The sequence below is a fragment of the Rhamphochromis longiceps genome, linkage group LG16 (genome assembly GCF_057381845.1).
Source record: "Rhamphochromis longiceps isolate RC_006_pf linkage group LG16, R_longiceps_female_GT1.1, whole genome shotgun sequence".
NCBI lineage: Eukaryota > Metazoa > Chordata > Actinopteri > Cichliformes > Cichlidae > Rhamphochromis > Rhamphochromis longiceps.
Window position 1 is genome coordinate 3,479,573 of NC_140572.1, and position 70,024 is coordinate 3,549,596.

The 70,024-nt window shown below is 40.9% G+C and overlaps 2 protein-coding genes across 2 annotated transcripts; one reads left to right on the forward strand and one right to left on the reverse strand.

The window, feature by feature from the left end:
* Positions 1-18,726: 18,726 nt before the first annotated feature.
* LOC146650396 (histone H1-like) lies at positions 18,727-27,746 on the reverse strand. Its single transcript, XM_085383604.1, has 2 exons — positions 27,438-27,746; positions 18,727-23,694 (listed from the first exon to the last, which is right to left on the reverse strand). Exon 2 carries the CDS (start codon positions 21,905-21,907, stop codon positions 21,446-21,448), a length of 462 nt encoding a protein of 153 aa, XP_085239730.1. The 5' UTR covers positions 21,908-23,694; positions 27,438-27,746; the 3' UTR covers positions 18,727-21,445.
* Positions 27,747-48,047: 20,301 nt separating this feature from the next.
* LOC146650397 (beta-fibrinogenase brevinase-like) lies at positions 48,048-58,952 on the forward strand. The gene is made up of 6 exons (XM_085385287.1): positions 48,048-48,090; positions 48,399-48,591; positions 48,709-48,909; positions 58,176-58,237; positions 58,527-58,666; positions 58,760-58,952. The coding sequence occupies exons 1-6, from the start codon at positions 48,054-48,056 to the stop codon at positions 58,916-58,918; spliced, it is 792 nt and encodes a 263-aa protein (XP_085241413.1). The 5' UTR covers positions 48,048-48,053; the 3' UTR covers positions 58,919-58,952.
* The last annotated feature ends 11,072 nt before the right edge of the window (positions 58,953-70,024 follow it).

Below are 70,024 nucleotides of genomic sequence, written 5' to 3' on the forward strand. Positions count from 1 at the left end.
AAACGGGACATAGAAAGCTATGTTACCAGGAAGTGCCGATGTATCATTAGCAAGAAGCCAACAACCCAGGTACGTGCTCCAATGGGCACCATCACATCCACCTCGCCTTTGGACCTGGTCTGCATCGACTATCTCCACCTGGAGCCCAGCCGGGGGGGATATGAATACATTCTTGTCGTCGTGGACCATTTCACCAGGTTTGCCCAGGCGTACCCCACCAAAAACAAGTCTGGGAAGACAGCAGCTGAGCGAATCTTTGGAGAGTTCATTCCGCGCTTTGGGTACCCAGCACGACTTCACCACGACCAAGGGCGCGAGTTTGAAAATGAACTTTTCAAGACACTGAGGGAGAAATCAGGTACTGGACACTCGAGAACATCCCCATATCATCCTCAAGGTAATCCTGCCGAGAGGTTTAACAGGACACTTTTACAAATGTTAAGGACGCTAGGCGAAAAAGAAAAGGGGAATTGGAAGGATCATTTGCCACACATAGTTCACGCTTACAACTGTACGCGCCATGAATCCACAGGTTTTTCCCCCCATTTTCTACTGTTTGGGCATCACCCGCGCCTTCCTGTAGACATTTTATTTGGTCTAGTTGGGGAGAAGCAGATAATGTCACACAAAAGCTACACAGACAGGTGGGCGAAAAGAATGACAGAAGCGTACAGGATAGCCAGTGAAAAAAGTAGGTTGTCTAGTATCAAAAACAAGTCTTTCTATGATAAAAAGCTGAGGGGTGTAGTGTTACAGCCTGGTGATAGGGTCCTCGTAAGGAACTGCAGTGAACGTGGGGGACCAGGGAAGCTGCGATCTTACTGGGAGAAAACCATTTATTTGGTTAAAGGGCAAATAGGTGATAATCCAGTTTATGCAGTCTATTCGGAGGGCAGTGATGGAAGTAAAACCAGGGTCCTACACCGTAACCTCCTATTACTGGTTAACGACCTCCCAGTTGAGGCTCCGCCTCCGAGATCTGAGCAGGCACCTAAGAAACCGATTAGACAGAGAGAAGCGGAGTTAAGTGAACAAAACAGACAGAAAAGCGATTCTAGTGACTCAGAATCTGATGAGGATGCAGGAGGGTACTGGTTTAGGTTCCCCAGAGAGGCTAGACATGTTGAAAGAGACGTCCATTATAGTCAATCTGGCGTACCCCCAACAAGCCAAAGCCCTGAGGACCAAAGGAACTGCTTCCAGTTACCAACTAGAGACAGTGAAAGAGAAAGAACCTCCAGCGAACATGAACAGACAGGAATAGACAGTCAGATGCCCCCTGTCCCTGAGGTACAGGCACAGCCAAATTGTCTGGAAGAAGGATGTGAAAGGTCCACTTTACCTGGCCAAGCGCTACCACAGATACCAGCAGGTGACCCACAGACTGAGTTAAGAAGGTCAGCCCGAGAAAGGAGACCTAGACAAGTGTTTACTTATGAGTCACTGGGAGAACCGGCTCTACAGCCACAGGCCATAGTATCTGCACTAGCTGCGCCATTCTTTCCATACCAGCCATGGACACTAACACCTTTTGTACCATTTAGCCCAGGGTTTGCATCTTGTGTGCCTTATCCAGCTGGGCCATATACTTACCCTGCACATATGCCATGTTGAGTATTTGACTGTATTACTTTTGGAAAATGGTTGTATTTTTGAATGTCAGGAGCCATTTCCATTTGTCAGGGAGCGTGTGACACACTAATGTGTGGTCACATCAGGAGTAGTACTTGTTAAAAGAAAGAGAGACTTGTCACCGAAGTGAACCATGTGTAATGAGGTAGTTGCACCCCCCAGCCTCCGGGTGGCGCATTGTTCAGTGAGACAGAATAGCGAGGTCATAGGTCCTCCTCTCCAATATGGCAGAAGCGAGGCAAAGAGAAACTTCACCAGTCGTCTCTGTCTCATCATTTCCCTGTTTTGCAGGTTTGTAACCGGTAAAGCTATAGTAAAACGGTTGTAAAATATTGATAAGAAACATAGCTAAATGTGGGGGTATAAATCAGCGGGTAAACGCTGTTATTGGTTACGTTTTATGAAGTAGAAGGACTGAAAAAATGCCAAAGCCCAGCCAGCCGCGGGCGCCATTTTGGTTTCCTTTCGTCACTTATTTCGGGTCGTTTAGCTGAATAAGCTCCTTTTTGTGTCCTGATATTGTTAATCTGCTGTTGGCAGTGAAAAACGACTGTTTACTGGTTCTGAAAAGTGATTTTGAGAATGTTAAAGCTAAAGCTAAGCCTGTCGACATACACATGACTCTTTCATGTATTTGTGAGCCACTAAGCTAAATTGGTTTAAGACCAAGCACTGGTATGTTGGTTAAAACAATCAGAATACATAGGTATTTGGGTTAAGAGTTAAATCGAGGTAAAAATGTATTTGAACATGCATTTCATATTGTTTTGAATTGTCATTCAGAGAGAATAGCCGAGTAAATGATTTGAAGGTCACTACACGTGAAGTACTCTTGTTTCCCATGAAAAGATCGTGGTATTGCAGCTTGAACATACAGACGGTTTTATTGTTATTTCTGTTGTATATAGAGAATGGTGATGCTGCAAGTTAAAAATACATGTGATTGTATAAATAAATATGGCAGAAGCGAGGCAAAGAGAAACTTCACCAGTCGTCTCTGTCTCATCATTTCCCTGTTTTGCAGGAACATTTAATCTGTTTTACCGGCCCAAACTCTGGGTCGGTTACACTTGCCATCACCAGTGTGTGAATGGGTGGATGACTGGTTGTGTAAAGCGCTTTGGGGACCTTAGGGACTAGTAAAGCGCTATATAAATACAGGCTAAATAAAAGAAGAGATACATCAGAAACAAATCAGTAGATCCAGAAATTATAGAGGCAAACTCTTTTCAGCTGTAGAGGTACACTTCATGCACTCAATAGCGTACAGTTCAAATGCCTGTGTTAGGGTGCATTGTTTCAGTTTCATTAAGTCTTCTTGCAGTTACATGATAATTATTAGTTTGGTTAAATTCATCATTCAGATTACAGACTAAACAACAAGTACAGTAGGTCTTCCACTCCACAATTAAAAATAGCAACACTCATGTAAGGCTTTATTCTCCATAGAGTCAACATAAAGCAACATTAAATAACGGATCTTTCATCTGAAAAAATTACAGTTTGTATAAATTTACACTGAAGACCAAAATACACACACATACATAAAACCCATAAATCACTAAAACCTATTAAAACACATGGAAAATTACCTCATTTGTTGTGCTATTCAAAGATGTGTATGTGTGTGTATTCAGGCCAAGTCATAAAGAAAACAATAGAGGTCAATATACTTTATGTTCTACAGTCGCTGCAGATTAATGAAATATAGTGGAAACCTGAAGATCCTAGGTATAGTAGTTTGTGGGAAATAAATACAGTGACGTGACCATTTAGCTCTTGTGGCATGAAACTGCTTAGTGCATTATTATTTGCTTTTCTACAATATGATATTTGTTTAATAATTGATTTAGTGCATAAAATAGTTGATAAATAAAATGTTAAATATCTAATCATCATATCAAAAATCATATATTTGGAGGGAGTGTCTTTGACACATGCTGACTGCATTCTTCTTATAACCAGAACAGGAAGTGAGATCAGAGGAGAACAAGAGTGAGCAGTTTGGTGAAAGGAACAGGAAGGATGAAGAAGAGGTGAACATCCACACAGTTTAAAAGGAGACATCATGGCACAATAAGAGCACAAGCTCTAAGATGAAGACTGGTAATGATTAAAAACTGCACTAAATAGTATCATTCTGTGACTTCACACTTTAGGTAGTGCAAACATTTACCACTTTATATTAATTTTACTATATGTTTAAATGAATAAAAACAAATAACTTTAAAAGGTGCTGTTATTGAGTGAAAATTCAAAAGACTTCAGGGCTGTTGTAAGCCCTGTATGCTTCAAGATCCTAGCAACACCCTCGCCAGCAGCAGCAAACTGATATTACATATGCCCACATTCATCTATGGTGATCGCTCATAACTAAGCAGGGTGCTATGCTCTTATCAAACGATGCTCTTAAAATAATTATTACAAGAATATATTTTTCGTTATTGTTTTAGTTGAATATAAAATGTTTGTGTGTGATTGTCAGTACAAAGAGGAAGTGCGGACAGAGAGACTGGAACTAACAGAGATCAGGTGGATTTTTCACACAATCTACATGCATTAAATGGATGCGTTGTGTGCTTTTCAGTAGCACTCTGCTATTAATGTGAATAATAGCATTTAGCAGCATTCACATCACTGTAAACTTGAACAGGATGAATGCTACTATACTGATGTGACAGACTACAAATTTGTTCTCCACTCTCTGAATTGGTGTACACGAGTCTCTGTGCTGAGTCTGCTCAACAAAGTGTTTGGGTTTGCATGAATTCAAAAGCTGTCATTTAAAACCAGCTCTATTACCAGTTTGCTTCTTGTGCAGGTGGAGTCGCAGGGGGATTTTGAACTGTCTGTATTGTATAATGGTACTTTAAATACTTGATGATTTGGTGGACTGGCCTCTATGTGGTTAAGAGACTGAAACAATGCCGTGCAGGTTTCTCCTCTGATCTGCTTTTTCTTAAACTGTTTTTGAAATTTACTGGTCAACATGACTGTGCCATTGCATCGGGTTTTAAACTAAAGTGACCACCGTAAAGCTGATGTATTATATTAAAATCTGTTATTCTTAGACACTGCTGTAGGTCATCCAAAAATTACATTTCTTTTGAAGGCAACACTAAAAGCATGACATTAAGACTGAGCTGAGCCCTCCTAAAGGTTTGATGCTGGAGTCGTCCCTGATTGAGTGCTTCTCACACATTTATGATTTTGAACAATTTACAGTAAATAATATCAACAGTAAGTACTTTTAAAGATTAAACATATAATAATAGTTGCTAAATTCATGCAAGTCAAATAACTGATTGATCAACTACAGAAACAAAATTTTATTTCATGTGTTTCATGAGCACAAATCTTCATCTGTAAAAAAACAACTAAAGATGTCAGATAATTGTAGTAAGATAAGATAACCTTTATTAGTCCCACACGTGGGAAGTTAAATGTACCAATTTCCACTTAGAAGCAGCGGAGAAGAAGCCACAAATGTGATGGAAAGACCGATGTAATGCCTCTATCACCCCTGTCCTTGCCGACCTGCATTGGCTTCCCGTTAAGTATCGCATTCAATTCAAAATCCTGCTGCTCACCTTCCGAATTATTAACGATATAGCTCCAAGCTACCTCATTGAGCTCCTTAGACATACACCCCTACGGTGTAATTTTACATGTAGTTGTTTTTTTACTGTGTAATAATATTCAGCATTGCTATCAATACATTATTCAAATAATGCTTCTCTGTGCAAAATGGGATTAAAAACATAAACTGTGGGATAGTGTTATTCCGTGATTTGAACCGGGGGAACAAATCGTGGCAGGATCAGCCTGATATTTTTTGTATCGCACTCTAACTTTACTGTATAAAGAGCTAACATCTCCAAAATGTCAGGAGTAGTTAGTCATTACAAGTGTTTGTGAACTAAAAATCAAGAATGTGGGACACTGTTTGTCCGTGATTTGAACAGCCCAGCGCTGCTCCCGACGAAGGGAAAACCAATCCTGCAGGGGAGACCTACCTCAGCACTTGTGCAGGTGAAACCAAAGGGAAGATATGCTTCACCATATTTTCTCATCTTTGGCTTAGAATAAAGTTGGTTTGGAAACATATTCAGCGATGCTTCATCTCCTGCTTTGCGTTTGTGTAGGTGCCCCGTGCTAGCAGTGTCCAAGGATTTTGGTTTTTTCCCCTTTTCATTACCCCCCCCCCCCGCAGCCTGCAATGGCTCTGCCCCCCCCCCCCCCCCTCCCCACACTTTGGGAAGCTCTGGCCTAGCCCCATCTTATCTCTCTGAGCTGCTGCAGCCTTATACACCCACCCGCTCTCTCTGATCAGCTGCTCCTAAATGCATCTGACTGAGCGTAAACTTAGAGGAGATCGTGCTTTTGCTGTAGCAGCTCCGAAACTGTGGAACGATCTGCCTTTAGAGATAAGACAGGCCCCTTCTCTGCCTGTTTTTAAATCACTCCTGAAAACCCATCTATTCACCCTGGCCTTTCACTCCTTGTGAGATGTTGGTTTTTAGTTTTAGTTTTACTTCAGTTGTTTTAGTTGATTCAATGCTGTTTTATCTTGTTTTTAAATATAGGGCTGTTTTAATTTTTATGTATTATGTTTTATTTTTTACTGTTTTGTTTTATTCCATTGTTCTTAACTTATTTACTGTACAGCACTTTCATCCTGTGCCGGGTATTTTAAAGTGCTTTATAAATAAAGACAGATTGGATTGGAGCGAAATAAGAAACAAACTTATTTGATGCTCAGGATGTGGCCCCATTATCACACTGTAATTAATTAATTAATGCTGAATTCTCTCGCAGCTGCTCTATTCCCATGTTGTTGCAGTATATTAATGACTTACCTCATTTTGTGGATGGATTATCTCAGTTATTCTCCTGACTGAAGTTTGATCTGTTTACAGCATCCTGCCATGCGATTGCATTTGTCCCTGACCACCAGAAACCCTCATGCTAACTTTTACAGCTTCACTGTGTTTCTATGCTAACAAAGCTGTGTCGCTAGCAATCATGTAGCACATCATTATATACCAGCTAGTCAGACTTCAGTAACCCTACAAAAGTCACTGCTGTTTAGTGTTCTGTCTTCATTTCCCATATGGAAAAGAAATAGGAAAAACTTATAAAAGACTTGCATCAGATTTGGCCTACTTTATATAGTGAGTCATATAAGGCTTATATGATTAACTCATGAAAGTGGCCACTTTCTCATTACTTTCATATATTGTTTTAGTAAGTATCCAAAACATACCAGTTTCATTTGTAGAATTTTTCAAGGGATCTTATATCTATTTTCACTCTTGTGTGCTTTTCATACAAGTTTCACACAAGACAGATACAAAATTTATAAGATTTATACATATATTTTCCATATGGGTTATGTTGGAAGTGATAGCAGAGCTGTACGTTTTATTTTTTTCAGAAATCTCTCAGTCAGAACATGGTATATCATGTTTAGGTAGAAACTAGCACGCTAACTTCCTGCTAACTTCTAACTCCGTTAAATTTCATAAATTCTGTTTTCATGGATGCCTGAATGTTAAACTTAATTGTTACACCTAAGCAGCAACACAGATCATTTAATAAAGATATTAAAGCTATTGCTATTGCAGAAGCTTGGTATTGAATCTGCCCTGGGCCATTTTGTTTACAGCGAGCTTGAGAACATGTGCTGTTTGACTTGCAGATTGAAGAAGGTGATATCAGGGGAGGAAGAATACCAAGAACTAAAGTACAGACACATTACGCAGAAGTAAGAAGACGTTTTTAGAAAGAGGAAATATTCTGCAGTTATTCAGAGGTCATTTACATAAAATGGACAGATGTCTAGTTTACCACTAAAAGAATGTCAGAACAGAGGAAAGAGGAGCTGATGTCTGAAGATATCCAGAGCAGAATAAATACATCAGGAAAAATGCCATGGAGTTTGTTATGATGACATGACATTTTAAAACTTTGTATGACCTTTATTGACATATTGACAATACTCACCACACCTGTAAGAATCACTGTTTTTTTTAGTTATGATGCTTTTGTCCATTTGTGACCAATAAATGATCATGTAGATCTTGACAATCTCAGTGGAAGCAAAGAAAATTTTAATGCATTGTAAACATCAGCCCACTCTACATCCCTACAAGGTTTTATCAGAATTCAATCAAAACTTTTCCAGCTATCGTGTTTATAGGCAGAATGACACAGATGCTATGCTACCAAAAACATCACCTCATTGGCAGAGGTTATAGAGGGCATGATGTCAGCTTGATATAAGCGATCATTACATGATTACATTACATGTTTCTTCATCTTCATCATCTTCTTCACCAAATCACTCAGAGTCGTAAACATTTCACACAGCAGACATTTTGATTTTTTCAGCTCTTGCTGAAATCCCTCACCTAAAAGACTAGACGGGCATGGACTGTAACAGGAAGGTAGCAGCAGACAAAACCACCCTTTAACCTTCAATGACTCAGTTGTTGTAGCTTATTAAATAAGGAAGGCACAACAAAACAGTAAACAGCTTTAATCAATAAACAGATTTACTGAATGATGAGAATCCACACTGAATTACTGAAACCAACGGTTTCTCAAAACAGCAGGATTTACTGCTAACATCATCATCTCATTAAGAGCATCCTTTAACTTAAAGATCCAGTTTCATTTTTAATGTACCTGCAGTCATCTTGAAGTTATATAGAAAATTTCTTCCAAAAAATGAAAAATAAATCTATAGTTTTCTACAATGAATCACTAGCTAGTTAGCAAGCACTGTTACTGTTAGCTAAAATGGTCGTTCGCTCTGTTTTTTGCCGCTGCTCCTAATGAGTAACAAGGTATTTGTGTGTCACAGTGAATCACAATAACCTTTGTTTTATTTCAATGAAGATGATTTACAGAGAATGTGCTGTTTTGACTCTTCATCCTGACTTGCAGATCGAACAAACAGATTTCACATGAAGAAAAAGAAGAACAAAGAACAAAGAGTCACTCTCACAGAAGAAGTTGGCATTGAGCAGATGTTTGTTCTCATTGCAGAAGGTTTTGCTGAGTCATCACCCAAATGTACTCATATATATACACATGCCAACAAATAATGAGAAATGCAATAAAAGGTTGTCAGTAAGTTCACCAATTGTATTGATAACTTCCACTGCCATGTTATAACTAAACCAGAGTGGACACTAGTATAGATCACCTGGTTCAGCATGTGATCCATATGCTGTAAAGCTATTGCTATTGCAGAAGCTTGGTATTGAATCTGCCCTGGGCCATTTTGTTTACAGCGAGCTTGAGAACATGTGCTGTTTGACTTGCAGATTGAAGAAGGTGATATCAGGGGAGGAAGAATACCAAGAACTAAAGTACAGACACATTACGCAGAAGTAAGAAGACGTTTTTAGAAAGAGGAAATATTCTGCAGTTATTCAGAGGTCATTTACATCAAATGGACAGATGTCTAGTTTACCACTAAAAGAATGTCAGAACAGAGGAAAGAGGAGCTGATGTCTGAAGATATCCAGAGCAGAATAAATACATCAGGAAATTTGTTAAAGGAGTTTGTTAAAATGACGGTGAGCTGTAGGAACGTGTTCCCAATCTTTTGCTACTCCTCAGCCTCGTGTTTTCAGTAAAACCAAACAGCAACAATCAGAGGCTGACTTAGCCTCCCATGAAACCAAACTATGAGAACTTTGAGAGGACGACGGTTCACCAATGTGAGGCAGCAACGTTTTTCAGAGACTGTTCCATGTGAAGTCCAGCTGTGGACATAAAACGAAATGACTGATTGAGCGTTATTAGTTTAAGCTCCAACATATGCTAGCAGGGACAACAAGAAAACCACAGTTGTTGTTATGGGCACCAAAAGCACACAGCATGCAGCTAACATGCAGCTAGTGCACATGGTGTTTGTCAGCAGCAGAGCTCTCGTACAGAACTCGTTTGTTCCACTGTTACTTTTAATAAAAAGAAAAGACGCACTAAGCCAGAGGTTGCAAACAGAATATAATGGCTAATGTGCCTGGTTGGTCATTAAACAGGACATATCACACTTGTTGTTTCTGTAAACTGATTGTTTATTATGAATGTTTATTTTTTTCATTTACTTGCTAATTTCTTTATTTATCCAAACAATGTAAGAACACACATTTTGCCATGGTTCTGGGTCATTTTCACCCAGCTTTCTGAGTTTCTATTCTCTGTTTAGTTCCCTGTTTATTGGGTTTGCTTGTGTCTCTGTCCTCTACGTCCCTCTCTGTGTGTTCTTGTGGATTTCCTTGTGTCTTGCTTTCCATCTTCTGTTCCCGTGTTCCCCTCAGTGGGTTTCATCCATGTTTCTCCAGCTCGTCCTGTCTCTTTCATCCTCTCTCTCTCGTGTCCCCTCGCTCCCTCTCGTCTGCCTCTCCTCCACTCCTGTGTCAAGCTCGTGTGTCAGTCTTGCGTTCCATTGTCTCCTGTTTTATTTTGACAGTCTTGCATCCCATATTCAGTGTGTCCAGTTTGCTTCCTCCTCCTTCCCATTACGCTCATTTATCCCAGCTGTGTTTCCTTTTCCCTCATCACCCTCGTGTGTATTTGTGTGTAGCTATCATTCAGTGATTGTCAGGTCATCTCTTATGTTCACGCCATGTCTCCAGGTTTCCTCGTATCCACACCTTTATCACTCTTTATCAGCCCAAAAAAACGGCTCACCTTCTGATCGAACTCACTCACACCTCAGTGTCTGCATTTGGGTCGTCCTCCTCTCACCACGTGACACATTTACAGAAGCAGCTGGTGTGATTATTAGCTATGTGCACACCATAAATCTTGTTTTTGTATATCACAAAAGGTCTAAACTCATCTATGTTTCAGGAAAGTTTCAGCAAAACAATATTTCAATATCACAAAATCCATCAATTTTAGGAGTATTTCAAGAACTTTTGGTGGTGTGCATGTTTCCTGAGGGGAAAAAAAAGTTTTTCTAATCGACTGAATGTGTGCCCATGTTAGAGTGAAGATGTGTCGGAAGGAGGGTCACTCTTTCAAGGGTGCCAGTGTTCACATTTTGGACAGAGAAGGCAGATAGTTTGAAAAAAGGAGTGAAACAAGCCTTTTTTGTCCACTGTGAATGACCATCTTAGAACAGAGGGGGTGGCCTAAAACACCAGCTGTCTGCCACTTATAATCCAGTTTTGAGATCCCTACCCAGGCACCTTAACACCCACTCACATCTTGTCTCAGTTGACCTCAGCAAGTCACATGATAGGGTGAGGCAAGGTCTCATAATGGTTTCACCCAAAACCTCTCTGCTGATAATGAACCACACCCTTTTTCACATCTTAAAATCTGGGACTCTCCACCATTTGTGTCATACGGCCCGAAGGCCACCACCTTGAGAAGTGCAGACACCAATGCAGGAACAGCGATCAGATTCACAAATCCTTACTGAACACACTATTTACAACACTAAGAATGTGTGGGAAATGAATGGGGTGAGGTAGACTGAACACTGGGACTGAAGAGAAGTAACTGACTTGTCACGGAGCTGGAGCAGAGAATGGCTAGAAAGCAGGGACAACAGGATTAGTGGTGGAGTCCCAGAGTCTGGGACATGTTTGAGAGTAAGAGGTTGCTTCTTTGCAGTGGAGGATGTTCTCCGGCTAGAGGAGGGAATCGCAAACAGAGTGAGTAGCTGGCTGTGCAGTGAGTTTGTCTGTCCTGAGGTGGAGAACTTCCAGAGCTGACTGGAGAGCAGGAGGGCAGGCAGCTGAGGTGAAGAGAATCCTAAATTCAGACAGCGAGGCTAGACGGTTGATGTGGTGTTGTGCTGGAGGCAGCAGACTACTGTCGGGGCGAGTGGTAAAACCAGGACTGTGAACACAAGGAGATGAGTTAAGACAAATGCACATGAACCCAAAGAAAACACCTGAGGTATGTGGCCTGATACCACCATTAGTAGCTGACAGACTCTCAAAGGAGAGAAGACAACACCTGGGTTTATATGCAGCCTACTGATTGCAGCTGATGAGACACAGGTGAAACAGATTCTCCTGGGATCTGCCTCCAGGTGCATCCTGGGAAAACACAGCCAGCCTTGAAGGCACACCCACCACTCACTCAGATCATGACAATTTGGTCTAGAACTGAAGAAGTTTCTCGGATGAGACGTGAGATGTCCTAAGAAAATTCCAGTTGCTTTTCTTTCCAAGCTCCTTGGACTTCTAAAGACTTCAACTTTATTTATTTAGTCCAGCCAACATGTTGAGTGCCCCATTTTCTTTCCTAATGTCCTGTGGGTTTAGAAATATTTCCTGTGTGCAACATTTAGAATTTGGCACATTTATATTTGTGTCTGATAACAACAGCAGACTCTGCCTTGCAGCTAATGTGCAGCACAGCTGATTCTTTCTAGAGTTTTTATTTATTTATTTGTTTCATTTTTTATTGGAGTCCCCTTCAGTCACAGTCTTGCTGTGAAACATTAACACATAAATGAATGTGCATTTAAAAATAAAATACATATTATTTATGTATTTATCTATAATGTATTTATTTAATATTTATGGGAATAATATTTATGGGAAAAGTAGTTTATAATGTAATACTGTAATTTACTTGCACCTTCCATACTTTACACTTTCACTCTGACAGATCTACTGCCTGGAGCGAGGCCTGTGATCCCAGAGGAGCTATGAAGGAAACAGAGTTTAGGAGCTGGAGATGTTCCAGCAGTGATCATGGGTAACACGCGGTGTTTGTACAATAATATGAACACACTTGGTTAGCTGATTGATTTGTTTGTTTTTAGTTGCAGTAATTTATAAACTATTGTAATTAAATTGACCTATTTGATATCTTACATCTACTTTATTTATAACCTGTTTTCATGGTAAATTTGTTTTGCTCTTTTATCATTTTTATGAATGGAGTTACTGTGAGTATAATATGGCTTTTTTGACAAGAATGTGTGTAAGAAATAAAAATTTGTAATATAATGTTAATTAAATCATTTAAATGATTATGTAAATTAACATCATGACATACGAACACCCAAAAACATGGTGATAGCAACTTTATTTATACCAAAGCATCAGACAGAGAAAGGCAAAAGGGAATGCAATCATTTAAGTATGTATGAAGTTGAACTGTGTGCGATGCTGCTTATCCATCTATACAGGGACAGCTCCTAACCACCCAGTTTATTTATTTGGTTGGCTGGTTGGATGGATGGATGGATGGATGGATGGATGGATAAGTTTCAGTCAGACAGTTTCTGATCAGTCTGTTGGAGGAGGGATGATGTCAGGACAGAGATGAGCTAAGATAAAAACAGGGGGAAGAGGAGGGGAAACATGCTATTTTGTACACTGTTGTAGACACTATTGAAAACAGTGTCCTGTCTTGTTCTGTTGCCTTGACCTCACACACGTGTGGCTCCATTAAAGTGTTTTCAGTGAGTAAAGTTGTAAAAAGAAATTGTGAATGAATCCCACACACATAGAGACTGTTCAGGAAGTGATCCTGAGCTGCTGCTGTGAGGGTTTTTTTTGTTTTTGATAGGTTTGTAGCTTGTACCTATCCGCTGGAACGTTGAAGACAATATAGTTACACTGCAAAGCAAGACACAAGCAGGCTGGTTTACTCATGCATGAGGGAAACCTGGCTGGGGCCAAGTGTCGTCCCACCACCTAGCCCCCGTCAGTCTCAGCCAGGCTCCCCATAGCACTCCTTTTATTGTGGTTACATGAATATGCATAGGGTCATTAACATATGACATCTTACATAGGTATACATGTGAACAAAGAATACTGTGTGTGTGTGTGTGTGTGTGTGTGTGTGTGTGTGTGTGTGTGTGTGTGTGTGTGTGTGTGTGTGTGTGTGTGTGTGGTCAAGGTGTGACCCTGTGAAGACTCCCCAAACGCTGGTGCCAGGAGCGGGTCCATCTGAACAAAAGACTCTTATACTTAAACAGATATACGTGTGTTTGCTATACCATATATCAGCAAGAGAAGATACGACCTCTCCTAGGAGGTGTGTGATCTATGCCAGAACACTCTGTAGAGGGAGTGAACGCCCTCCCCCTTCATGCTACTCAGAGCTGTTACAGACCTCCTAGGATGAGACATTCTTTCAATCTACAAATGATTATACACTTCTAAGCATATGTGGGTAAATGTTTCTAAGCATAAATGACAATCAACAATACAAATCTAACATTTCCCCCCTTATTGACCTTTATGCTAGAAGAATTCCCAGTTATGAATACCTCATGACTGACAGTTTTAATGCAAACATTTTTATACTCAGCATATGTCAAATTACCCTAAATTACTGTAAAAGTACACAGTTTAACAAATGTATCAGCAGTTATCCCATTCCTCATTAATCTCATCCAATGGCAACCTGCATCCTACAAGCAAACAAAGAAATTGTTAATTTAATAGTGAAAATAAAAAGTAACATTTTCAAAAACATCTCAGCTTGGTGATGCTTCCTCCGGGTGTGCACATCACATGTCTCTCTCCAGAGTGGTTTGAGTTCTGCAGGGCGTCATAAATGTCTCTTCCAGTTCCACCTGTATTTCCTTGCTAGGAGGAAAAACTTCTATTTGGAGAGCATGTCAACAATCATCAAACCACATTCTTTAGTTCAGTGAACTTCACTTATAGGCCATCAAAGCCTCATCTGAACATGGATGCACCACTTGCATAGGTTTAATACCTATAAATAAACTGTTAATCACACAAATCACTGCAACAATAATAGAAAACATTGTTTAATGTTAATTCTGGACCCCTCCTCTTGACTCATGGACACTCCCACGAGTCAACTCATCAAACCTGGATCCCTGCCTTAAAGAAAAAGATTAGCTAGATCATGTCCCAGGCAACATCAGGGCATCTCCGCTGGAGTAGCTCCGTAACCCTGCAATAAAAGATGTTAGTGTGTCTTGCATATTAAGTTTGCTTAACACCTGGCTCTCCCAGGAGCCTGCATACACACCATCATGGCCTGGAAAGCAAAATCTGGAAGTGAAATCAAACTTCATACCTGTAAACAATTGTATCATAAGAACAATAAGCATTCAACATCAGCAAGACAAGTGTCATGTGCAGGTTTTCTCAAATCAGTAAACTACAATTATTTTCATAAGTCGCCTCAGACATGGATCATCCCATGTACTCAGTCAACATTAACGTAATCAGTGACTGCTCTTAAGCAAAGTCACTCCACTCATATATTACTATGAGCTCAATAGCCCATCTTCAAGTATTCCATAAACAATCCCTTATATATTTTTCTCATGTCACTTGTCCGCTTCAGCTTAATCTTCTACATGCAGTCTCAGAAAAACAAACATTAGCAGCACACATCGATTATCCTGGTGGGCAGGCGGCAGCCATCCACATTCCAGAGGTGCCATAAAAACACCATAAAGTTAGCCAACCCTAGCCGTGGAAAGAATGTCATTCACATATAAACCCAGAAATCCTGTAGTAGGAAAACATAAACTAATCCTCTTATAAATCACATGGTCAAACACATGATTAGATTAGATTAGATTAGATAGAACTTTATTAATCCCTCGGGTGGGTTCCTCTGGGAAATTCGATTTCCAAAAAAGCACAGCACCGACAGAAGTTACAGAGTTACAGAATATTATATATATATATATATATATGTATGTATATATATATATATATATATATATATATATATATAATACACACACACACACACATATATATATATATAAATACAGAGACAATATAAATAAAATATACGAAGGGGATAAATAGAATAAATAGGAATAAAAATAAAAATACAAGTGAATTGCACATTTAACCAGATTAACCATCTGCTGTAAAAAGAAATGTAAATGTTAGCGCTGCGCAGGTGTATACACTTTCTCACAGTAATCTCTGTGAGCAACACAAGGTAGTGAATGACACACACACATAGTAAATTCACAGACAGAGAAAATGGCATTTAAAAGGTTAAATCGTCATGCAACCTCGAATGTTGCTGTCATCTTTCTGCTCCTGTAACAAAAACACATAAATTCATCCACCCTTTTGTCCCGTCTAGGTGGAGGTTAACCTTGAGTCGTGGTCAAGTCCTGTCAGCTTTTACCAGTCAGTCAGTTTTTTTTCTTTCTTTCTCTTTCATTCATTCATTCATGCATTCATTCCTTCTTTGCTGATAGTGGAGCCGATTGTCGCATTTAGTTTCCACTTTCAGCAAAATGACGTCATTTCAAAAAGAAAAAGAACTTTAGATCGGATTACATCGCTGAATCCTTTTTAGGCCAGGAATTTGTCCCAATAAGTGGCTTTCTCCAGAGCCCATTTTAATGTGGAGAAACCCACCCGCAACGGCCCTCTTGACAGGTCGTAAAGCACTTTCAATTCCCGACGTGCAGATCTGCTTAAAGAAAAGAAATAGACAAACAAAATCAGTGCCTGTTCAAAAGATAAAAATGAAAAATAACAGAGATTATCAAACCAAACTTTCAGTGCACTGTGAAAGTATCAAAATAAAAAGGCCTTGTTAAGTCATGACACAAACTCCTCATCAACTTCACAACAGGAGAAGAATCATCAGCTAGATTCACTCCAAACCAACCATCAACTGCACAACACACAACATAAGCCTAATGTCTTATTAGCTATGAGTTTAATGCCCAGGTCTGTGCTCTTCACTCATTTAGGCCACAGATCTATTCAGTTTTCCTTTTCCCTTCATCATAAAACATGTGACATGCTGTCATGCACTTCACAAAAGAAGTTTGTTCTGACGTATTCAGAGTTGTGTATCTGTTAGGTTTGTAGCATAAACCTATTCGCTGGAACGTTAAGACAATATAATTACACTGCTAAGCAAGACACAAATAGGCAAAGTTCTTCATGTTACTCGTGCACGGGAGAGAACCGGACAACCGCTTGACTCCAGTTGGTCTCGTCCGTTCTCCCATACACTGTCCTTTTATTGAGGTTACATGAATATGCATAGGTTCATTAACATACGACGTCTACATACAAACAAAGAGTACCTTGCCTGTGTGTGTGTGTGTGTGTGTGTGTGTGTGTGTGTGTGTGTGTGTGTGTGTGTGTGTGTGTGTGTGTGTGGGGACTGCTGATCAAAGGGTCAAACATCCTTGGTCAGGAAGAGGGTAGCCTCCCCCTCACCCTAGATGGTTCATCCTAGATAACACGGTGAGGAAGTCCTGCAGTTCATCTAAACAAAGAGCACTTAGACTAGAACAGACGCAACTACGTTAATCCTACCATAAAATAATAAGACACGGTATGACCTCTCATGCTCCCAAAGTGCTGTCTAATACACACAAAGTTTGCAGACTATCAAGGATCAAAACCTCTACCAATCTACAACTAATTACAAAACTCTAAGCATATATAAGTAAATATTTCTAAGCATAAATGACAATCAACAATACAAATCTAACATTTCCCCCCTTTTTGACCTTTATGCCTGAAAAGTTCCCAGGTATGAATACGTCATGTCTGACAGTTTCAATGCAAACCTTTTTATACTCAGCATATGTCAAATCACCCTAAATTACTGAAAAGGTACACAGTTTAATAAATGTATTAGCAGTTACCCCATTCATTGAGCTCATCTCATGGCAAACTACATCTTACGAGCAACCAAAGAAATTGTTAATTTAATAGTGAAACTAAAAAAGTAACATTTTCAAAAACATCTCAGCTTGGTGGTGCTTCCTCCGGGTGTGCACATCACATGTCTCTCTGCAGAGTGGTTTAAGCTCTGCAGGGCGTCATGAATGTCTCTTCCAGTTGTTTCCATCACTGTCCATAGGACCAGAGTCCAAATGTATGTAGAATAGACATTCAAACATACTAGTTGGTTTTGTGGTTCGTCAACATGGGTCTCAGCTATTTCCAAGCTGCAGACCTCTCAGCACTCTAGTTTTATGGCCTCTTACCAGCCCCCATCACCTGACTTCAGACCTTCGTCTTGTGAGGGGGATATTTATGACTCCTTAATTGTCCACGCTCTGCAGAGAAACACCTCTGTGGAAAGGGTGCAGGGTTCAGTTGTCTTACTGCTGTTATGATCCCAGCAGCCTTCAGAGTGTCATCGTATGCACAGTACAGTGGCACAGCGTTAGGTGATGTTCATAGGAAACTGCTGTTATCACCACCATAGCTTCTGGTTCCTGTGCTTTCACAGAATCATGATGTCATCCTCGAACTCCTTCTGCGCTGTCGATGGAGCTTGGCACGCTCCCCTCATCCCACGAGTTTTCATGTTCCAACGCTGCTGAAGGTTTAAGGCAGAGCACGTCGTACACCTTAGTTGTCTTCCTCAGCGTCAATATTGAATCTTTCATTTTATTTAAAATCTTGCTGTGGGAAGTCTCCTCTTGATTTCCTGGAAGCTTAGTAGCACAGCTCTCTGTGTGATGTCTGCTGTGCTGAAGATGATCTCTGATCCTCCTGAAGCCTCTCTCCCATCTTGTGGACGATCCTCTCCTCTATTTTGCAGGCAGTTTCATGGTCCTTGCTGTGGCTCCAAGGTCTGATTTCATGATGGGCCCCAATCAGCTTGACCTTTGACCTCAACCACTGCCTGGCTGTCAGCTATGCCTGGAATGTTTCACGCTTCTCACTGGGCCTCTGAAGATTTCTCAGGAGATTACTGCTGCACCTGTATTCCCTTGCTAAGAAGAAAAACTTCTATTTGGAGAGCATGTCAACAATCATCAAACCACATTCTTTAGTTCAGTGAACTTCACTTATAGGCCATCAAAGCCTCATCTGAACATGGATGCACCACTTGCATAGGTTTAATATTTGTAAATAAAACGGCTAATCACACAAATCACTGCAACAATAATAGTAAACATTGTTTAATGTTAATCCTTGGACCCCTCCTCTTGACGCATGGACACACCCATGCGTCAACTCACCAAACCTGGAGTCCAGTCTTAAAGAAAAAGATTAGCTAGATCATATCCCAGGCAACATCAGGGCATCTCCTCCCCTGGAGCAGCACCACCCTGGACCCATAATCCTGCAATGAAAATGTTAGTGTGCTTTGCATATTAAGTTTGCTTAACACCTGGCTCTCCCAGGAGCCTGCATACACACCATCATGGCCTGGAAAACAAAATCTGGAAGTAAAATCAAACTTCATACCTGTAAACAATTGTATCATAAGGACAAGAAGCATTCAACATCAGCAAGACAAGTGTCATGTGCAGGTTTTCTCAAATCAGTAAACTACAAGTATTTTCATAAGTCGCCTCAGACATGGATCATCCCATGTACTCAGGCAACATTAATGTAATCGGTGACTGCTCTTAAGCAAAGTCACTCCACTTATATATTACTATGGGCTCAAAAGTGGCCAGCTAATGAGCCCATATCAAACTATCCCAGAAACACTGTATCTCTTATTTGTTTTACTCATGTCACTTGTCCGGTTCAGCTGAATCTTCCACAGCATTCTCAAAGAAACTAACATTAGCAATACACATTGACTGTAGTCAGACAGAGGTCAGACACAGGTCAACAGGTTCCAGAGGTGCCATAAAAACACCATAAAGTCAACCCTAGCTGTGGAAAGAAGTAACACCAGTTCTCAACACAGGAAATTTCACACAGGTTATTCACATTATCAAAGTAACCTTCACATTTTCCCATCAACACAATGCAACAGCATCACCACTCACAACCTGTAAACACAGTTTTCCTCACACATAAACCCAGAAATCCTGTAGTAGGAAAAAACATCAACCAGTTGTCCTGGTATAAATCGCATCATCAATTCACATGAAGAACTGGCATGCTGTAAGAAAAGAAAATGCAAATATTAGCGCTTGCGCAGGCGTATGCATACTTTGTCACAGTTATCTCTGTGAGCAACTCAAGCCTATGAATAACACACCTGATAAATGCACAGACACAGAAAATGGCATTTAAAAGGTTAAATCATCATGCAACCTCGAGTGTTGCTGTCATCTTTCTGCTCCTGTAAAAGGAAACACATGGGTTCATCTGCACCTTTGTCAGGTGGGGGTTAGCTTCACACAATCATGTTCAGTCAGTCAGATATTTTAAAATTCTTACTCATTCACTCAGTGGTTCCTTCTTTTGCTAATTGTGGAAATTATCATCGCATTCGTTTCCACGCTCAGCAAAACAACGTTATTTCAAAAAGAAAAATAATTTAGACTGGATTTCCTCGTTGAATCCTTTTTGGGGGGGACTCTCATTTCCTAATTGTCCCAAATAAGTGGCTTTCTCCTGAACCCATTTTAAATGTGGAGAAACTCACTTGCAACAATTTTCTTGACGACGTGTAACGCTTTTAATTCCCGACTTGCAGATCTGCTCAAAGAAAAGAAATTCACAAGCAAAAATCAGTGCTTGTTCAAAAATGAAAAATAAAAAATAACAGAGATTATCAAACCAAACTCTCAGTGCACTGTGAAAGTATCAAAATAAAAAGGCCTTGTTAAGTCATGACACAAGCTCCTCATCTCAGGAGGGTAAATCATACCATTAGCATGGTTCATCATACCATCATACTAATCGGCAGGCTCAACTTCACAACAAAAGAAAAATCATCAGCTAGATTCACTCCAAATCAACCATCAGCTGCACAACACACAACATAATCCTAATGTCTTATTAGCTATGAGTTTAATTACCAGGTCTGTGCTCTTCACTCATTTAGGCCACAGATCTATTTTATTCAATTTTCCTTTTCCCTTCATCATAAAACATGTGACATGCTGTCATGCACTTCACAAAACAGTCTGTTCTGACGTATTCAGAGTTGTGTATCTAAATACAGGATTCACTCGCACATCAAAGCAGGAAACTCAGTGTTTTAGAGTCTCCACTCAACACACAACAACTCCAACACATCTCATTCACTCGTGCTAGAATTCAGTCACCTTTCATTAATCTAAAACCGATCACTAATTTGCATATCAACTATTAACCCACTAAGTTGACAGGACGACAGAAAAGCATGTTCAAAATAGTATCACAAAAGACAATTTCCCTCATACAGTAAATTACATGTGCTGCCTCAATCAAGCAGGAAGCTTCTCCCAATTTACCATTTTAACAACTAAATTTATTGTCTGATCACTGGTTGGTCAAACCAGGATCTTTTTTCCCACAAAAGTTAAACTGTTGTCCTGCAACCTGGAGAGTCAATTTTTTGTATTAGATAAATTCAGTATTTAATAACAAGTGTCTGCTAAATTGACACTATTTTAACACTGATGAAAGATAACAAGCTAATTTTCATTACATGTGTTTGTGTTATTAGGCAGGTCTAATGCATGTCTGTGGAGCTGCATCTCCAGCAGAGCATGTTCTTAAAGCTGCCTTTCCTACACACTTCTCTGCTATTATTTAATCATTTCTTAACTAATGTGCTATGAGTCTTCATGAGTCATTTTGTGTTTGGAATTGTTAGTAGGGTTAATGCATGTTCTGCTTGTGTGTGTGTGATTTTGTATATGTTTCTATTTTCGCAATGTTTCAGACTCCGTCTCAATTTTCCAACTTAAGCAGTCAGTTTTCTTTTCCCCAGGTTTGCTAACCCAAATTTTGATTTCCCACATTAAATAATTCCTATGTGTTCTCACCTAGTCTTCTCACTCTGTTGTCCTCTCCCACTTCAACAGTCCAACAGCCGGCAGTTCTCCTTCAGCTTTGTCCTGTGTCCCACTGTCTCTTCTTGCCATTTTACTCCACAGGTGGCAAATGTCAAACTCCAACTGTTCAGTTCTCCTCAAACGTTTTCTTCACATGCACAGTGAAGTCACAGCCACTCTCACTATTGTCCTCTGATGCGGTTGACTTCGTGCTAGTGGCTGAAGTGCTGCTGCTGCTGCCTTCCTGGGCGACTTCTTAGCAGCTGCTGCCGGTTTCTTGGCTTTGGCCGCGGCGGGCTTCTTGGCTTTGCTCTCAGTAGCCTTGTTCATCTTGAAGGATCCGGAGGTCCTGGTGCCCTTGGTCTGCACCAGAGTGCCCTTCGCCACCAGGCTCTTGATGGCGGTCTTGACACGGGCCTTGTTCTTGTCCACATCGGCAGCCAGAGCCTTCTTGAGAGCGGCCACGGCTTTCACAATCAGCTCGCCCACGCTGAGGCCGACCTTCTTGGGCTTGGAAGTCATCGTCTTCTTCTTCTTGGCCTGAACCTCGGCGCAGGGCGTGTTTATGATGGAGCCTTTCCCACCACAGCGCTGGCACGTTGAACGCATCATGAAGGGTCCATTTCTTTCATGTCGCTAGCCAGCATGCTAGCTGCATGTGGCTTGCCCGAGTCACTCAGTCCTTTTTGAGCATTTCAACATGCTGCCACCGCCATCTTGCTCGCCCCTCCGTGGAATTCATCCAATCAGACAGGAAGATGGGTTTGCTTTCTTCTGCTGCTGTTTATCCACATTGCTGCTGCTTTGCTGGGACTTTTTGTGCTCAGGACTTGCTGCTGTCTCTTTATCATGGAGCTGCATTCCTTATCTTCAGGGAGGAGTGAGCTCGCTTGTGAGGTTGAGAAACACATGGCACTGTAAATAAGTCAGCCAGAAACTTGGCCTGCATGTTTCCAATGATGTTAAACTATAACTTTCTTCCGACCGCTGCATGTGGAAAATTGATTCAGGTCTGCTTTTCACCTGAAAGTGACAACTAAGACATTTCATTATTATCATCACTGCTTAATCAACACATATCTCTCTCTCTCTCTCGCTCTGTGTTTTTGTGAACGGTCCTTTCTTAAAAGCAGAAAATGAAATTATAGTTGTTTTTTTTGGTTGATCAACACAAAACCTTTTTCCTATGATTATTTTTTTCTACAATATAAATTCTCCCTCTTATTCACTCTTTTTTTTTTTTTTATTTACAATAGCTGGTGACCTGCAAAATCACCGCTGTCACTCACAATCAAAGGCAATTACTCTTGCACAGTGCACAGAAACACTGTGATGTCAGACACATTCACACTCACTTTGTCATCTGCAAAAATAAATCACATGGCTGATGATATGTGCCATGGTGATCCGTAAATATGATCACCAGTTTATTTAACTATTTTTCAACCCAACAAACAAATAATCAAAAACATGATGCTGATGTTATGAACACTCTACACACAAGTCAAGATGCAGGAAAACTGCTCATGGAAACGTTGCACACTCCAGTTATCACAGTTATCATAGCGCTGTTTCCCTCTCTTAGAGTAGTTCTCAGACAGCTCTCGATCTGATAATGTGTAGCCTGCTCATCAGCTCAGAAGAAAAAAAAAAAAAAACTGCAACGCAACATCACACAGTAGTTGCTCTGCCCACAGCGGCAAAGTCTTACACTTTCATATTCAACTCAGCTTCTCCATCATGTACTTTTAGATGTTTCATACAGGGTTGAGCATATTAGTTGTTTTCACAGATGTGCTCTACATCTCAACAATGGTTCATAATAAGACGACAGTCTTCCACACAGGTCAAGTGCCTCTATGCACTTCAGTAGTTTAAATATTTATCTATATCACTTCACCTCACATGTCATCGTACTGAATTTAAGCAACCACAAGCGTAATGTAGATGACTTTTAACAACTATCCACCTCAATTAAATCTATGGTCTGGCACACAGGCTGCTGTCGATCAGGGCAAGCTAAAGAATAAACATTGTGTCAGCAAGGGGTGGGGGGAAAGCCATTCACCAGAGCATATCTTAAGTGCTGCTGATGTGGGCTGGCCTTCTCCACAGCTCTCCAAGGCTGGTGTGTTTTCTGAAAACTTCTAACATTTGAATCTCTTCCATTTATAAGCCTGCGATTAACCGCACGGCTCAGGTCCGCGTGACCGCGCTCGCGTGAACCCGCGCAGCTGTGGAGCCGTCGCTCCCTCTCTTTTTTACATAAATACTTTGTGCTGCCAGGAGCAAAGTCCAGCACAAACGTCTGTCTCCCTCCGACTCACTCTTGGTTGCTTAGAAACCCATGATAACAACAACAGTCGGTGTCACAGACCACATGTTCTGCTCCGCACACACTCACACAACAACAACGACGACGACGACAACAAAAACAACACAAAATAGGCCTATCGTCCAGCACAATCTGGACCCCGCGGAACTTCTCAACGCCCCACAAAGCGGCGGAGAACTCACCTCTAGCCACACAAAGTAGCGAGGAACCTCTTGCTCCACAAAGTAGCAAGGAACCCGGGTATCGCTACACAAAGTAGCGAACTTCTCAACGCCTCACACAGTGGCGGAGACTGCACAACGACACGGTTATAGAGTCGGCCTCTTCTCAACGCCTCACACAGTGGCGGAGACTGCACAACGACACGGTTATAGAGTCGGCCTCTTCTCAACGCCTCACACAGTGGCGGAGACTGCACAACGACACGGTTATAGAGTCGGCCTCTTTAAACTTACTTGGCGTTGCTTAGAGTGTAATATCAGCCCGAATCCCGCCGACCGTCATTCATCGAGGAGAAAAGACAGACCGCGAATCCACAGGAACTTCCTGGCTGACGTCAGTCTTTCAGCGTGCCTCTCCTCCCCTCGGTGAATGCGATTCCAGGGCTCCGGCATCGAAGGACCAATTAATGTTAGGTTTGTAGCATAAACCTATTCGCTGGAACGTTAAGACAATATAATTACACTGCTAAGCAAGACACAAATAGGCAAAGTTCTTCATGTTACTCGTGCACGGGAGAGAACCGGACAACCGCTTGACTCCAGTTGGTCTCGTCCGTTCTCCCATACACTGTCCTTTTATTGAGGTTACATGAATATGCATAGGTTCATTAACATACGACGTCTACATACAAACAAAGAGTACCTTGCCTGTGTGTGTGTGTGTGTGTGTGTGTGTGTGTGTGTGTGTGTGTGTGTGTGTGTGTGTGTGTGTGTGTGTGTGTGGACTGCTGATCAAAGGGTCAAACATCCTTGGTCAGGAAGAGGGTAGCCTCCCCCTCACCCTAGATGGTTCATCCTAGATAACACGGTGAGGAAGTCCTGCAGTTCATCTAAACAAAGAGCACTTAGACTAGAACAGACGCAACTACGTTAATCCTACCATAAAATAATAAGACACGGTATGACCTCTCATGCTCCCAAAGTGCTGTCTAATACACACAAAGTTTGCAGACTATCAAGGATCAAAACCTCTACCAATCTACAACTAATTACAAAACTCTAAGCATATATAAGTAAATATTTCTAAGCATAAATGACAATCAACAATACAAATCTAACAGTATCTAAATACAGGATTCACTCTCACATCAAAGCAGGAAACTCAGTGTTTTAGAGTCTCCACTCAACACACAACAACTCCAACACATCCCATTCACTCGTGCTAGAATTCAATCACCTTTCATTAATCTAAGACCGATCAACTAATTTGACTCAGCTATTAACCCACTAGGATGACAGGGCAACAGAAATGCATGTTCAAAATGTTATCACTAAAAGAGAATTTCCCTCATACAGTAAATCACTTGTGCTGCATCAATCAAGCAGGAAGCTTCTCCCAATTTACTATATTAACAACTAAATTTATTATCTGATCACTGGTTGGTCAAACCAGAATCTTTTTTCCCACAAAAGTTAAACTGTTGTCCTGCAACCTAGAGAGTCAATTTTTTGCATTGGATAAATTCAGCATTTGAGAACAAGTGTCTGCTAAATTGACACTATTTTAACACTGATGAAAGATAACAAGCTAATTTTCATTTCTTAACTAATGTGCTATGAGTCCACTGGTCTTTGCATCACACTAAGTGACCTGGACAAGATGATAAACAGACTCACACGCTTAAGATGTTGTCTAATCTTCACGAGCTCTCTTGTGTTTGGAAGTGTTAGTAGGGTTAATGCATGTTGTGCTTGTGTGTGTGATTTTGTATATGTTTCTATTTTTGCAGTGTTTCAGACTCCTTCACAATTTTCCAACTTAAGCAGTCAGTTTTCTTTTCCCCAGGTTTGCTAACCCAAATTTTGATTTCCCACATTAAATAATTCCTATGTGTTCTCACCTAGTCTTCTCACACTGTTGTCCTCTCACTCTGTTGTCCTCTCCCACTTCAACAGTCCCGGCAGTTCTTCAGCTTTGTCCTGTGTTCCACTGTCTCTTCTTGCCATTTTACTCCACAGGTGGCAAATGTCAAACTCCAACTGTTCAGTTCTCCTCAAACGTTTTCTTCACATGCACAGTGAAGTTTCAGCTTGTTGTAGACACAGTGCCATTCATCCGATCAGTCAGGATGATGGGTTTGCTCTTCTTCTCTGATGCTGTTTGTCCACATTGCTGCTGCTTTGCTGGGACTCTTTGCTCAGGACTTGCTGCTGTCTCTTTATCATGTTATTGCTTTGGAGCTGCATTCCTTGTCTTCAGGGAGGGGTGAGAGCTTGCTTGTGAGGTTGAGAGACACATACACATTGCGCTGTAATAAGTCAGCCAGAAACTTGGCCTGCATGTTTCCAATGATGTTAAACTATAACTTTCTTCCGACTGCTGCATGTGGAAAATTGATTCAGGTCTGCTTTTCACCTGAAAGTGACAAACTAAGACATGTTCATTATTATCATCACTGCTTAATCAACACACATCTCTCTCTCTCTCTGTGATTTTGTGAACAGTCTTTTCTTAAAAGCAGAAAATAAGATTGTAGTTGTTCTTGGTTGATCAACACAAAACCTTTTTTCTATTATTATTTTTCATCTACAATATAAATTCTTTTACACAGCGCACAGAAACACTGTGATGTCAAACACATTCACACTCACTTTTTCATCTGTATAAATAAATCACGTGGCTGGTGATATGTGCCATGGTAATCCATAAGCATGATCACAAGTTTATTTAATTATTTTCGACCCAACAAAACAAATAAACAAAAACATGATGCTGATGCTACACACACGAGTCAAGGTGCAGGAAAACTGCTCACGGAAACGCTGCACACTCATAGCTCTGTTTCCCTCTCTTTGAGTAGTTCTCAGACAGCTCTTGATCTGATAATGTGTAGCTTGCTCATCAGCTCAGAAGAAAAAAACCGCAACGCAACATCACACAGTAGTTGCTCTGCCCACAGTGGCAAAGTCTTACACTTTCATATTCAATTCAGCTTCTCCATCATGTACTTTTAGATGTTTCATACAGGGTTCAGCATATTAGTTGTTTTCACAGGTGTGCTCTATATCTCAACAATAGCTCATAATAAGACGACAGTCTTTCACATAGGTCAAGTGCCTCTATGCACTTCATTAGTTTAAATATTTATCTATATCACTTCACCTCATATGTCATTTTACAAAATTTGAGCAACCACAAGCTTAATGTAGATTACTTTTAACAACTATCCACCTCAATTAAATCTATGGTCTGGCACACAGGCTGTTGTCGATCAGGGCAAGCTAAAGAATAAACATTTTGTGTCAGCAAGGGGGTGGGGGAAAGCCATTCACCAGAGCACATCTTAAGTGCTGCTGATGTGGGCTGGCCTTCTCCACACGCTCTTCAAGGCTGGTGTGTTTTCTGAAAACTTCTAACATTTGAATCTCTTCCATTTATAAGCCTGCGATTAACCGCACGGCTCAGGTCCGCGTGAAACCCGCGCAGCTAATGAGCCGTCACTCTCTCTCTTTTTATTTAAATACTTTGTGCTGCCAGGAGCAAAGTCCAGCATACGTCTGTCACCCTCTGACACACTCATGGTTGCTTAGGAACCCATGATAACAACAACAGCCGGTGTCACAGACCACGTGTTCTGCTCCGCACACACTCACACAACAACAACAACGACGACGACAACAACACAAAATAGGCCTACTCCGGACTCACACCGGACCGCTCGGGACCCTGACCCAGTTGTGGGACGCTCACCCACTCGCGCGACAAAACCCAATGAAGGGACGCTCGGGACACACACCCAGGGCGATTTCAAAACCGGACACTCACCGGACGCACGTGCTTTATCGCACACAGTGATAAAGACTTTCAACGCAACCTCACACAGTGGATGCGTGCTTTGCTGCACATAGCGGCAAAGACTTAAACTTACTTGGTGTTGCTTAGCGTGTAGTATAGCCTCGAATCTGGCTGGGGCCAAGTGTCGTCCCACCACCTAGCCCCCGTCAGAGTCTCAGCCAGGCTCCCCATAGCACTCCTTTTATTGTGGTTACATGAATATGCATAGGGTCATTAACATATGACATCTTACATAGGTATACATGTGAACAAAGAATACTGTGTGTGTGTGTGTGTGTGTGTGTGTGTGTGTGTGTGTGTGTGTGTGTGTGTGTGTGTGTGTGTGTGTGTGTGTGTGTGTGTGTGTGGTCAAGGTGTGACCCTGTGAAGACTCCCCAAACGCTGGTGCCAGGAGCAGGTCCATCTGAACAAAAGACTCTTATACTTAAACAGATATACGTGTGTTTGCTATACCATATATCAGCAAGAGAAGATACGACCTCTCCTAGGAGGTGTGTGATCTATGCCAGAACACACTGTAGAGGGAGTGAACGCCCTCCCCCTTCATGCTACTCAGAGCTGTTACAGACCTCCTAGGATGAGACATTCTTTCAATCTACAAATGATTATACACTTCTAAGCATATGTGGGTAAATGTTTCTAAGCATAAATGACAATCAACAATACAAATCTAACAGTTTTGTTTTGGGGTTTTTTTTTGTATTGTTTTTATTTTTTGGGAGAAATGTGCTGCTGGATCCTGTTCTTGATCCCAAGCAGATAACATTTCATATTCAATGTGTTGTACGCACAGGTGGCATATAAATCTCCCTAATCCAAACCTAATTCTAGCAAAAATTAAGTACTCTTAATATTTTAAAAAGAAGGCGAGTGACGGAAGAGAAGGCGAGTGACAGGTAAGTGACAGAAGTGACGGGAGAAGGTAAGCGAATTATGCTGTAGGTGACGTCAGACGCCGGAGATTTGGCGGAAAAAAGTAAATGGTAGCATAGAATTTAAAAAATGCTTTAAAACTTCAGGTACACTAATACACTAATCAATTGTCATTTAACTAACCACATTTGTCCAACTATCTCCAACACCCTGGAGGACAATGAGGAGAGTTTAGACGCTCTCCAAGATTTCGTCGACCGGTGCTTCCACGACCTACTCTCAGAAAAATGATGATGTCTTCATGGTGTTTTGAATGAATAGAAATGTGACACATGAGAAAGCGTGTCTTTGACTGTTCCTGTATAACTTATTTTCACACTAGTTGACAAATTATACTCCGGTCATTTGATGTTACCATGTAATATAGTAAATTTTCTTTGTACATTACATTTATCCACCATCATACATTAAGCCAAGAAGAGGTCATTATACTAACAAGTCGTATCAACGCTGGGCACGTGGTTAAAGTGGGCACGTCTGCACGGTCGGCCCCCTGAATTATTGGTGGACTCTACGCATGTTTTGTTTTTGGACTCGCTGCGGCACACCTGCACCAGGGTAAACCTCCGCCTACCCCACTCCTGCTTTACAGGTGAAAATAGAGCAACAGGACCGCAAGTCTTTGATTTTATTTATTTTCTGCTGTGTTTTACTTGCATCTATTTGAAAGACTGAGTGTAAACACACACAAAAAATTATTTTATGTGCTGGAATGTGCAGAAAATAAGTTTAAATGTTAAACTAATTTCTTCCAGTCAGAGAATGTTGCATATAATTACATTTTTGTTTGATGCATAAAGTTAAAAGATTAAAACTAATAAAACAAGTTTTAAAAAGAGACTTTTCCATTTGATTACATTTTGTATGATGAATTATGCAGAAAAAGTAGAATTGGGCTGAAAGATCTATCGCTTTATCACCTATTCAGGTTGTAAATCGTGTTTTTAAAAAGTAACTAAGTAATTAATTACTTTTGAAAATAAGTAATCAGTAAAGTAACAGGATTACTTTTGGGGGGAAGTAATCAGTAATTAGTTAGAGGTTTGAACAGCCGGTTACGCTTTCTTAATTCTTCGATAAGTCAGGGCCAAGCCAGCTCCGATCCGCCAGAACCCTGTTACCATGGTTCCGAATAGGTAGATATCTTCAGCACTCAGGCTCACCCAAGCCCAGACTTCTTGTTGAGAAAGGGGGGTCAATTGCATTTAGGGACCAGTTGATCCAATCCATAATTCCTCTTTTAGGTTTTAGAGAACAGACTGTGAGAGAAAAACACGAAAAAAGTGTACAGTCGAGTCTTGATAGCTTACTTACAACTGGGCTCGTCAGGCACTCTTTTTGGTTGCAGTGGTTATTATTATATTTGCATGGTTCCATCATCCGCTTCTGCTCGGTGGCAACTCGTACTTTTTGACTCTCCTTTTTCTCCCTCCCTCGCTCACAGACACCATAACGGGAATGGCAGTCCATTCTCCCTGCAGCACGGACTACATTGCCCATGATGCTACATTCTCTAGGCCTATGCCTGTAACACTCTGCCTGTTGCCTTCATATTAAATAATTTTTGTGAATAATTTTTAAAAATATTTCTTCACGCCATTATGCGGGCCGCAAGTAGAGGTGACATGGACTGCAAGATTGAGACACAGACATTAGAGCCTCTTAATGCGTGTTTTGTCAAAAATAGAGAGGGCATAGCCAAACATATGAAACAGGAAAATACCGCCGTGTAATCCCTTTATTTTAGCAAAGTAAATGTATTCTGAATACCACCTTTTTAAACGGTAACTGTAACGGAATACAGTTACTCATATTTTGTATTGTAAATACGTAACGGCGGTACATGTATTCCGTTACTCCCCAACACTGCTCTTCAGTAGGGCGCTCCTAACGAGGCCATCTGCTGCAGCTATGGGTGATGAGCAGCAGGTGTGGCAGCATCCAGTAAGGGAGCACTTCCAGGGTCACGATCCCTCCGGCGACCCAAAACATCCGGGAGCGAACATAAACATAGGCAGAGATGGAGGGAGAAGGAGAGAACAGAACAAACACTGCACACAGTAAATAGTACATTATCCAGACTGCTGGGCTGGACGACCTGCGAGGATCGCCAGTCCAATGAAACACAAAATACACACGAGTCCTGGGTCCCTAGACAGTGATGCACACGTGTGGCTCCATAGAAAGTGGTTTCAGTGAGTAAATTGTGAATGAATCCCACACTGTTGAGGAAGTGATCCTGCTTTTTTTTTGGAGAAATGTGCTGATCCTGTTCTTGATCCCAAGCAGATAAGATGTAATGAATTTTATATTCAATGTGTTGTATGCACAGGTGGAATATAAATCTCATCAATCCCAACCTAATTCTAGCAAAAAATAAATACTCTTAATATTTTAAACTCAGTATACTTGCGTGTACTTATGTGCCTCCATAATGTACTGGTTTACATTTTCACTCAGCCAGAAACACAAATCACCTTTGAGGACTGCATCAGGAAGGTCTTTTAAAATGCTGGTCTGGAGGGTGTGCTCCAACTATGAGGGGGATCTCACTCCTCAGCCACCTGGTCCGTCGCTATGAGCAATTTGATCCGTGCACAACTCCTGTTTTCCACCTGGACTCAGCGTTTGCATTGCAATCTGTCTTTAGTGGCTTTTTGGCTAACAACTGTGACATTCACTAGTTCCCTCACTGTTTTGACACACAAAACAGAACAAACCACTAAACTACACATTAACTACACAAGGCAAACACAAACTAACTACACACTCCAAAAGATTTGTAAATGTCAGACATCTCTAACAATAGTTGGGACAGGGCCATTTTTTACCATGGTGTAGCATCTCCTCTTTCCAAAACATTTTGAAGACATCTGGGCATCGAGGTTATGAGTTTCTGGAGTGTTAGTTTCCAGGACCTAAAGAGTTTGTGCTCATCTTTGATGTATTTTTCATTTAATGATACGCCAAATGTTCTCTACAGGTGAAAGATCTGGACTGAAGGCTGGACGATTCAGTACCCAGGCTCCTCTCCGATGAAGCCATGCTGTTGCTGTAGTATGTGGTTCAGCATTGTCATGCAGGCCTACCCTGAAATAGACATCATCTGGAGGGGAGCATATGTTGCTCTAAAACCTTTACATATCTTTCAGCATTCATAGTTCCTTACAAAAAATGTAAGCTGCCCAAACCGTATGCACTTATTGTCACGATCCTGGGTCTTAGGACCCAGTGTTTTGAGTTCTAGTTCATTTTGATGTTTATAGTATGTTTAGCTCATTAGGCCTCCTATGTTCATTTGCTTATTAGTTCCCCCTTGTGTTTCAACCCATGTTAAGTCTCCCCTGCCCTTCATGTCTCTCTGTGCCCCCTCTGTTCTGTTTATTGTGTGTCTTTGCATGTTTGAGTTTCTTGTTTTCTGTCACCCTGCATTGTGCATTATGTTCTCATGGTTGGTCTTTTGTTACTCCCTCTAGTCTAGTCTCTTGTGTTCAAAGCTGAGTATTTCCCTCTGTGTATTTTGGTTCTTAGACCTCTGCCTTATGGTTTGTCTCTGTTTCTTAGTTGCTGTCTCCACTGTGTCTAGTTCGCGTCTCTGTGTGATACTTCCTGTTTTACTTTGAAGGTCCATGCCTCATGTGAGTGTTTCTAGTTTTGCGTCTCTGTCTCGTCCAGTCCTGATTTCTCCCAGCTGTGCCCTCCTTCTGTGTCTCATTCCCTCGTTATCCCTCTGTGCATTTAAGCCCTGTGTTTCTCTTTGTCAGTGTCGTAGTCTCCCTCATAGCTGTGTGATTTTTCCCTGTGGCTCCTCGTGCTTTAGTCTCCCCAGTTTAAGTTTAGTACTGTTTTTTGTGTTTCACTTTATGCCAGCATTAAAGCTGTGTTTTTGAGTTTACGTTTCGTCTCCGTGAGTTTGCGTTTGGGTCCTTCTCCTGCCTGCCACACAGCCGAACCATGACACTTAAGCATCCCCATACCATCAGAGATGCTGGCTTTTGAACTGACCGCTGATAACATGCTGGAAGGTCTCCCCCCTCTTTAGCCTGGAGGACGTGATGTCTGTGAATACCAGCAAGGATGTCAAATTCAATTTATTTGTTACATATTGTGCAAATATTTATATGAAGTATTTCTATGAAATCTACTTTAAGCTGTGGAAAATATTTCTTTAAACCTTCCACATGAAGCAGAAATAAAACAGAAGTGTGTGTAGCGTAGTGATATATTAATGGGAAGATATAATAGAAAGTGTACACATCAGTAAAACTTAATAACAGTAGGTCTTCTTTATTTGTAAACTGTAATTCCCAGCACTGATTTGAATTGGCATTAAAAGGGGGCTGGGGAGGATTAGATGTTTATACATTTTAAATATGTTTAATACAATACAACTGCCCATTAGCAATCAAACAAACTTGGTATAATTTCCTTTTAGCATAATAAACACAGGTAAATCAGCATGAAGGTACTGAGGAAGACCCTTGCTTAGTTTGTCAAATAGATGAGCTAATGCTAATGTCAGGGCAGCACACTGACTGTGTGGATGGGTGGGTGAATAGTTTTGCCAGTGTAGTATATATACATACATGGTGATTTGGATTTCTCTTCTAATGTTGCAATTTAGTTCCTTTTGTTTACAGCGAGCTTGAGAACATCTGCTGTTTGACTTACAGATTGAAGAAGTTGATATCAAGTAAACAGGAGCTGATGTCTGAAGATATCCAGAGGAGAATATATACATCAGGAAAAATGGTCTAGAGTTTGTTAAAATGACAGTGGGCTGTAGGAACGTGCTCCTAATCTTTTGCTGACAGACTTCCTGTCAAATGTCCAGCAGATTCACTGATGAATGGACTGATGAATCAAACCCATCTGTCCGGACACTCAGACGGCCAACACTTCTCACTCCTAGGCACTCTCTACCTGCTCTTAATTGAATTGAATTGAATTGAATTGAATTGATATACCTGTATTAGTCCCACAAGGGGAAATTTCATAAGGCTGCCGACCTATTGCACGCAATGGCGGTGCCATCTTACCCTCCGACCATACATACATTACACAAAACATCACATGGGGAAGACAGGTCAGAGAGGTATAACAATGGAAAATGCACCACATGAGGAAAGATAAGGAGAAAAAAATAACTCCCCGCAGTCTGAGCTCCAACAGGGAGATCAGTTTGAGAACAGAGAAAAACACCTCTGCACATAGCACATGAAAAAACTCTTAGTACACCAAAGAAACACATGACAAGCAACAGGGGTGGGTAAAGGGTGAGAGACAGCCGATTTAGACAGTACATCCGGGCCTGCGTGCACTGGTCTCCTTGATCCACCATCAGCATCGGAACGGAATAAGCGTCGAAGCCGTTTGGAAAGGGAGGGGGGTGAGTGTGTGCATATCAGTGTATATGTATGTGTGTGCGTGTCCAGAGTTCAGCTGAGACAGTGTCCTTCGCCCTGCCAGGCTAAGTAAACAGTCTTCCAGCCAACCCAGGTGGCCTTGCATGGAATGGGAAGGAACAGTCTAAACACAGTCGTTATCAGGGTGTTTTTGTTCAGCTCCAGCCTTGAGACCGCAGCTGGCGCCAAAGGGGTATCCGCATGAAGTGATGTTGGTTTTTACTTTAGTGCGAACAGCTCATATGAATTTCAAAGCAGTTCTACAGTCCAACACTGGTCTCTCAATCTCCCGTTGGAGAGCCGCGAGCTTCGCCATACTTGCGTTCTGTGATGTTGTCATTTCTTGTGCTCAAGGACCCAGTTCTGAGAACTCATGGCAGTGTGCCTCCCCGAGATGTTATCCAATTTGCGCCCAGAGATGTTATTCTGAGCAAGCCCTTCCGATATGTATCCAGTCTGCAGTCAGAGATCTTACTCTGAGTATTCACAGCAGCCGTAGCCTCTCCAAGATCTTATCCGTGCTGCACTCAATGAGCCCATTTTGAGAAACTCATGCCTCTCCCATCGTTCCAATCCCAGTGGGCAGCCTTGTAGAGGTTTGAACAGCCGGTTACGCTTTCTTAATTCTTCGATAAGTCAGGGCCAAGCCAGCTCCGATCCGCCAGAACCCTGTTACCATGGTTCCGAATAGGTAGATATCTTCAGCACTCAGGCTCACCCAAGCCCAGACTTCTTGTTGAGAAAGGGGGGTCAATTGCATTTAGGGACCAGTTGATCCAATCCATAATTCCTCTTTTAGGTTTTAGAGAACAGACTGTGAGAGAATGTTTCAGGGAAAAGTAATACAAAAATCACAAGACTAGACAAGGACATAAGAGGCTAAGCAGGGAAGCTAAGGGAGAGGAGGAGAGGAGAAAAGTAAGTCTTGTAAGTCTTGTAAGTAAGTCATAAAAGATCAGAGTACCACATCTCCTCTCGTCTCCATTCCCTGGTGTACCTGCTTATCACTCTCTCCCTCTGTTTCAGAGACCTAGTTCGAGTTCCACATGCCATGCACATTTGCCTCATTTACTGTAGATAAAGTCTAGTTAAATCTGATTCCTGCTGTCCGTGTCTGAATCTATGTTTGAGTCCACGTTTACAACCTGGCTTCCAGGCCTGCTTTGACAATTGTCATTTCCAACATGTTGCTAATACAAACAATGGCAGTTTAAGCACAGTTTCAAAGATGTTTTATGTTTGACCTTGAAGTTTGACTTTGAAGAAGCGGGTCAGAGGTCCAAAGTAAAGCCTTTATGCTGTGAATACAAACACTGACAGTAAGAAACATAGTTTTAAAAAGCTCTATATAGTATTATTAGCACTTTGACCTTTAGCTCAATCTATTGACCTTGAAGGGGAGGTCAAAGGTGACATGACATTATAAATCTTTATATGAACTTTCTTTATGTTGACCATACTCACCACACCTTTAAAAATCCCTATTTTTAGTTATAAGACACAGACGCAAATGCTACCAAAAACATCAGCTTGTTGGTGGAGGTTATAAACGGCATCATGTCAGTTTGATATAAGCAATCATTACATGATAAGAATATCAACAACCTTGTTTCTTCATCTTCACCAAATCACTCAGAGTCGTAAACATTTCAAACAGCAAACATTTTTGTTTTTCCAGGTGTTAAATTCTCCAGTTCTTTTGATCTTTGGGCTGAAGGAAGGACAATACTTGGTGTATAAATGCTCAATAAACAATCATTTTATTAAATACAATTCTCATTATTCCATACAACACTTTTGAGCATAAACCATCCAGAGGGGAGATGAGCGCGGGAGAGTGTCCGCCTGATCTCGACGTGTCTGAGCGTTTCTCACATTCTTATACTCTCAGCCCCCCTCCAAAGTCATAAAACCTAAACCTATCCACATTCTCTCTCTCAGTGAGCCTGAGTTATGACCTTGGCTTCCTGTGCAGTATGTTCTGTTCTTTTCTAATCAGACAAATAAGGCGATGACTCTCTGTAAACAGTATTTCTTATACCTCAGCAGTATAATGCATCATAAAACAATATCATTCATTCACAATAAATCAGCAGTCTAATGTAATACAAATCAGTTTAATAACTGTAATAGTTATCACCTTCTTCTAAGTTAGGAGAATAATGCAAACTAAAACTACATAATGATTTCACAATCTTTAATTAGGAGTATAATGTGGCATAAGATAATATAATAATCTCACACAGGTCATGTTGAAATCCCTCACCTAAAAGACTAGACGGATTCTTATGTGCGGAGACTGGATCTCTGCAGTGTTTTGTTTAGTGTGGACGTGGAAGAGGGAGAATTCGCGATGAGGGCTTGGGGGTATAATGGACATACAACTGTTTTGATATGTAGTTCGACTTTGCTGTTGCTAACTTTGTATGTCATGGTTGAAATCAATAAAACAAAGTTGGAATAAAAAGACTAGACGGGCATGGACTGTAACAGGAAGATAGCAGCAGGCAAAACCACCCTTTAATCTTTGATGACTCAATTGTTGTAGCTTATCAAATAAGGAAGGTACAACAAAATAGTAAACATCCTTAATCAATAAAAAGATTTACTGAATGATGAGAATCCATACTTACAAAATTACATGAACTACTAAAACCAACAGTTTCTCAAAACAGTAGGATTTACTGCTAACATCATCATCTCAATCAGGTTATCCTTTAAGTTAAAGATTTTTATTTTCAGTGTACCTTAAGTCATCTTGAAGTTATATAGAAAATTTCTTACAAAAATGAAAAATCAATCTATAGTTTTCTACAGTGAATCACAATAACCGCTGTTTTATTTCAATGAAGATGATTTACAGAGAATGTGCTGTTTTGACTCTTCATCCTGACTTGCAGATCGAACAAACAGATTTCACATGAAGAAAAAGAAGAACAAAGAACAAAGAGTCACTCTCACAGAAGAAGTTGGCATTGAGCAGATGTTTGTTCTCATTGCAGAAGGTTTTGCTGAGTCATCACCCAAATGTACTCAAATATTATACATGCCAACAAATAATGAGAAATGCAATAAAGGTTGTAAATAAGTTCACAATTTGTTTTGATGACTTCCACTGCTGTTTTATAACTAAGCCAGAGTGGACACTAGTATGGATCACCAGGTTCAGCATGTGATCCATATGCTTTCAAAATGTGTTACTTGCATTATTTTATGTTAGCATTAATTAGAATGTATTTATGGTATGTTATGGCTTCACCTTGCCGAGCAATATTTGTAGGATTAGATGATAATTTAGAATTCCACATTATACATCAGAATATCATCAGAATGGTAGTGTGCAAATAAACAGCTGAGTTACAATTGTTCTGTAATGTTGGATAAGGATGAATAATTAAAGGTCACAGTGCTGTAAGATCCATCATATGTATTTTCACAAAACCAAACAAGTTGCACAATAAAGGTGTATTCATACACACACAACTTGTGATCTTCTTTGCTAGAAGACAGTAAATAAATTTTCTGTATTTACCTTTAAGATGAAAAGAAAAATAATAGGAAACTATTGTTTTCCAATAATAATATTAATTTAGAACTCTCTGATGTGAGAGATCTATCATCAGCTAATTGGAGATCCACTAGTCTTACTTGCCCAGTGGAATCCAGATCAGTCTGTGTCACAGCCACAATGCTGACTAAACACTTTACTTTACTTTGCACCTTCCTTATTTGATAAGCAACAACAATTGAGTCACTGAAGGTTAAAGGGTGGTTTTGTCTGCTGCTACCTTCCTGTTACAGTCCATGCCCGTCTAGTCTTTTAGGTGAGGGATTTCAACAAGAGCTGAAAAAATCTAAATGTTTGCTGTGTGAAATGTTTATGACTCTGAGTGATTTGATGAAGATGAAGAAACAAGGTTGTTGATATTCTTATCATGTAATGATCACTTATATCAGTGGTTCCCAAACTTTACAAGAAAATCTTTGCCCCCACAGCACAAAAACATTCTCCAACAATTTCACACCTCAAACCTTTTGTAAACAGTAAAACAAGTAATGTAAACTGCAATAACAGGTTGCAATAAAATAAACTACTACCTCTTTTAAATAACAGAAAAATAAACCATCTTTATGGTGTAATTATTGTAGGGGGAGTTGCTTTTTTTTGTTTTACTGCATAAGACTATTCAACATCACTATCAATACATTTTTCAAAAAATGCCTCTCTGTGCAAAATGGGTTTAAAAACCTGTAGGATACTGTTTGCCTGTGAATTGGACAACCCAGCGCATGCTCCTGATGCAGGGGAAACAAATTCTGTCGGGGATACCTATCTTGGCACTATGGCTGGGTATCCTCATTGATTTCTAAAATCAATTGGATTCTGATTCGACTGGATTCAATTTTGACTCAGTCAGAAATATTATAAGGATCACAGCAGATGCCTTTGTGTCAAAGTAACTGAAGATAAAACACAGAAAAACATGAAGGAGATTTTCCTGGCCTGGCTTTTTATAGCAGATAATCTTAAAAATATTCTGCAGTAGATCAAAAACTGAAGAAAACCATGAATTAACAGATGAACATTACCTGATCCTGCTAAAGTGAACCAGACCAAAGTTACAGAGGTTTTATTGAAGAAATGTCTAAGAGATTTTCAATTTGGCAAGTTTAAATTTCTTTGGTATTGAACAGCAGAAATGAGGCTTTCTTGTCAGAAGTCATTTTTGAAAAAAAAAAGAAAAAAAAAGAGTGACAGCATTGTACACAATGGTAGACTCGTGTGAAATAAGCAAGCAAATAATGCAAAGAACTGAGATTTTTAGATGGGAAACTGTTCTCCTCCTCTTTCCCTCATCCACCTGCTGGCCTCTGAGGAAGGTCCTCCATAGCTGCCACCAAACAACTGAGTTATTTTTACACATCAGCCAGCATCTGGCCAATCTACCACCTTTCATTGTTTATACCGTTACAAAAAAACCGAAACCCCCCCAAAACACATCGGCCCATAAAAACAAAAAATCACCATCAGGCATACCGGGCAAATGGTATGCCTGATGGCCAGTCCAGCTATGGTTGTGCCATCAGTTAACCCTTGGCATGCCAGCTGTGGCATGTATGCCCAGGGTTGCCGACCCCTGACTTAGGACTTCTGATCACTTCTTCAAGGTCAAATAAGGTCAAACTTTCATAAAACATCTTTTATCTTTAAAATTGTGCTTAAACTGCCATTGTTTATATTAGCAACATGTAGGAAATGACAATTGTCAAGCTGGGCCAGGAAGCCAGGACGTGAACGTGGACCCAAACACAGATTCAGATACGGACAGCAGGAATCAGATTTAACTAAACTTTATTTCCAAAACAGCAAATAAACAGTTCATGAGGGAAATGCGCATGGCGTGTGGAACTCGAACGTGGGTCTCTGAAACACAGGGAGAGAGTGATTAGCAGGGGCACCAGGGAATGGAGACGAGATGAGATGTGGTAGTCTGATCTTTTATGATCTTTTATGACTTACTTTAAGACCAGGAGGAGAGTGTTTTGGCCGAGTGAGTGTCCGGACAGATGGGTTTGATTCATCAGTCCAAGCTGAATAATACAGTGATTCAGGATTGCAGCAGCAGGAAGACAGGCAGGTGTGGAGTTGTGAGCATGAACCAGCAAATACTGTTTCCAAAGATGACCAGTGTCCAGGTGAGTGAGCATCTGCAAATGATGAGTATGGTTTATCCAGGAAGCTACTAGAGATGGCACGATACCACTTTTTTATGTCCGATACCGATACCGATATCATAAATTTGGATATCTGCCGATACCGATATGAATCTGATATAGTGTTTTTTAATCAACAAAACTGTTTTTTAAATATCTTGCTGCATTTTGTATAAGTTCATACTCAAGTTTAAAACAACAACTACACTAAAGCTATTCTGTTATACCTGTATGCAAAAAAAAATATTTCATAGTTCAGCAATACTGATCAATCTAATAAACTTAAACCTACACCATCCTCCCTATTCTGGTATTTTAAAGAGTACTTAGCGTAAATATTAAGCAACCTAACTAATAGGGTTCCAACTCCCAGCAACAACAAAAATAAAAAAATAAAAAATAGGGAACCACCCCTCACGCTCCACCTCATGATGCTTAATCGACGTAATCAACCGTAATTTGATGCAGTGTGAAAAAAAATGCACAGAAATCAATTATTTTTCAAGAAATATTAAATAGATTCAACATCTTCAACAAAATTGCAGACTGCACAGATGGTACCTTCCCAAAGGGAAAAAGTACTATAGCTTACTAGGGTATATATATTAGACTTAATAGTTACTATATACAGTAATTGACTTCTATTCATTTTACATCAAATTAAAACTTTGGGTGTCAGATAATTATTTATTAAAAGCTAGACATTTTAAATGAGAATAAGAAAGAAAAGTATGTCTTTGTGCCCCCTTTTCCCTGTTAATGCCCTATCGGCCCCCCTGGCTAAACTTTGCTAGATCCGCCCCTGCACAGTTACCAGCGTCAGCTACGTAGAAAAAGATCCTGGAGTAGAAAGTAATATTAAATACATTCTAACAACAGCTGATCAAGCTTAAACGTGCTGCTGTTGTTCAGCCGCTGGTTTCCTCTTTCTGGTGCAAAGTGGGCCAAAAACAAACTAGAGAGACGGACTCGCGACAGAAAAGCCGATCAGCTGATCGTTAAGCAGTTTCATGATTGAAGTAGCAGCAGGAGAGGCAGTCGCTCCATATATCGCTTGTTAAGCTTAACGCAGGAATGCTTTACATTCAGAGATGGACTTACACACTTGCTTTACTTCTCTCGGGATAACTTTGTCGGAGATGAAATGCTGGGTTGCTAGCGAAGCTCCAAATGCTATCCAGACCACCGACAGGTCCCGCATGCCACAGCCGCTCTATCACATGATGCATACTGCTCCGACGTGCTAACGTTCTGAGGTGAGTTACGGCGTGTTGCAAGTTTTGTGAGGTGCTTTCGTGATATTTAATGGATCGGATTACAGTTTTTATTTTTCTCCAATATCCGATCCAGTAATTTAGGTCAGTATCGGACCGATACCGATACGTAATATCGGATCGGTCCATCTCTAGAAGCTACTAAGGACACAGGGAAAACGAGGTAAGTCAACTTGAAGATAAAAAACTAAGGCGACCTATTCTAGCATGGGTTAGAATAGTTGTGAATGCTGCTCTTAAATACTACTTGCTGATTATCCCAGATCATGGACAGGTGAGTTGCCAGGTGGACTGATGAGGGCTCCGCCCACAGGTGGAACCACAGCCAAAACATGGAGAAACACAGCCACTCACCGGCCTATGACAGATAATGTTATATGGCAGGCGTGTCGAACTCCAGGCCTCGAGGGCCGGTGTCGAGCAAGTTTTAGATAACACCCTGGGTCAACACACCTGAATCAAATGATGATTTACCAGGCTTCTGGAGAACTGCAAGACACGTTAAGGAGGTAATTTAGCCGTTTAAATCAGCTGTGTTGGATCAAGGATACATCTAAAACCTGCAGGACACCGGACCTTGAGGCCTGGAGTTTGACACCTGTGTTATATGGAGATTCTAAATATCACATTATAGTTAGGTATAGTTTGCATTCAAAAATCATGACACATTAGATGTCTGCTGTAACTTTGTTCTCCTCTGGATATCAGACATCAGCTCCTCTTTCCTCTGTTCTGACATTCTTTTAGTGGTAAACTAGACATCTGTCCATTCTTATGTGAATGATCTCTGAATAATTACAGAATATTTCCTCTTTCTAAAAACATCTTCTCACTTCTGTGTAATGTGTCTGTACTTTAGTTCTTGGTATTCTTTCTCCCCTGATATCACCTTCTTCAATCTGTAAGATAAACAGCAGATGTTCTCAAGCTCGCTGTAAACAAGAGGAACTAAAATACAACATTAACACAGAAATCCAAATCACCATGTATGTATATATACTACACTGACAAAACTATTCACCCACCCATCCAAATCATTGAATTGAGTTACAGTCTCTTGCATGTACACACGTGTATAACATCAAGCACTTAAGCATTCACACTGCTTCTACAAACATCTGTGACAGAATGGGTCGCTCTCAGGAGCTCAGTGAAATCCAGCGTGATACTGAGATGCCATTATATTGACTCACTACTAAATATTCCACAGTCAACTGTTAGTGGTATTATAACAAAGTGGAAGTGACTTAGAATGAACGCAACTCAACCGCGAAGTGGTAGAACACATGAAATCACAGAGTGGGGTCAGAGGATGCTGCTGGTGTGCATAGTGTGCAAAGGTCAACAACTTTCAATAGAGACAATCACTACAGACCTCCAAACTTCATGTGGCCTTCAGATTAGCTCAAGAACAGTTGCAGAGAGCTTCATTGAATGTGGGCTTCCATGGCTGAGCAGCTGCATTCACGACTCACATCACCAAGTGAAATACAAAATGTTGGATGCGGTGGTGTTAAGCACACTGACACTGGACTCTAAAGAAGTGCAGATGTATTGTCTGGAGCAATGAGTCACGCTTCTCCGTTTGACAACCGATGGATAAGTCTGAGTTTCGTGGATGCCAGAGGAATGGTACTTTTCTAAATGAATTATCCCAAATGTCCCAAGAGTTTGAATTTCTTTGTTTTATAATATTTGTTTGACACAAATCATTTTGACTTTTTTCCAGTTTCTTTGGATTAATTCTTTTTTATATATATCTTTTGGGGCCTTTGTCAGTTGAAAGTGGAAAGACAGCCAGGACAGAGAGCAGGAAGAAGAAACACAGCAAAGGGCCCAGGGCAGATTCAGTACCAAGCTTCTGCAATAGCAATAGCTTTACAGCATATGTATCACATACTGAACCTGGTGATCTATACTAGTGTCCACTCTGGCTTAGTTATAACATGGCAGCGGAAGTTATCAAAACAATTTGTGAACTTATTTACAGCCTTTATTGCATTTCTCATTATTTGTTGGCATGTGTAAATATTTTTGTACATTTGGGTGATGACTAAGCAAAACTTATGATGTGGACAAACATTTGCTCAATGCCAACTTCTTCTGTGAGAGTGACTCCTTGTTCTTTGTTCTTCTTTTTCTTCATCTGAAATCTGTTTGTTCAATCTGCAAGTCAGGATGAAAAGTCAAAACAGCATATTCTCTGTAAGTCATCTTCACTAAAGTGCTAGCTAACTAGCTATCCAGCTTAATTATCCTGATCAGTGTGTGTAAAATTTGATCTGCTTGGGATCAAGAACTGGATCAGCACATTTCTCCAACCCCCCCAAAAAAAAAATAAAACAATAAAAAAACATATATATATATATAAAATATCACTTCCTCAACAGTCTCTACTGTGTGTGGGATTTGTTCACAATTTCTTTTCTTGACTTTACTCACTGAAAACACTTTTATGGAGGCACACGTGTGTGAGGTCAAGGCAACACAACACGACAGAACACTGCTTTCAATAGTGTCTACAACAGTGTACAACAACAGCTAAAATTTAATATGTAGATCTATCTATCTAGCTGTCCCTGTATGTTAAGCTAAATGATTTTACTCCCTTTGCCTTTCCCTGTCTGATGCTTGGGGATAAATAAAGTTTCTGTCACCTCCAGGTGTGGGTCCTTTGGGACGTCTTAGTCAAACTGCAACTTTAAAGTTTTAAAACTGGCAAAAAGAAAGAGAACTGGCTTTTCAAATTTGGTCTGTGTCACAGCCACACTGCAGACTTTTATTACAAAACTTCTCTCACAATCAAAACTCAGTGAGAAAATTTCCAAGTCTGTAGAATAAGACATGCAAAATAATAAGCTCACAGAACAGTTTGGAATGTAATCTGCTTTCCCCAAATCACAGATCACAGATATGTGATTGCACATATGCGATCGCACAATGGGGTGCTTATGTGTACATGTTGAATGAATGATGAATGACACCATATATGGTGTATTATTTATAGGGTATTTATTATTATTATTATTATTATTATTATTATTATTATTATTATTATTATTATTATTATTATAGTGTCGTTATCAGGATAATTTAACAAACTTTTGCAGTTATTGAACTTATGATGTTTCTTTAACAAATATAGATAGATAAATAGAATAGATCTCGCAAGTCAACATCCACAGCATGCATTTTTACAAAGACATTATAACATTAATGCCGACAGCGAGAGGTCACAACCTTGCAGGAGGACAAAGTATTCATTTTGTGTATCAACTTTTTATCAAGCTGATAAATACCTGACGGTTACAAATGGACCAAAAATTAGTTAACGTTCCAGGGAATCTGCTTCCTATAATTCAAGGATTTGGATCCAGCTAGCATCCAGGCCACATCGCTGTCTTCACCCACATTTCCTATTATAAAACTGACAGGAGGTAAATGTGGTCATAGAATGTCTTTTCCAAGCCACACATATGCATAGATTCAGATAAACATGCAGTACAATGGGGTGCTCGTGTGCATGACTCATGTAGCACCAAGAAACCGATTAGATGTAACAACAGGAGAATGTGCAGCACCCACTGTACAAAAGTGCACATATAGAGTGTCCTTTTAGAAAAGTACACATGACTTTTGAATGAATTTATGCTGACATACATGCCACAGTCTGACACAAAGAATATTAGCAACAATTTCCTTCTCTTCCTACAAAGTGTGCAGCATTAAAGTTCAAAATGAATAAATAAGTAAATTAATGAATAAAATATCCCAAAATAGTCCCGCAAACAGAAGTGAATAAAAATCTTTAAAAGCTAACAAACAACTCTAATAATTTTTGTTTTCACAGGCAGTGAAAGAATAAGAGAGAGAGAAGTGTCATGAGAAATAGACGGTTTGTTACCAGGTGTTCAACCTGTTCACTCCCTGTTCACTCCCTCATCACCTCGTTTTTGTCTCTCTGTCGTCGACTACTGTTTATGAACGTTATTACAATGAGGTAAATTTAATCAACTTTAGCGAGGAAGGTGACAAACTGTCTCTGCTTGCCTCTGTTTGATAAGCCAACAGCAGTAGAGGCTATTTTACTAATGAAATGCAGAAAGTTTTACAGTAAAGTAGCTCCTGCAAGTAAAACACAGCAGAGCCAACAAGCACAATTTTCATCATAAAAATACACTTAACACCATCTTTCTGTTTATTGAAGGGGCACAGTATCCTTACATGTTATTTAGTGGTTCTAGTTACACTTGTAAAGAAACATTGTGCACAGACATACTTGCCTTTCTATCCTCAACATAACACACATCCTGTCCTGTAACCCTAACCCAAGGAACCCAAGTGGAAAGACAATATGTTAGTCTGATATGTTTATACTATAGGTAAAACTGCACTGATCTTAGGAACCTGTACTAGTTTCTAAGAGCATGTTAGCAATATAACACCATGTTAAAAAAATGATGAACAGTTGCATCATCCTTTGGCCTTTCAGCAGCCCTTATGGAGTCCTAAAAGTGGTAGAGCAAGACAGAGAGCAATTAACAAGCTACGCAAGCTTTTTATGTGTTTTGCTCTTGACCAAACCAGATGGAGCGTGTGTTTATTTCTTGGAAACTATGGTGAGTTACTAAAATTGATAAGCTAGCAGGAAAACCTATGCTAACTTTACACGTGGTAACTACTGCAACAGTGTGAACCCTGTAATGTCTAAAAAAAAAAAAAAGCGAAAACCAGTTGGAGTACTTGACCTGTGTGTGAAATGGAGTGTTATGTTTTATTTTATTGTCTATTTGATTAAGCACCTTCACAAATGCACCAAAATAATGCAAGATGCACTTTTCTTTTAGTTGTTATTCAGTGCCTTTTCGGGACATTGTCATTTCAGTTATAAGTTATTTCATATGAATAAGTTGTTTAAAACTAATTAAGTTACAAAAATTTCATGATTTGATTACACATGCCCTAAAAAGGGATCTATAAATATATTTGATTGTAATGCTGCAAAGCAATACGAATTCATAGAAACTGAAAAGATGTTAAAACAACAGTGTACTTGATTTTGAAAACTTTATGAGATTTCATTTTATTTAGAAACAACTGTAAGAACTATTTTGTTCATTGCTCTGTACTGTATGGGTAGACTGGATTTTTGTGATCCTGGATCTGATCTTATTTACATTGGTTTATCACACCATTGTAAAGTTGTAATAAACCTGTTCAGTTCTATCAAATTTATTTTACTCCTATTGAATCTAGTCTCTCTATATATAGACTATAATAATATAATATCATATCATATCATATAATATAATATAAATCTGACTGATGTCTGCACTCATGTCCATTTGAAATCTAGCTTGTAGAGCACGATTCATGGTTTAATGTTTGTAACATGTAAAAAAAATTCACAATTAAAATCTGAACATTTCTAATGTTTATAATATTTATGGGGAACAAATTTCACATGACATAACAAAACTACAGTAAATTTTCAATGGATCTCTTCACTTTCTGTGGAGCCCAAACCGGTCATGCTGAACGATGTTAGAGGCAGCATATTCTCCAGACTCTTTCATGTCTGTCACATGTGCTCAGGATGAACCTGCTCTATCTGTGAAAAAGCAGAGGATGCCAGTACTGGACCTGTCAACTCTCCTATTCTATGACAAATGCTAATCAGGCTCCACGGTGGCAGACAGTGAGCACAGGGCACATCAGAAGACTGGGCCCTCAGGCCACCCTCATGAAGTCTGTTTCTGATTGTTTGGTCAGAGAACTTCACACCAGTGACCTGCTGGAGTTCATTTTGTAAGATTCTGTTGGGACTCCTGTTCTTCCTTGCACAAAGGAGGAGACTGTACTGGTCCTGATGGGTTAAGGACCTTTTATGACCCTGTCCATAGAAGGCATCAACACGTGTCTTCTGGCAGTGGCACGTGTTGATATTCCATCCTGGAGTAGTCCTACATGCTGTATATTTACATTACACAGTGTTCTTCAGGATCTGCAGCCCGGGAAAATACACTGAACTGTAACAGTGAAACTCTGCTGCTAGCATGACATGGGGCAGGATAGGCAATCAGATGTAAGTCTAGACACAGCAATGCTCAGTAGCTAGTGGATCTGAGAGCAGACCACAGCAACCTCCTTAAGCACGGTCCAATAACCATTACAGTGGCAAGAAAGGGTCTCCAGTATGAAGAGTTGGATAGCACCAGGCCCCGATATAGTTCATGCCTACTGGCTGAAGAAGCTGACTGCACTCCATGAGTGTCTGGCAGCACAAATGAACCAGCTGCTAGTCAATGAGAGACACCTGGAATGGCTAACTGAAGGCCGGACAGTCCTGATCCTCAAGGAACCCCAGAAGGGACCGGCCCCATTCAACTACCGACCAATAACCTGCCTCAGCACCACATTGAAGCTCCTGTTAGGAATCATAGCAGCTAAGATGAACAGGCACATGGGTCAATGCCTGAGTGGGGCACAGAAAGCGATTACTTTACTCCTAAATTTCCTAACAGTGATTCCACTGGTGCATCCAAGTTTAATGAGAATGTTTGTTTGGCAGCATGGTGGCACAGTGGTCAGCACCGTTGCCAGCAAGAAAGCCCTGAGTTTGAATCTGTGTGTGCATGCTCTCCCCGTGTTTGCGTGGGTTCTCTTCATGTACTCAGCATCTAAAGAATGTAGGCAGTGGGGTTAGCTTAATTGATGATTCTCACTTGCCCATACGTGTGAATGGTTGTTTCTTTGTGTTAGGCCTTTGATAGACTATCCATGTATTCACATATTTGGATACATATGTTGAAAAAATATATATTAATATATATATATATAAAAAAAGAAACTTATCTTATTTATGCCTGGAGTGTTTGAGAGAAAAATACTAATTAATGACATGCAACACATAAAAAAAAGATAAAGTCATATTTAAAATTTGCATGAAGAATGTCCCAACCAATGGGGTTTTGTGATAAAATTATGCTCTGTGATTGGTGGCTCTATGGCCACCAGCACAGTGAGAACAGGCTTAAAAAGGTCCCAGCACAGCATTCACTGCAAGCTGAACAACAGCAATGGCTCATCTGAAGCTTCTTCTTCTTCTGTGTGTTGGTGAGTGAAATATTGCACTTATTTCTCAGGTTGTGACAAATTCTGTGTTACTAAAGGATTATTTAGGTTTTCACTAAACCACCAGATACTGTTTTTGTTCTTCTTTGTCTCTGCTTTGATATCAGTTATTATACATTTGTCAGAATGTTACAGTATCAGGAACACTGTCTCTACAGTATGATTGTACTTTTTCTTCTTTTCATCAACTCTTTGCAGACACATTTCTGCAACTATATTAACTAGAAAGAATATGTTGTTCTTCAGATGGAAGAAACAACCAGTTGTGAGTAAATTATTTTCTTTTTCAGGCATCACAGTCAGCACAGGAGTAGATTTGCACAAAAGGATCTATGGAGGCCAAAAGTGTCCAGACACTGAGCGTCAGTATCACGTGAAACTAAAGGCAACCAGTGCAACACATGAAAGTCTCTGTGGTGGCTCACTGATCCATGAACGGTGGATTCTGACTGCAGCCCACTGCTGGAAAAATGAACCTGGATGGTGAGAAAACAACAGTTTACTTATAAATGTTTTTAATTGAATTTAAAAGTTAGGACAGTATTTCAAATGCTCATGTTCTGTAATTAGAGTCGCTTACACCCATTTCCCCTTGTGCAGGGATATGTATGCAACTTTAGGAGTTCATCCATCATGGATAAAGTTTCAACGATCTTCAGATAAAAAAAAAAAGGTGGAAATCACAGGTGGATCATTTTTTGTGGGCATAAATACAATTGATGACATCATGCTACTGGAAATTCCTTCACAACCAGGGAGGAAAACCGTTGCCTTACCAGACTGTGCAAATCCTCCCAACATGTAAGTTGTGCGCTTACCTAATAAGTCTGAATCCTTTCTGACTTTTCCACTTTTTTATTTTTATTTATTTGTATTGACATTTTACATTTATTTACATTATGATATTTATTTATTTACAATGTTGAATATTAGTTACCTGCTTACTGAACCCTGACCATATATTTGTATGTTTGTATGTCATGATGTTAATTTACAAAATATATTAAATTATTTAATTAACATTATTAACATTTTCCTTAAGTTTTTGTCAGAAAACCATATTATACTCACAGTGTTTCCATTCATAAAAACAATGAAGGGAAAAACAGGGGCGCACACTTTTTATAGAGCTGTATGGTACAGAATATAAGACAAACATAAAGAAAAAAATCAAAGTAGAAAGAACCATAAAATAATAATGTGCTCTGTCTATAGTACGCCTCTCAAAGCACAAGTGTAGTATCATATAATAAATCCCCATAGTACCTCACCACTTGCAATATCTGCAGCATATAAAGAGTTATCTAATACTTTATGATAAAATTATGACTTTATCATCAAAACAAAACTTTGATGGTAAATAAAATAGATAAAAAAATAAAATAGATAAGTAAGTAATTTCCAAAATAATGCTTTATTTTGGAAATTACTGCAACCAAGAACACACAAATAAACAAACCACCCCATATGGAAAAGATATATATAAATCTTATAAAGTTTGTGTCTGTCTTGTGTGAAACTTGTATGAAAAGCATACAAGAGTGAAAACAAGAGATACAAGATCCCTTGAAAATCATATAAATGAAACTTGTATGTTTTGGATACTTACTAAAACAATATATGAAAGTGGCCACTTTCATGAGTAAACCATATCAGCCTTATATGATTCACTATATGAAGTAGGCCAAATCTGCCAGTCTTTTATAAGTTTTCTCTATTGCTTTTCCATATGGGACAGCTCAATCAACACAATATCACAGTAAAAACTTACATTACACTAAAGAAGGAGTTTAAACATAAACAACAGCAATGACAAACTCCCTCAGCAAGCATAATGTTTTTGTGGGATTGCACCACTATTCAATAACAAGTACAATCCTTCCAACTTTTCTTTATGTCAGGGCTCTGTGGCAGGCCTGAGGTGCCTCAGGCAGGGATGAGGACCCAAAATACAGGACTCATAGAGAATGAACGGCAAACTCAAAGAACCTCAGCTTTATTGCTGGCATGAAACAAAACATAAACCAAACTGAGAATGGTATGACAAGAACACATAGGCAATTCTGAGGATACAACACAACAGCGAGCAAAGGAAAACACAGGGCTTATATACACAGAGGCGTAATCAGGGAATGGGAAACAGGAGGGAGACGCAGCTGGGAGAAATTAGGGGTAACGAGTAGGGATGGGTATTTATAAGATTTTCATGATTCCGATTCCATTTTCGATTCTGTTTAACGATTCGATTCTTTATCGATTCTCTTATCAATTCTTTTTAAAAAAGGAGAACACTAAAGTCGAATAGCTTAGAACTTTGTTTTATATCTTCTCTTTGAACAAGATAGAAATTTAGGAGTAACATGGCCTTACAAACCTAACAGTGAGATCTTAAGAGATCCACAGCCTACGGCTCTTCAATGGGGTGTCACAGGGTCCCCAGGAAAAAACATTGTAAATGTAAAATAATAAAATAAATATTCTTCTGTAGCAATAACAAAGTATAACATAAATTATTCAGTAGCAATTACACAAGAATATCCAGTAATGTCCCTGCCTACAATTAAACACATTCACTTACCGAAAATCGGGGCATCTGCTGGCAAATGGGTGCAAGCCTTTTACCACAAACTTAGTCACTGCTCGGTGACATTCGTCTATCCTGGCCTGAAAGGAGACGCTACCGGTAGACTTCAGCGAGAACTGCCAGCATCTGAGCCAGACTCTGTCTGTCTCTCTCATCATGGTCACCTAAATGCACAGTAATGGCAGGTTTTGTAATAAGGCAGATCGCGCTAACATAATATGCGCTGTTAGTTGATTATTTACCTGCCGCATTAACGGGAGAGGACGTGCAAACGTTACCGCTGCTGCTGGGTTGAGATTCACGAGTCTGGAGCGGAATTAAAGACGCGACATTCATTTAAGGTTATCGTGTGTCTTGTGAGCAAATGCTTTTGCATATTCGTAGTGTTTCCTCCCTTAAATGAAATATCTACTTTGCAAGTTGCCCCGTTGTCATCCGTTCTCGTAAAGTATAACCAAACTTTTGAGCGTTTGAGCCGCCATGTTTCCTGCCAGGTAAATGATGCTCCGCAACGTGGTGATGTCATTCGGGGCGACTGGAATCGATAAGGGAATTGTTTGCAAAAATGGCAAACAAGTCCAAGGAATTGAAACAGTGGGAACCGGTTCTCAACAAGAACCAGTTTTCGATACCCATCCCTAGTAACGAGACAGGGGGAAGCAAAACTGAATACACTGACATAAGACATGGACCTCCAAAGTAAAACAGGAAACAATCCACAAAGGCACAGATTTGACACTGAACTAAACCTACACAAAGTACGAGGGCACAAGACATAAAACCTAAGAACAAAACCCTAAACCAGAATAAACTGAAACATGGAATTAAAACAAGACAATCAGAAGACATAAAAACCATAATACATAAAAATATAACAAACTGAAAATGCTGGGTCAAAATGACCCAGAACCGTGACACCTTATACTGTACACATTAACATCATTAACAACATTAAAAATAGTATTTCTGTGTCTTTTAGACAGTGAATTTCATTCAACAAGTGGAATATGAAACATGAATGAATATAAAATAGGACCATTTAAGAAAAATAATATAATATAGTAATAATAAACATACTAATACCAGTTTAAAATAAATGATTATCATTTTCATTCATTCCCTCTAAAGAGAAAATCTCCGTCCCGGTTTCCCTCCAAGGCACGAGCACCGATAAGCAGAGTTCTGTCCTTTCTTTATTAGATTCCTAATTATTCAAAGTAACACTCAAGTATGCCGTTCAGCTGGGTTAGTTACAGCGCCGGGAGTAGCTTGGGAGAACAAGGAAACACAGACTGCTTCAGGTTGCCTTCCCAAACCAACTCAAAGGTTTATTCAGTACAAAACAGCTTATATAGAGGAAAAAAAGGTTCGTGTGTCAGCAGGTTCTCAGTTCAAAACCGGTACAGACCAAATAAGGAAACGTCTTCCTGCCTTGTGAGCAAAGAAGTATCCTTTGTGTAGTTTATCAGTTCAGCTACAATTTATGATCATCCCAGCAAAATACACTCCTAGACATAGAATACAGAGTTCTTTCATTAGTGAATTCTGAAACAAACCACCTGGCCTTTAACGAGCCTTTTTCTAAGAGATAAAGAAAAAGGGAGGATGGGAGTAAGGAAGTGGTCTCGTCTCTGTGGTATTTTCGATCTTGGGGTACCAGCCTGTGAGTCTTACACATCAATTCTTGGGTCAGAGAGAAAGAGAAAAACAACTAGTAAATGGGCCTTATTGAGTAACAGTTTTCACTACAAAGCAATATCCTGTAAATGCTACCGTGGTATCAAAATATCACAACAGTTCCCTCCTTTTATCATGAAATGATAACATAGTATAAAGACAGAATGTAATAACATAATATAAAGACAAATCATAAACATAAAACAAATCATAAATGTAACTGGTCCTTCGAGCAAGCTTAATATCAAAAATTCTGAGAGCGTATACATGGTATCACACAACAGACAATAATCATCGAAAACATGCTGCAACGGTTACAAAGGCTACAAGTAGTTCCTTCCATTTTCCAAACGTGTCCTGTAGCCACTTATCTAGCCACTGACCGTGACCTGTATTGGCAATTAGTTCTATCTTCAATGCTTCAAGTCTATTCATAGCTTGTGTGAATGGACCGTTAGGGGCGGTATTATTGGGAATGAAAGTACAGCATACATCAACGGTCACTAGACCACAGGTACCGGTCCAATTAACAGGTAAGGCTAATCTGAGAGTATTATTGCACATCCAATAACCGTTAGGGATTGCTCTAGTTAGGCGCGTGACCATGTGTGATTTAACTAACTCCCCCCAGTCAGTGTCATTTAATACACCCTCTGGGGGAACAATGATCGATTCTCCGCTCGAACTTGAACTGTGTGTGTGTGTTCCTCCAGATATGATACAACTTCAGCCACAGAGACAGCTAGCCATGTCTCATTACAGCGTGCACCTGGGGAGTCAGAGAAAAATGTATAGTTATCCTTTGTATAATCTATGTGTGTGTCTGGGCCAGTTAACTTTAGTCTGCGCAGACATATCATACTAGTATTAAAATGGAGAGGGATCTGTCCTAAGGGCAGTGAGGGCTTTAACCTATTCTTGGGGCGTTTCATTGGGGCGCAGGTCCCTGCGGTGTCATTAGATAACTTCAATAATTCACCTAATTGAGTCTCAGGGTTAGTTCGTGTGTGTGCGTGTCTAAGTAGGCAGTCGAGAGGGCTCAGAGTCAACTGTAAAGTGTCTTTAAGGAGAGCATTATCTCCGCCGATTTTCTCTAGTCCCTCAGTGAGGGGGAAACCGGATATGGGGTATCCTACTATTACCTGTTCTGGATTAGCCTTTGAACAGACATAACAGTTACTGTTTCCTAAATTACGAGCGGCTGTTCTGGCATTTTTGTACCAGGAGTTGACTCCTGCTCTAGAAGGCGCATAAAAGGGTTTATTAGTGGCGTCTATGTTGTCATTTACTGATTTTAGGGAGCGTGAGGAGTGCATTAAGTAGGTGTCCTGCAAAATAGAGCATGAGGTATCGTCAGCAAAATATGACCTGCAGAAATGTGAACATGGTTGCAGTCTACAATACAAAATAGCAAAGAAAAATCCTAAGGTTAATGCGATAGATATGATAGATAACCTAAATATATAAGAAAAACAGTTCTTCAGTCGTCTTCTGGCCTGGTCCCAGGTTCGAGAGACACAGAATAAATGTCGTATGATGACAATGGGCATTTCATTTTCTCCATGATCAGGATGTAATGAGTCTAGCTTTATCAGGTTAGACATCATGTGGTACTTCCGGCTTTCTGTTCCTGCTGGATGTTTGAGTACCTTGTTGTTGTTCTTTCAGGCGTTGTGTGTTAATCAGTGATTGTGTGTGTGTATGTACATTGGATCCTTGCGCTGGCTCGCCGGAGATGTCGTCTACCCGTGTGTTTATTTGCTCTGGTTCCGGGCGTTGGCCCGCCGGAGATGTCATCTGCTTGATCCGACGCCTGAGATGGTCCGATTGGGCTGGTCTTAACCCTGCTGGCATGAATCCACTGAGGTTGTCCGTCTGTGAGGATGCTGGTTCTTCGTCACTGCCAGTACAGTCTGGGGCTGGAACACGCGCGGCCTCCCAGAGTGTCCTTGGTTTTAGCGGCTTCACCAACACGCATCTCCTTGTCTCCACTGGTGGAACTGTGGAGGGGAAAGGCTGAGAGAGACAAACTTTCTGATAGTTATTATTCAGTGTTTCTACCAGATTGTAGACATAGTCGGACAATGCAATATCTACATCACCTTCTGATAGTGGTGCCCCTCTGGAGGCTGACCATGGTGTTGGAAACGGTCTTCCCATGATTATTTCAAATGGAGATAATTTGGTTGCTGCGGATGGAGTCATTCTAATCTCGCAGAGGATTTGAGGAAGTAATTTGACCCAGGTCATTCCTGTTTCTATCATTGCTTTAGTCAGGCGATTTTTTATGGTCCTATTCATTCTTTCTACAACTCCTGAACTCTAAGGGTGGTATGGCACATGATATTTCCAGTCTATTCCTAGGGTTTTGGCACACTTTTGAATTACTTCTGATGTAAATGAAGGTCCTCTATCACTGTTAATCTGGTGAGGTATTCCAAATCTGGGTATTGTTTCATTGCACAACTTTTGACAGACTACTTCTGCAGTTTCTTTTGAGGTTGGATAAGCTTCTACCCATTTACTAAATTGATCCACTATTACCAGTAAGTACTTGATGCTTCCTTGCGCTGGCATGTGTGTAAAATCAATTTGTAATGTATGAAATGGAAAATCTGGTTGTGGTAAATGCTGATGTTTTGCTTTTGATTTTCCTACATTAGTTTGTGCACATGTTAGACAGGTTGCTAATATGCTTTTTACTGCATGTGATGTTTTTTCAATTACAAATCTTGATTTTATTGCCCCTATTACCCCTCTTTGTCCGACATGACTCACACCGTGAAAATGTCGGACAAGGACTGGCAGCAGGGAAGATGGGAGGGCAATCAAACCCTCAAGATTTTTATATAGGCCATCCCTGTCATCTAAGGTACAGTCACTATTCTCCCAATAGGTGTAATCAGATGCAGAGGCTTGCTCTTGTATGAATTTTAAATCAACATTTGTTTCTAAATAGTCTGGGAGTGTAACAAGTGGCAGCTGTAGGGGCACAGATAATACTTCCTGTGGAGGTGGGAGCTGTGATGCAGCTGCAGCCTTGGCTGTCACGTCTGCTAAGGCATTACCTGTTGCTTCGTCTGTGTCAGCTGTACTGTGTCCTTTCGTTTTTACAACTGCAACGGCCGATGGCAGCTGTATAGCCTGCAAAAGTCTTTGCACAAGATCAGAATTAGCAATCGGTTTTCCATCAGCAGATCTAAATCCTCTTTGTCTCCACAATGTGCCAAAGTCATGTACGACGCCAAATGCATAGCGGCTGTCTGTGTAAATCGTCACACGCCTATCCACATGGAGCTCACAGGCGCGTATTAAAGCCATGAGCTCTGCTTTTTGTGCTGAGTGAAATGGTAATGAGTGAGCCTCTAGTATGATGTCAGGCAATGTCACCACTGAATAGCCACAAAGAAATGAGTTGTCATTCGGCCTTGAACAGGACCCGTCCACATAAACCGTGGCTGAGTCTGGGATAGGTGTTTGCTCTAAATCTGGACGTGATGCTGTGGATTCCTGTATACGTGTCATGCAGTCATGATCGTCAAAGCCATCCTGTCGGTCAGAAGAACACAGCATAGGATCAATAAATGTGCTGGCGAATTGGGTGTGCTGCTCGCTTTTATGGTGAGGTTTGCTGTGGAGGTCAGTGTAGCTTCATAACCTGAGCGACGTTGTGCGGTCATGTGTTGTGTAGTTATGTTTGCTAGAATGGTCGTGACCTGGTGATTGGTGTGTAGAATAGTGTCATGTGAGAGTGTGAGCTTCTCGCAGTCCCTTATCATGATAGAGCAAGCTGCTACTGCCCTCAGGCAGGTCGGCATCCCCACAGGCAGCACCTTTGAGTGGCGGAGGTCAGCACTCCCTTTAATGCATTGAAAGAGGCAGTCATTTCTGTGGACCACAGTATTCGAGGAGGCTTGTCTTTTTTACAACAGTCACGCAGAATGTGGTCATGAAAAGAACAGTCTGGTATCCACTGTCTACAATTGTTCACCATGCCTAAGAAGGACAGCATTTCCTTCTGTGTAGTAGGCCGAGGGACGGAGGTCACAGCTTTGACCCTGTCTGCAGTCATGGAACGTTTTCCGTGAGACAGTGTGAATCCCAAATATTGAACAGAAGTCTGACAGTACTGCATTTTCTTTGCCGATGCTTTGTGGCCAGTCTGTTGGAGGTGCTGGAGAAGCATGTGTGTAGCAGTTTGACATAGTTCCTCACTCGGAGCACAGAGGAGGAGGTCATCCACGTGTGGATCAGGGTGCAGCCCTGGAGGAGTAAAGCTGTCCAGGGTAGCACGGACCACCATTGAGAAAGCAGCAGAGCTGTCTATCATGCCTTGGGGCAAACGGGTCCAAGTGTACTTCTTATTTCTATGTGTGAATGCAAATAACGGCTGTGTGTCTTCATGCACAGGCACTACTCCTGTAGTCAATAAATCTCCTATGATGACATCTAGAGCTGCGGCTTTTTCGGTGGAAATGGGACATTGCTTGACATATACTGGCTTGTTGTTTTTCATGAGCTGTGCGTGATTAGGTATAAAGCCAATATAAGGTATAAGGTAGATCTATGTGTCGACATGGTTTAGTTATCGTAACCTATGTCTGAGTTATGTGACAAAATCACTGTTTGACCTTCACTTGTGTGAGCAGTTATCATGTTGTTGAACAGTGTGAGAGAAACAAAAGTGTGGCTTGTTGTATTTGTACACGTTTTTTTTTTGTTTTTTTTTGGCACAGTGTGTGACGTGGAATACCAGAAAAAAGGTGTTGAGTTCAGTTTTGCTCCCCCTGTTGTTTGCCTGATTGAGTTCACCTGTGTTACCTCATGTGTCCCATCTGCCTGATTACTTTGTGTGCATTTAAGTCCTTTGTTTTGTACTTTTGTTTGTCTGGATCTCTTTCTGGCTGTGTCCTGTTTGTCTGTTGCAATAGCCGAGCTAGTATCGCCGAGTACTCTATATTTAAAGCTGCTTTTGAGTTTAGTCCTGGATATTGGATCTGCCTGTCACACAGTGCATTATGAGAGTAACGGGTAAATAAGTCATTACTGAAAGAAATGTGATTCCTGTTAAGGCTGCTTGACTAAAGTGAAAATCATACAACATATTGAACTTCTAATCTGTCTTCATAGAGGTGTCCTTTAACAAATGTGAATTTAAAAAACAGTGAATAAGCTTTGAGATTGTATGTAAGATCATCTTGTAGGGAAGTCATGGAATCCATTACCCACAACTAATAAGCAGGGTAATAAGAAAATATAATTTGATATAATATTATAAATGAAACCATGAAAGCCACTTACAGTGTTTGTTGCTCTAACTGATAACACGAGGCTCAGTGAAACAAAAAATGTATCCAACCATGGAACGGTTTTCAGAACGGGACTTAGAAAGGTTCAAACAAGTTAATGCAGCAGGAGAAGATGGTTATCACGCAGGTCAGGGCAGTAGTCCATCAACAGGATGACATCATACTTGTGAAGTTTCAAACCCATGACTGACATTATACCTGCATCTCCACCTGACTGACATCAACGATAATATCACTGAGCCTGGATCAAGAGTTAAGATTCCTTGTTTTGATTTTAGGAGTTACATCCATGACACGCAGTGAATGACAATGAAACACGTGTGGCAAACAGTGATGTGTGATATCTGAACCCTCACAGTTACTCAGAGTTAGTAGCTGTAGCTGGACTGGAAATCCCCAGCATGCAGTGTACATCATTATGATTTATTATTTTATTCTGTGTTCACAAGACACGTGTGGATGTGGAATTAATTTGTGACAATTTTTTCTGTTTCTAGAAATGACGTCGTTCAGGTGGCAGGCTTTGGGAATTACCAGGTAGATAAGAACAAGAATGAAAGTAAGAATAATTTTTCTTGATTAGCTCAGTTTATTTTAAAATCTCATTTTGGTTTCTGTGTTATTATAGTTATATTTAATTTGTATGAAAAAAAGTTGTTGTTTTTTTTGTTTTTTTTACAGTGTATATGTTTAAATGCCAGGTTCCCACCTTTTTAGATGCAGTTTTTTTTAAGAAAACATTTTGCTTGAAAAATATTTGAATTGTTTGTAGAAATAAAGGAAAAGATCATTTTCCTTAAGATTTTAGTTTTTGAAAGGTTATGAATGACTTTTGTTCTTTTCTCTAGTCGATGGCCAACCACCTCATCTAAAGTGTGCAAACATGCATGTTGTTGACTGTGAGCCTACCAGAAACGATCCATGTTATTCAGATGTGCCGTATGACAACAGGCTGTGTCTGGAAGAACCTAATGTAGATATACTTCACGTAAGTTGACTGCTAACATTACTGTATATCATCTCTGTATGTTTTAGATCTTTTGGAAGAAACTTAAACACAAACTATATTTTTCTCTCTCAGGGTGATTCTGGTGGTGGAGTGATTTACAACAACATGATTTATGGTGTAATCAAAGGCAGTGGTGTACGTGCCTGTACTGAACCAGCTGTTACTGTGAATGTCTGTTCTTACATGAAATGGATAAACCAGACAATTTATCCAAAAAGTAATGGAAAATAACTGAATGAAAATAACATTCAGAATAAACAATCATCTCTACATGAAACTTGTGTGCTGTGTGTTGTTTCTGCTCTAGAATATCTTCATGTTAACTGCAAATTGTGAACCTTTTTCTTTGGTCTAAAATATTGTGTCAGATTTGCAGCTTGTGTGTGTTTGAATGTGGTGTCAGGTGTGTAGCAGCTCATCCTGTTGTTCAGAAACTCTCAGACTCACACTGTGAAGATGCAGAAAGGCTTTCTGATCAGACATGCCACCAATCAGCTGCAGGGCCTGAACATGATAAACTTCATGAATCAGAGCTGATTGTTGAGGCTGAAAATGTTTACGTGGAGGCTGTTGGCTCATTGGTGGCAGATAAACTTTTCTTTTAATCACTGAGCTATAGAGAGCATTAAAATAAACACAGTAACTATCAAAATAAGTTTTGTTGATAAAATACATTTCTTGAAATTGTCCATTGTTTTGTCCCAAATCTAAACAATGAATCCAGTTTTCAAACTAAAAACCGTGTTTAAAAAATACCCCAAAACAAAAAAACTAAAATAATTTAAATTAAATTGTAGTTCATGGAGACATATGTATTTCATATCTCATAAAACGTCTAAATTCATTTCCATCTTATCTTCATTTTATACTTCTAAGAAAAAAGTGAATAATAGACGTTTCATACTCACAAAGCTCATAAACACTATTGCTCCACCAGATGTCGCTGCTACACAAAACAATTTCACTCTACTGCTTCTCTTTTGTAAATGCTGTTCTAACTACTCTCATGAACAATAAACTGAGAATGTGTTCCACCTCATCAAAGCTCTGAAACATTTAGTTTTTTTAATATATTGATTGTTATCAAATTAATATGAAGAAGAGCCGACTTTCATCATTTGAAAATAGGTTTCAGGATTTCATCATGATTCAGTTTTCATATGAGGCTGTGCTTTCAAATTTAATTTGAAATTGTACAGTGACATTTCAAAGTAGATATCACTAAATCCTAAAGTAAACAATTTCTTTTAAATTGAATCAAATATTATCTTGCTGAGCAATAAAAGCACAGCTCAAAGACTTCTAGCATGAAGCATCAACGTGAAGTTTAAATGTTGTTTGTTATTACAATAAGAGACTAACTTTTTTTGAACACTTCAGTTTTCTCTCTTGATGCTTCTGTTTGTTTCCTCCTCCACTTGTATTTTTCTTGACTTCAGTGAATGTGCATAGCGCCCTCTGTTGTATGTTTGACACATCTGCACTGCATTGTCATGACATGAAACTGTGCAAAGGTGGAACATGAGCAAAGGAAGCTCATGAAGTGAAGAAGCTTCTTGGATCAGAAGTTTAACATCATCCAGAACCTTAAAGAAGTGAAGTCGCTTTCTTTCCAGGCTCCTTAGACAACCATGACCTGGATGACTGAGAACCTACAAATACACATGAGCAGCAGTTTATTTCATGTGGACCCGAGCAGTGCCCAAACCAACAACCAACAATATTTAATGTACCCTACTTAAGCCAATCAGCAGTCTACATCTGTTTCAGCATCAAAAACACAACCACACCTTGAAGAGAGGTGAGAGATCTGCACACCCCCACACACACCGTCAAATGTAAACACACATCACACATGATAAACATGGATCATAACATATTTGACTATTTATGTAAAGCCTGGCACTAAACTTCTGTCATGCTGCATTTACTTTATATACATAACATATACAAAGCACAATAATTAAGCTGTTAACAATTAAAAATAATAATAATAATAATAATGGATTAGATTTATATAGCGCTTTTCAAGGCACCCAAAGCACTTTACAATGCCACTATTCTTTCACTCTCACATTCACACACTGGTGAATGTGAGAGTGAAAATGTCTTGTATAAGTATTTTATTTTAAATACACATTCATTTATGCATTGATGTTTCAAAGCAAGACTGTGCTTGAAGGGGACTCCAATACAAAACATTTAAAAAGTTAATTATGTAATTAAAAAAAAACCCCTCAAAAGAATCAGCTGTCCAGTACTCATTACTTCAGCTTAAACTTGTTCTCGACGCAGACAAAACATAGCTCATCAAGGAAATGGGCCCAAACAATCCCATCAGTAGCCACTCTTGAAGGTAATAAAATAGAGTTGGTTCACAGATTTTATTTTCAAAATAAGTTGTGTTTCTCTTTTAATACAAAGCAATATTTTTGCCTGTGCTGGATTATGGAGAAATTCTGCTTCTGCTCAATGTCTTCGAATGGTTGATACTGTGTCTCTGAGGTTCATCACTAACCCTAAATTTCAGACTCACCACTGTGAGTTATACTCTCAGGTAGGATGGCCAGCTTTGTTGCTTTCTGTTCCATTTGCCCGAACTGAATTTGGTAAAAGAGCTTTTGTCCATTAAGCACCCTCGGCTTGGAACAAACTGCAGAACGAATGGAAAATGACTTAATTCATTTCATTAAGTGCTTTTAAATCTAAACTACGAATCCTTGAAGTCCATAACATGCAACTGTTTCAATTAAAATGATTGTCATTTTAACTGATTTTTATTTTTATTTGAATTTTATTGAATTTTGCTGAATTTTATTGAATTTTATTTTTTCATTTATTTTTGCATGTGTGTTGTTGCTGCCTGTGTTTAATTGAGTAATTTCTGTAACTGTGAGACACTTGCTGCTGCCTATCGTGGCCAGGTCTCCCTTGAAAAAGAGGTTTTTAATCTCAATGGGGTCTTCCTGGTTAAATAATTGGATAATGTATTTGGAAAATACAAATGTTCCAAATTGTATAAGTTGATCACAGGAAATATTTCTTAGAGCAGATTTTAAATAAATGGGGACATAAAAGAGGTTGGCTGAAGTGAATAAATAAAGCACTTTGGTGGTAACACTCTTGATGCAGCCTGTCTTCAGTGATCGAGGCCTTTGAACCTCTGTGCACATCTGTCTGTGGAGGCGGGGTAAGGGAAAATAAGTTGCTACATAAAATTATGATCTTCAGTTGGACTAATGTCGAGTGTAGCTCAATGTATGGGCCTCTTTCAGGACTGTACAAATGCATAAATATGAATTATTTATAAACACCTTTTGTAATCGTATCACCAGACCTGCGACCATATGTTCTGCAAGGTGGTTGGTGCCTGCCGTGGTGGTAATCCCCGAACCAAATGGTGGACACCAGAGGTGAAGGGAGCCACCAGGCTGAAGAAGGAGTCCTATCGGGCTTGGTTAGCCTGTGGGACTCCGGAGGCAGCCGACAGGTATCGACAGGCCAAGCGGAATGCGGCTCGGGCAGTGGCTGAAGCAAAAACTCGGGTGTGGGAGGAGTTCGGAGAGGCCATGGAAAAAGACTTTCGGACTGCCTCGAAGAGATTCTGGCAAACCGTCAGGCGTCTCAGGAGGGGAAAGCGGTGTTCTACCTGCACTGTGTATAGTGCTGGCGGAGCGCTGCTGACGTCGACTGAGAAAATTGTCAGGCGGTGGAAGGAATACTTCGAGGACCTCCTTAATCCCACTGACACGTCTTCCGAGGAGGAAGCAGAGTCTGGGGATAAGGGGAATGACCCGCCAATTTCCGGGGGCGAGGTCACTGAGGCAGTTAAACAACTCCTTGGTGGCAGAGCCCCTGGTGTTGATGAGGTCCGCCCCGAGTTCCTGAAGGCTCTGGACAATGTAGGGCTGTCCTGGTTGACACGCCTCTGCAATGTTGCGTGGAGATCAGGGGCAGTATCCCTGGACTGGCAGACCGGGGTGGTGGTCCCCATCTTTAAGAAGGGGGACCGGAGGGTGTGTTCCAACTACAGGGGGATCACACTCCTCAGCCTCCCTGGGAAAGTCTATGCCAGGGTGCTGGAAAGGAGAGTTTGTCCGTTAGTCGAACCTCGGATACAGGAGGAACAATGCGGTTTTCGTCCTGGTCGCGGAACACTGGACCAGCTCTTTATCCTCTCCAGGATACTTGAGGGTGCATGGGAGTTTGCCCAACCAGTCTACATGTGTTTTGTGGACTTGGAGAAGGCATTCGACCGTGTCCCTCGGGGTGTCCTGTGGGAGGTGTTGCGGGAGTATGGGGTGTCTGGCCCATTGCTACGGGCCATTCGATCCCTATACAACCGTTGCAAGAGCTTGGTTCGCATTGCCGGCAATAAGTCGGACTCGTTCCCGGTGGGTGATGGGCTCCGCCAGGGCTGCCCTTTGTCTCCGGTTCTGTTCATAATTTTTATGGACAGGATTTCTAGGCGCAGCCAAGTGGCGGAGGGCTTTCTCTTTGTTGGCCTCAGAATCTCATCTCTGATTTTTGCGGATGATGTGGTTCTGTTGGCTTCATCAGGTGATGGCCTCCAGCTCGCACTGGAACGGTTCGCAGCCGAGTGTGAAGCAGCGGGAATGAGGATCAGCACCTCCAAATCTGAGGCCATGGTTCTCAGCCGGAAAAGGGTGGAGTGCCCACTCCGGGTCGGGGATGAGTTCCTGCCCCAACTGGAGGAGTTCAAGTATCTCGGGGTCTTGTTCGCGAGTGATGGGAGAAGGGAGCCGGAGATCGACAGACGGATTGGGGCTGCAGCTGCAGTAATGCGGACGCTGCACCGGTCCGTCGTGGTGAAGAGGGAGCTGAGTGTAAAAGCAAAGCTCTCAATTTACCGGTCGATCTACGTCCCTACCCTCACCTATGGCCACGAACTGTGGGTAGTGACCGAAAGAACGAGATCGCGGATACAAGCGGCAGAAATGAGCTTCCTCCGAAGGGTGGCTGGCCTCTCCCTTAGAGATAGGGTGAGAAGTTCGGCCATCCGGGAGGGGCTCAGAGTAGAGCAGCTGCTGCTCCACATCGAAAGGAGCCAGCTGAGGTGGTTCGGGCATCTGACAAGGATGCCCCCTGGGCGCCTCCTGGGTGAGGTGTTCCAGGCATGTCCCACCGGGAGGAGGCCCCGGGGCAGACCCAGGACACGCTGGAGAGATTATATCTCTCGGCTGGCCTGGGAACGCCTCGGTATTCCCCCGGATAAGCTGGAGGAGGTGGCTGGGGAGAGGGAGGTCTGGGCCTCTTTGCTTAGGCTGCTGCCCCCGCGACCTGGCCTCGGATAAAGCGGATGAGGATGGATGGATGGATGGATGGACCTTAGTGTTAAGATAAAATAAGATAAGATAAGACTTTATTGATCCCACAACGTTTATACAGGTAATAATAAAGGAACCAAAAGTTCACATCTATAGCTTTAAATTTGGACAAATCTGTCAACACAACCATCATGAATAGAATAAAATACAAACAAAGACTGAAACTAATGAGAGCTTACACATGATATATGAACTGTGGAAACGAACTGAAAACTAAAATTCAGAATAAAAAAAACTCACAAATTATATAAAAGTTATAACAGAGTAAACTTTCAGTTCAAGAAAATAACTGAAGATAAAATCTTGGGGATGAAGCACCAAACAGACTTGAACTGCCTTTAGTGACTTTTTACTTGATACATGATCTGAAATATTGATTTGAAATCTCAAACATGATTTCACATCGTCATCGACTTGTCTGAACTTTTCTCAGCTGACCTGATCCAAAACACTGAAAACATCATAAGTTCATAAATTCAAACAATGTTTTGGAGTATAACTAACAAAATAGTAAGAGTGCTTAAAAAAAGTGCTGAACTTTTTAGCTCACAATGTCACACAGAATTATTGGTCAAATGATTTATTCTTATGATCCTAAACAGAACAATCAGAGATAAAAAAAAATAAAAAAAAAGACAAATGGATACACCACTACGAAAAGTGAGAGTATATATGTTCAGTGCAGATAGGCATATAGTGTATATAGTTACATAGTTATACATATCATACAAAAATCCACCACAAACTATTAACTATTTTTCTCTCTCACTCCCTTTCCTCTTCATCCACTTGCTCTCTCAACCAAACCTGTTTTATTCTCTCTTCATTCATTTTCCTCAGTGAGGAAATGACAGATGATATCTTCTAGAAGTATCGAACAGACTGTTAGTGAACACAGGCTTGTAATTGTTACTTTTTATTGGCATTAATCACAACAGAGAACAGAGTAAACTTCAGACTAGTTGCGATCAGGTTCTAAACCTGCAACATAAAGTAGAGGCCAACACAGCAGTTTACAACAATAAGAGTTTCAGTTCAAGAAAATAACTGAAGATAAAATCTTGGGGATGAAGCACCAAACAGACTTGAACTGCCTTTAGTGACTTTTTACTTGATACATGACCTGAAATATTGATTTGAAATCTCAAACATGATTTCACATCGTCATCGACTTGTCTGAACTTTTCTCAGCTGACCTGATCCAAAGCACTGAAAACATCATAAGTTCATAAATTCAAACAATGTTTTGGAGTATAACTAACAAAATAGTAAGAGTGCTTTAAAAAAGTGCTGAACTTTTTAGCTCACAATGTCACACAACATCATTGGTCAAATGATTTATTCTTATGATCCTAAACAGAACAATCAGAGATAAAAAGACAAATGGATACACCACTACGAAAAGTCAATAAGAAATTCAACATCAATATTTAACCAGTTCATTTAAACACTTCATTCTGCCCAGACTGAAGGGGACACTTATTTCCTGTCTGCTAATTTTCACCAGTCCAGCTGAGGGAGACATTGTTGAACAATATGACTGAGGACACATCATCACTGTAACATCAGCACATTCAGTTTGTGTTAAAGCTTTTTTTTTCCTGAAGAAACATGCACACCATCTTTCAAGTATTATGGCATCGGAAAAGATCACAAAATCTTGAGATGCTCCAAAAAGATGCAGACAAAAACACAACAATGTTTGTCATATTCTCTAAGGTCTCCCAGACTTGAAATGGATTCGTGTATAACAGCATTTTAGTGCAAAGATGGTTAAATGAACAGATATTGTGATATAGCTTAGAAATAGGAAAAAGGTGCTAAATAATGCAAAGTTTAATGAGAAACACAAACTGTAAACTAATAATGGAAGCTGTGATTCATCCCAGAGTGTGACAGAGAACAGAGACACTCTACTTATTTGAAAACACAGAATTTGACCATCTAGATCACAGGTGACAAAAAAAGGCATCAAACTTGAAGGCTGGTGTCCTGAAATAACATAAGTAGGTCATTAGCAAGACTATAGAACTTGCATGCTGAGGTGTTCAGCCATTTGAATCATGTTACAGCAGCTCATGAGTGAATAAACATGGTGACAATAAAGGTACATTTTTTCAAACACTTGACTTCACTTTAATTTACTTGAGTAGGGTTAGGGGATGTTACCTTGGCAAGAAGCCAGGTTCTGTACAGTCTTGCTAATAACCTATTAATTTTATTCAGATCTGTTGCAGCAGGGACACATGAAAAAGTTTCAGGACAACGGCCCTCGAGGACTGGAGTTGGACACCCCTGATCTAGATCCACTAAGGAAACACAGCACTGCAAACACAGGAGTAGAGGTGGTGGAAATTTTCAAATATAAGATACTTTTACTCAGATTTTTTACTCTCACTTCTCCTCCATCTTGTGCTGTTTAGTCTTTTTTTTGTTTTAATTTATTTTATTTTATTTTCAGTTGTTACAGACGGGACAGACATGACTTAGGGATAGGAAAGGGAGAAAGAAAGATGAAGGAAAAGAAAAAACAGAAGGGAAGAGGGACAGTGAGAAAGGGCACTTAAAAAGAGAAAGAAGAGAAAAAAAATCTCCTGGATCACCTGTTGAGAGAAAAAGAAGAGAAAACAAGCAAAAAAAAGAGAGCAACATACTAAACACAACACCATCACGTTAATCTAGCTAAGTGTAAACAGCAGTAAATACTAAATATTGAATATTGTTGTGCAGCAAGCAAGACCGACAGCGCACAATGTGCTTGGAAATAGCAGCCAAAAAAGGTGTAGTTTATTTCTATGAACAGTGAACACCTGTGTGCACACCTGTGTGGATCAGCGCGCTTGTATTCAAAAGGTTTCCGCATGTAATGGTCTGCAACAGGATGTAGAGAGCCATAGCCCTGTCCCCCAGGGCATGAAGCAGGCATGGAGGAGATCCAGGCTCCAGAGGCCCCAGAGTGCGAGAGCCCAAGGAGGACCACCGGAGGGGCATCCGTGCCACCCTCCTGGGAAGAGCTGAGGAGAGCCCCAGATGAGGGGTCACCCAGTAGCCACGGAGCAGAAGCCAGAGGGGGCTGCACTGGCGTGCCCACCGGCTCTGCCGGCAGCCAGCTGTGCCAGAGTGAACCGAGCCGCAGGCCCAGAGGCCGGAGGCCCGAGGGCCCCCTTTGCCCCGGAAAAGGCCTGACCGAGCAACAGGCGCCAGGCCCCGCCAAGTAGTCACCGGGAGTGAGCTGGTACATATCTAAGCACCCAGCCCCGGACACCAAGAACCACCAACGCACTGACCCCTGAGGGCATCAGTTACCGGCAGGGAGTGTGGTGAGGGGAGATAGGCCTCCATACTTTGGAGAGCCTGGGAGTTCCCAGAGAGGTGGAGTGTAAGACCCGACCTGACATATAGACACAGACAAACAGGCACACACAGACACAAACATGCATTCCCACCCTCATGCACACATATACAAATAGTCAGCACTCACCCAACGTAAGGATTGACATACATGGACATGTACACACAATCACACTCCCCAAACATACTCTATACCCCAGGTCCAGGTACCCTCGCCCTGGAGGGGGAAACGGCACCTAGACCCAGGAGGCAAGCAGACCGCCCCAGGCTCCGCAGCAGCAGGGAGGCCCCGCATCCCAGATCCCAATCGGACGGCCAACACATCCTCGCAGCCCCCCTGCCCCGATGGCCAGCAGAAAACGGGGGTGTGTGAAGACCCCAAACCTCCCTCCTCTCGCTCATGTGTAGTGTTGCTGCGTGTTGTTCTAAGGTGCATTTAAAACACGGGAGAGCATGGTGCTGCTGCCAGAGAGCAGCAGGTGTTAGCACGGCCCCTCCCGAGAACTCTCAATGTCTACATGGATTTAAAATTGAGAGGTGGGCACCGGCGCCAGAGGTGGGGTTGAATACACAGACCGTCCACTGGACGCCGTTAACGTGCCCACCCTCAAGGCCCTATATGTATGTGTTATGAGAGTGTGAGTAATGTGGATGTCTAAGTTGTGGAATAAAATTGTGGCACAGGTGGCCAGAAGGGGACAGGAGGGGGGGGGATGCCTCCCCTGCACCCTGGTGACACACCCGCACCCGAAGGCACTACTTGTGTGGGTGGGTGTGTTGGAGCGGGAAGAGGGAGGCAGCCGAGGATGGGGAGGAAAAGAAGGGAGGAGCAAGATGCCCCTCCCTGGGGCCAGCTCCCCCGCTGACCCCAGTAGGCACCCCCGTCCTTTGGCACCCACCAAGGCAGGGGAGCCCAGGCCCATCCAGACCAGGGCCTACGGCAGCCGGAACGCCCAGCCCCACAGGACCCGGGGCAGCCCACCCGACCCCACCGCAGAGGAAACTGTACCCACCCTAACATTCAATCATCTCCCAGACTGCACAAGACAATAGACGCCCAGGTTAAGTTTATTCTCCACCTCTCCTATGACTAGGGTTGCCAACCGTCCCTTAAAAAACGGAATCGTCCCATATTTAGAAACAAAAGTACACGTCCCGTATTGAGCTAATAAGGGACGCACTTTGTCCCGTAATACAGTGAGAATCAAAAGTAGTCTATAAATGTTTATGGAATTAACGCTTTGTTTGAAAACATAATTCCCAGCCCCTCTCCTGCTTTGTGACCAATGAGCTGACAGCACACTTATGACAATTTGAGTATGACAATTCAGATTACCGCTCATCTCATTGGTCGAGGAAAAGTCGCTTGCGGAGAAAATACCGGAAGACAACAGATGACCACAACAAGAAGCATGGCCAACAGGGAAACAAACGCCGACACTGCGGTGCAAGTCTCGGACGACAGTACACCTAAAGCTGGGCAGACACTGTGCGATTTTTTCAGTCACGTCATTCAGCTCCTGCTCAAACTGCACGATTGACTCGCAGGGGTTAGAAGTTGGTAGGTCACGATGTACTCTCACACTATACGGCCCGATGCTCTGATGCGACCTGAGTGCTCACACTGTGCCTCCATAACATGAAGGTTATAACAGAAAATCTGTCGCTCGCTCTCTCTGTCTTTCACTCACACAGACACACCACCACCACCATCAACTTTGCTAAATTGCTAATGAAAAACACTGATCAGGCAGTTGTGATTAAGCAGCAGTGTAAATCCAACTATTTTCATGGTTATTGTGGTCGTGATAATTTTGTGATGCCACATCGAAAAGGCTCGGGTGAGGTTTCCAAAGTTCTACAAGTTGTGCCTCCATCGCTTGTGTCCAGATCACACGCTGCACAGCTGTGCTGCTCCGTCTTTTTCACAGACGTTTCCGTGTTTGCGCGTGAGCAGTGTGAGCGGCTGTGGTGACACCCTCACGAGCGATTGATGATCGGGAGCTGGTCGTGAGGTGTTAATTGCTTCTCGTTACCCAACGTATACTACACGATGCACGATGAAGGCCAAAATCGAGCCGATCACCAAATCGGTCGCACGACTCAAAAATCGGCTCAAAATGGGCCAAAAATCGCACAGTGTAAGCCCAGCATTAGAGCAGCAATGTTTGTTCCCCTCAGAGAAAGAGAAAAAAGGCTGCAAAAATACAGGGAGGAATGGGAAAAGGAAAACACCTGGCTGGAAAAGTGCACGATAACACCTATAACGCACACTGCACTGTGTGCCGGCGCACTTTTTCCATAGGCATGCTTCTAGTGGTGGGCACATGAAGAACATGAGGGGCGTGAAAGCTCGGGGAACCCTTAACCAATTTTTTGTCCACCAGGCCACGGCAGAAGCAGATATGGTATGTAAACACTGGTTTGTTTTTTTTAAACCCTCTGGTTAAGGTTAATATGGGCATGTGCAGTGAATATCAGCGCTATGTGGCCAGAAGTGTGATAATAAAATTTATTTTTTGTAATAAACAACTGCAAGGATAGATGATTACAACAAATAGATGACTAATACATAAAAGTAATACATAGATGAATAATGATGATGACTTAAGATGCGTAATCATAGGAACAAGTGGGT

What these genes read in the sequence shown, in the direction of transcription:
- LOC146650396 (XM_085383604.1), bottom strand. Translation starts at nt 21,907, where the DNA reads ATGATGCGTTCAACGTGCCAGCGCTGTGGTGGGAAAGGCTCCATCATA.
- LOC146650397 (XM_085385287.1), top strand. Translation starts at nt 48,054, where the DNA reads ATGGCTCATCTGAAGCTTCTTCTTCTTCTGTGTGTTG. An exon ending in TGTGCAAATCCTCCCAACAT is followed by an intron (nt 48,910 to 58,175) that starts GTAAGTTGTGCG and finishes TTCTGTTTCTAG; the next exon opens with AAATGACGTCGTTCAGGTGG. An exon ending in CTAATGTAGATATACTTCAC is followed by an intron (nt 58,667 to 58,759) that starts GTAAGTTGACTG and finishes TTTCTCTCTCAG; the next exon opens with GGTGATTCTGGTGGTGGAGT.